The sequence below is a fragment of the Pelecanus crispus genome, chromosome 6 (genome assembly GCF_030463565.1).
Source record: "Pelecanus crispus isolate bPelCri1 chromosome 6, bPelCri1.pri, whole genome shotgun sequence".
Classification (NCBI taxonomy): Eukaryota; Metazoa; Chordata; class Aves; order Pelecaniformes; family Pelecanidae; genus Pelecanus; species Pelecanus crispus.
In genome coordinates, this window is record NC_134648.1 from 60,423,873 (window position 1) to 60,482,966 (window position 59,094).

General features: G+C 42.1%; 2 protein-coding genes across 4 annotated transcripts; one reads left to right on the forward strand and one right to left on the reverse strand.

The window, feature by feature from the left end:
• Positions 1 to 7,074: 7,074 nt before the first annotated feature.
• Positions 7,075 to 38,428, forward strand: YY1 (YY1 transcription factor). Of its 3 annotated transcripts, none has more exons than XM_075713168.1 (6): positions 7,075 to 7,991; positions 17,749 to 17,911; positions 27,551 to 27,611; positions 30,083 to 30,241; positions 31,380 to 34,171; positions 37,357 to 38,428. In XM_075713168.1, exons 1-5 carry the CDS (start codon positions 7,295 to 7,297, stop codon positions 31,560 to 31,562), a joined length of 1,263 nt encoding a protein of 420 aa, XP_075569283.1. In that variant the 5' UTR covers positions 7,075 to 7,294; the 3' UTR covers positions 31,563 to 34,171; positions 37,357 to 38,428. The 3 variants fall into 3 exon arrangements, with proteins under 3 accessions (XP_075569283.1, XP_075569282.1, XP_075569284.1); XM_075713167.1 differs by lacking the exon at positions 37,357 to 38,428 and adding an exon at positions 30,706 to 30,776 and having other exon boundaries at positions 31,380 to 31,555; XM_075713169.1 differs by lacking the exons at positions 31,380 to 34,171; positions 37,357 to 38,428 and adding an exon at positions 30,578 to 30,699.
• Positions 38,429 to 43,053: 4,625 nt separating this feature from the next.
• SLC25A29 (solute carrier family 25 member 29) lies at positions 43,054 to 50,892 on the reverse strand. Its single transcript, XM_075713117.1, has 4 exons — positions 50,859 to 50,892; positions 49,208 to 49,251; positions 44,441 to 44,524; positions 43,054 to 43,797 (listed from the first exon to the last, which is right to left on the reverse strand). Exons 1-4 carry the CDS (start codon positions 50,890 to 50,892, stop codon positions 43,054 to 43,056), a joined length of 906 nt encoding a protein of 301 aa, XP_075569232.1.
• Between the last annotated feature and the right edge of the window lie 8,202 nt (positions 50,893 to 59,094).

The window sequence follows — 59,094 nt, forward strand, 5'->3', positions numbered from 1 at the left end:
ATGCATATGCAGGAGGAGGGCTAAGAAGTCCTGCTATTTGTAAGACAATAGGCATAAATAAGAGCTGCAGATTTGCTTCAAGGTCCCAGGGTGCAGTACGAGCAGTAAGGACATGCATTCACATATATTGCCTGTGCTGCAGGCTGGCTCAACTAAAACATATTATTTCCCAGAAGTTTCTGCTTCTTGTGTTGTCTATAATTTGCAAGATACAGCCTATTCAGATGTCCGCACACATCCTATGTTCATAGGCCTAATATGACTGCTTTTTAAAGGCTGAGGATTTTTGGAAGAGTAGTTTCATATCCTCAGCCACGAAATCAGGAATGGAAGAGAAAAGCCTTCATTTTTGATGATCAGCTTTACAACTCAATAATAATTATTTGTATTGTCCACACATAATTAAAGGATTAAACATTTCTGGAGCAACGATTAGGCCCACTGATTCATATATCCTTTCATACAGTAAGAAAAACAAATTATACGATCTTGTCCTTACAACAACACCTGTTTAGTGAGACTGGAGTGATTAGTGATCATAACTTAGAAATTAGTTTGGAATGGTGGCAGTGCAAACCCTGTCTCCCTCCCTCTGCAAGATAACAGATGAGGGAAAATCCTTTCCCACTGTGCTCAGTCTCAAAGACCCAAGCAGATGACAAATGGAGGCGAGCGCTATAAATCTAAGCAAGTTAATTGGTATAGCTTTGTTAGCTGCTTGGCTTGTTTTTAAGAGAGGAACCTGAAGTAGGATGCGGTACAGCAAAGAAAACAATAATTATTAAAAGTACCAGAAAAAGAAACAGAGAAAAGAAGTGCACGCAGAGTTCATTACTTGTTCCTAGTCATGGTCAGCAAGCAGAACCTTACGATCATAACAAACCTTTGAACGTGTTTTGTAGGAGTCCATACACAAATCAGGATCAGGGATTTCCCTCATGTTTAATTAGCAATCTGAGGAAAGAGAACAACATTTGTAGCAGAAGCTAGTGGGCCATAAAGGCCAGGCATGGTGGTAGCTATATTAGATCAGCTGGAGATGATGAGGCTAAATACTGAAGGACTATAAAGGTAAAGTTAAAACCACATTTCCTGCAGAGCTGCAAAAAGCTAGGACAAGGACTCTAGGAAAAGGATGGCACAGCTAATTAACATTTTTCTTAGTGAATTACTTTAACGGCATTGTAAATCTTAGTTTAGATTTCTTCCTGAGTTGTTTTTTTTTTTTTTTTTTCCCCTTCAAGACCTCTTCTGTTTTAATTGATTAATAAGCCATTCTAGATGAAGATAACAAGGGAAAAATGCTATCTTGAACTGGCAGAATTTATTCATTAGTCTTAGGGAAGTCTTTAATAGGTGTTAACAAGAGAACCCTGTATTATCAACTAGTGATTTTCTTTTCCTCCAGTAAGTGACTCTCTATCTGGTCTTCCTTACACAAGAGCAAAAATATCTTAAAAGCTATTCATGTCACATATTTAACTAGATATGTAAGTATTACCAGTTTAGCAATAGGTGTTGATTTACAATGGGAGGGCTAATCTTTCTTCTCAAACATTAGACAAATAATCTGTGTGAAAATGAGGAAGAAAAAATAGGATATCAGAAGTTTCCAAATCAGTGAATTTGAAAGGCTGAGTGAAACACATTGGGAAAAGGGTGTGTTGTCACTAGAGGAATGAAGGCTGTAGATGATGGCTGTGAAGAGGTTACTTATTTCACAAGTTTCACACTTCAGGTTTCTTCCTCTTTCTCACTTTAATGTAAGCTGAAGGAGGCAGGAATAGGACTAAAAGAAAAAACCCAAGATTCAGAAAACAAGCGTTGATCTTTTTGTTCATTCTTTCTTACTTGGTGAAAGATTAACTTATTTTGTGTGACCTTCCTTTTCTTAAAATATAACAGGCTTTTGTATTTACCAAGTAATTCTTGTTTAAAAGAACAGTTACCTAGTTTTGGCTCGATGCAGCTGAGATAAGGGCCAGAACAATTAGTTCTGTAGTATGAAATGAGAAACAGCTCTTTATATAAACATCATGCGATTGGATATTATACACAAAATTGGATTAGTACAGCAATGACAACTATGGTTTCTGGAAGCTGTGAACTACTAGTTCACCACAAGAAAACAAAACAAAACAAAAAAAAACGAGAGGAAAAAGCATGATATTGATTGAGAGGCTAATGTTGAGTGCTGACCATCATCTGCTGATGCTATATTGAGCATATCTGAGAGATGGATTGCAAGAGTTCTCCCAAGCCAGGATTCTGCAATGCCTCAAGCATCCCATATCTTCTTGTACGATGAGCAGCACTGGTGATTTCACTGCAGGTAGTCTGCATTTAACAAATGCTTTAAGCCTAATCAGGACACTGAGCATCCCAGGAATTGCAAAATAAAATTACAAATAAAAAAAAAAAAAAAAAAAAAAAAAAAGAAGATGGAGCCAGACACTTCTAGTGGAGCCCAGTGAAAGGACATCAGGCAACAAGCACAAATTGCAATACAGGAAATTTTACTTAGATATAAAGAAAGAAGTTCTTTACTGTGAGGGTGGTCAAACATGGGAACAGGTTGCCCAGAGAGGCTGTGGAGTCACCATCCTTAGGGATATTCAAATCCTGAGTGAACATGAACCTGAGCAACCTGCTCTGTTTGACCCCACTTTTGAGCAGGGGTTTGGAATAGATAGTCTCTAGAGATCCCTTGCCGCCTCAGCTCTTCTGTGATCCTGTGAAACGGAAAAGATCAGCTACTCTTGTTTAAAGTCCAAGCTTAGTATTCTTTGGTGCAAACTGAAACAAAACATGGTTTTTCAAATTATCCATGTATGTCACCTGTGCATACAAAACAGTGGCGGTAACCTGTCTTCAGAACTCTACACTGATGTAACTCTTTGCCCTAAAACAAGAACACAGCACGCACAATCTTCTGTAACACTTGATGCCACGTGTATGTTAAAACTAAAAGCTGAGGGAGGTTCAAAGGAGTAACGTATCTCTTACAGAGCAGAATGCATCCCTTGCCTTCCTCCCTCCCTCCCTTCCTTCCATCCTTCCCTCCCTGGCAGTGCATGTTACTGGCAGCTCAGGTATAAGTGGAAGGCCTTATTTTTTATGGGACTCTGTACCAAAATTAAAAGAAGTCAGCTCTCATTAATCCACAGCTTTGTATCTTCTCCAAATGACAACTGTAGAGAGCTACTATAGTCTTTTGTGCTGGCTTTGCAGCTGAATCCTGAGGTTTCCCCTGCCCGCCTAGCCACTGAAGAAAGGCAGACGCCTGAGCCAGTTAAATCCAAAAGAAAGAAAGGCCATGGGGACGGTAGAAGCTGGGTTTGTCAAGAGAAAATTCATGCGGTTTCGCCCTTTCAGTTAGATATGCTCAGGACGTGAAACTATTACCAGGAATTTCACAGCGCCAAGAAAGGAGAGTGGAGAAAAAACAATGCTGGTGGGTGTGTGCATGTGAAAAGTTAAAAACTGGTTTCTGCCAACTGATCGTGGACTGCGATTTACTTCAGTAGATTTTAAAGAAGGAACCATAAAAAAAACCAACACAGCTAAATCTGAGGCACCTAGACCTTGTAGAGCTTGTAAAGAATAAATATTCTTTAAAATTTATTTGTTATGGATGCTTAAAAATAACTTTTATTTCCAATGTTTTTTTTTGAATTTCCAATATTTCCAATTTTTTTAAATTACGGGTTTTTTCCCCTCACTTTTTAAATGTGGCTATGAAGCAAGCCGGTGTTTTGAAGATAGGGGAGCAAAATGGGGTGCATAGGGCAGAAAGATAAGAGGTTATCGAGAGAGCAACTTTGCTGCTATTTGGACAGAGGACAAGGTTTTCTTTTAAACACCTTTTCGCTGGGCAGCTTTCACATGTTTATTTTTGATTGTTGCTGTATTTTTCTTTCATCAAGCAGCTGGAAAAATGATGCATGTCTAATCCTTGTAGTTACTGAAATATAATCGTATGCTAGTTAAGCAAATCATCTCGTTTAGGATGAAGAGAACTGTATAATGGCTAGAACACACAGCTGATGAAGAATATTTGTATCATGCAACACTTCTCGCTGAAAAATAATGAAATGTGAATGTTGCAGCCAAACATTAAAGCGTTGGCTTTAAGCCAAAGTATTAGAAAAAGTAGAAAACACTTGCAATATTCAAAATAAGGTGGTTCTGATGCTTACAAACTTAAAAGTGCCTTTTCTGTCCAAAATTATATACTTGTTTGTAGTAAAAACACAAAAATGAAATGGGGTTGTACAAAATTGTTAAACTATTATCATTGACCTGGACCAAAAAATTTATATTGATAAACAAGAGAGACTTGTGACTTTGTTCCTATATTTGACAACGCTCATTTACACTAACACCAAAAAAACCTTGACCCAAAATAATCACTTCAGGGCCCAATCCCACTTGCTCTGAAGTCCACGTCAGGTCTGGTGGGAATTCAAGAGCAGGATTGAGTGTATGTCTAACATGGAGGTGACATTAATATTTTGCCTATGCAAGCTTAGCATAAAAAGTTTAAGTGAATTATGCATTCTTCCTAAAAAAAAAAAAAATTAACTCAATATTGACTCACCATTTTTTATTACATTTAACTTTTACTGGGGGACAAGGGAGACTTCGTCCTAATTTTGAAATATTCTTATTTTTAAAAGTTACAGGCACTATTTTTCCCAGACTGTTACATTTGTCTTTCCAACTATAGACAGAGGGGCAGAGTTCATATGTAATGGTCTGGAAATCTCTCTACAGGATCTAAAAATAGCCTTTCCGTTTGTGAGAATTTTACAATGAAAAACTACATCTTGTCGTTTGTTAAAAGGGGAGTACTGAGTATGACTGGGGAGAAGGAATTCCCAGATCTCCACAGGTTAAGCAAATTTGCTGCTATTTCTAATACTTAATAGGAAAGTATTTCCTAATCTCGTCATTAGCCCAGAGCTCAGTATTGCTGTCTTGAGATTTGGACTAGACTAACTTCAAGAACACCTCATGCTGAGGTAAAAGAAGGAAGTATTTCTTAGCAGGAATCTTTTATCAGTTTTTATATCATGGCAAATTGGGATATGAGCAAGCAAAGCAGTGGTGTCGTGAGAAGTGAAGAGAAAGATGGAATGTATACTTGCAGCAGCCTTGGAAATACTTGAGAGGCAAATGTGTACTTGTAGTTAATAGCAGCTTAACATATAAGGGGAAGGAAAGGTGGCGTTAACAGCAAAAAAGAGGAGTGAGGAACGGGAGATGATCTTGTCATGAGCACAGAAGGCCTATGAGGCTTCAACTTGTTTTAAAATCCTCACGTTCAGTAGCGTTTATTTCGTATAAACCAAACACTTCTTTTTCTCAGATTTAAATACTTGCCGAGCTACCAGTACATTAATCTTTGACTGAAGATACTACACAGTCCTTCTGAAGGACTTTTCATCACAGAATTAGACTTTTTTATTTATTTTATATATATATAATTAATTATAAAATATATATAATAATATATTTTATATATTATTTATAAAAGGGACTTTTGCGAACACTTTACAATGAGATCATAGGAGACCCAGCCGGTGGCTCTGTATCTCCTTCACACAAAGTTTCACTTCTGCTCGTTCATGTCAAGATAGGCAGCTGTTTCTTTGCAAATACCGTCCCTGATTTATACGCACACAGGCCTGACGCCTTACAAAGCAAATACCCAAATGGGTGCAAAAATACCAAGGCGTGGTGTTTTCCCCCTGCACCTCCGGGCGCGGGGAAGCTCCTCGGCGGGGTGAGGAAGGGGGTCCCGTGGCAGTTGGCAGAAGGGGAAGTAAGCGCAGTGTGACCAGGGCACAAAGCTGCTGCATTTGCAAAGCGCACAGCGGTTTGCTGCTGTTTGCGGGGTTTTGGTGAGCGACAGAGTTCACGGATGGAGAGATGTGTTTAATTAAGGCAAATAACTGCACTTGATAATTATACTTTAAATGAGGGGGTCACTTCATGTACCGAAATTTTGTGCAGTGATTGCATTGCAGTGTATCACTTATTTTAAACTCTGCTTCTGGGTAACTGAGTTCACGAACTTGGCTACAGACCTCCGCCACAGGCTGTGCCTCCAGACCCCGTTCCCGCTGCCAGCAACGCAGAGAGCCAGCGCTCCCAGGAGCCAACAACTTGCCTGCGCGCAATTCGGAGCGAAAGCCTGCAGGAACGCGCTGTGCTACGCTCAGTGCTGACACACGCACGCACCACCCCCCCAACAACAAAAAAAAAAAAAAGAGAGAGAAAAATCGCTAAGTGGCAAGAGCGGTTCGATTGTAAAATCCAAACACGCCGTTCCTGCCCACAGCCTCCCCAGGCTTCTCCGGCGACTGCGCAGGCCGAGCCCGCCGCTCCGCCGGGGCCCGCCGCCCGCCCGTCCCGCAGCGGGACCCCCCCGGCAGCCCTCGGCCGCAGGGCAGGGCAGGGCAGGGCAGGGTCGGACGCCGGGCCGCCTGCTCCGCCAGCCGCCGCCGGCCGAGCTCACCCGGCCCCCGCCGGCTGGGAAACGCTCGGGACGCGACCGTTGCTCCCGGTCCGTGTTGCCGCCCGCGCCCGCTGATAGGGCCGCGCGCCGACCGTTAACGGCCAGGCTGCTGGCGCGCCGCCTACCGGTGCCTCGGGGAGCGGGCCCGGCCACCGCCGGCGGCAGAGCGCGCGGGCGCGCGGCGAGGCCAGCGCCTGCCCCCGGCGGCGGGGAGGACGGCGCGGTGGGCCGGCCGGCCGGGCCGCACGGGCGGCGGGGCCGGGGCGGTGCTTCCGCGCGGGGCGGGGCGAGAAGGGAGGGGCGGGGCGGGCGGCCGAGGGCGTGACATCGCCGCGAGCCGATTGGCTGCTCAGCGCCGGGGGGCGCGCTCCGTGCTCGCAGCGCTCTCTGATAGGCCGGCGGCAGTAAACGGAGGCGGGCCGCTGCGGCACGGCGCGCCCCCGTAGGCTACTTCGCTCGCCTGGGCGAGCCGTGGGCGCGGCGGGCGGCGCGATTGGCCGCTTGGCGGCGGGGGGGCGGGTCCCGGCGGCAGCGGCCTCCAGGGGCTGGGGTCCGTCTCGGCGGCAGCAGCGGAAGTCTCGCGAGGGAGCGTAGCCGGGATTTGGCGGCTGGCTGGCTGCCTCCCTCTCGCTGGCTGCGAGGAGCTGGTGTTTGTGTGGAAGGGGGAGGAGGAGGAGAAGCGAGAGGAGCCCGAGCCCCACCATCCGCCGAGGGGAGCGGACCGGAGCCCCCTCGCCGCCCGCGGAGCTCTCCCCCCCGCCTCGCCCCGCCATGGCCTCGGGAGACACCCTGTACATCGCCACGGACGGCTCGGAGATGCCGGCCGAGATCGTGGAGCTGCACGAGATCGAGGTGGAGACCATCCCGGTGGAGACGATCGAGACCACCGTGGTGGGCGGCGAGGAGGACGAGGAAGAGGAGGACGAGGACGAGTGCTGCGAGGAGTGCGGCCCGCACCACCCGCCCCATCACTACCACCACCACCAGCCCATGATCGCGCTGCAGCCGCTGGTCTCGGACGGGGACCCCAGCGGGGCGGGCGGCGGCGCGGCCGGCGGCGGCGGGGGACAGCTCCATCTGCACCACCACCACCAAGAGGTGATCCTGGTGCAGACCCGCGAGGAGGTGGTAGGGGGAGACGACTCGGACGGACTGCGGGCCGACGACGGCTTCGAGGACCAGATCCTCATCCCGGTGCCGGCCCCCGCCGGGGAGGACGAGTACATCGAGCAGACCCTGGTCACCGTGACCGCCGCCGGCAGCAAGAGCGGAGGCGGCGGCTCCTCCTCGGCCGGCGGAGGAGGCCGCGTTAAGAAGGGCGGCAGCGGCAAGAAGAGCAGCAAGAAGAGTTACCTGAGCGGGGGAGGCGGCGGCGGGGCCGAGGGCGGCGGCGGCAGGAAATGGGAGCAGAAGCAGGTGCAGATCAAGACCCTGGAGGGGGAGTTCTCGGTCACCATGTGGGCCTCGGGTAAGTGCGCGCCGGACCCCTCCCTCCCCGGGCCCCGGGCCCCGCCGGCGGCTGCCCGGCTCGGCTCGGACAGTTTTGTTTTGAAGGGAGGCCATGTTTTGATGTGTGTGATGGGCGCCGCCATGTTCATCGCCAGGGCAAGTATGGCGGCTCCCCCGAAAAGATGGCGGGGTCTGCGCTGCTGCCGCCGCTGCTCCTGCCCGGCTCCGGCGGGGGGAAGGAAAGATGGCGGCGGCCGCCAAGATGGCGGCGGCTGAGGGGGGTGCGAGAGGGAGGGAGGCAGCGCGCCGCTGGCTCCAGGACTAGGCCGCAATGGCGTAGTTTCTGCAGCAGGGGGAGGCGGGGTGTGCGGGCGGGCACAGGGTGCGGGGCGAACCCAGCCTCCTCGCTTCTCCCCCCGTCCCCGCCCCGCCGCTACCGCCGCCGCTCCCCGCGGCGCCCCGCCGCTGCCTCCACGCCTGCCCCTCGCCCTTCCCTCCCCCGGCCGCCGCCCCCCGCGCCTCCCGGCGCCCTCTGTCCTCCTTCTTCCCCGTCTCCCGGCCCGCCGCCGGCCCGCCTCGCCTCGCCTCCCCTCCCCGGCCGCCGCCGCCTTGCCGGCTGCCCGCCTGCCGCTCCCCTCCCTCCCGCCCTGCGCTACCGCCGCCGCGCACCCCGCCGCCCCATTGGGCCGCATTTTAATGCCGAACGCGGGCGGCGGCCCCGGATGAGGCGTGTGCTGCGGGCCGTGACCGTTATGTGCGGGGGGAGAGCCGCCCGCCCCAGCGCCGCCCGCCCCGCCGGCTCGCCCCGGCCCGGGGACGGCGATCTCCCCGAAATACCGTTCTTCAGCTCGCCCGGTGGGGATGGGCCCGCGGCCGCCCGGCACCGGCCCGCCGGGCCGCTGCGGTGGCCAGGCGGGGTGTGGGTGGGGCCTCCCCGCCCGAAGGCCGCGGTGCCGGCGAGGGGGGAAGCGGCTCTTCGCCCCCGCGGGGGCTGCCCGCGCCGCTCGCCGGCTACGGAGGGGGCGGCCGCGAACCAGCCGGCCCTGCAGAAATCCCCGTGTCGGGAGCCGGCGTCTGACAGCCGAGGGGCAGGCCTCCGACCGGGGAGCCGCGGGGAGGAACGGAGCAGCTTCTGGTTGAGGCTCGGAGAGCGTTCAGCTTTTCCTCGGCTAGGTCTAAAGCTTTAAATAGGCGCAGGGAGCCCGTGTTGTGTGAGGTCGTGTGTGTTTTTTGAGGAGTCAGAGTCTCTTAAAGAGAATAAAGTCTTGCGACGGTGTTTTGTATCTGCAGGACTTGGAATAAACCTGACTTGCGCCTGCCCTTCCCACTGATTTTATCTGCCACGATTTTCTGATCCTTTCCTTTAAAATGTGTGTGTGTGTGGGAAGAGTCTTTTTAGTCAGCAGAAAAGTGTTACTTGTGGCACGTTGGGGTTTTTGTTTAATTTTTTTTTTTTTTTTTTTTTACAAAAAATGTATTGCTGGAAGCTAGGCTCCGTAGTCAAAGTTCTAATTCTGTGCTAAAGTTACGTAAGTGTGAAACCAAGCAGTCAAATAGTATCAGTTCATGCAATATTTAAATTGGTGTGTGGTCTTTGAATAGTAGGTTGGTAATCTATCTTGCATATAATAATTTTTGTGCTCTTCAATTTTTAAAGCGTCTGGCAAGATAAAGATACTCTTTCAGCTTCTGATGTAGTCTAAAATGTTTGTTCTGTGATGTTTGTGAATGACCAATAGTTGTTAGAAAGGGGAGTGTTGAAGGAAAAGTGTATTGCATGGCTGAATTCTCTTGTCTGCAAAGATGGAAAAAATGGTAATTCTGATTTTTACTCTCTCTTTAAATATAAGTAATTACTTAGCAAGTTTGACAGAGTATATGACACTTCTGGTGTATAGTTGGTAGACAGTCCAGTGAGTCCAATCAAAGTTCCCTACTTCTTGATGAACAAAGAACTTTCATTTAAGAGTTTCCCAAATACTGTTTAGTAGAATATATGCTTCTGTGTATCATTGTATGAAACCTGAATTAAATCCACTTGATGTTTTTTTTTTTTCTTAGAATTGACCATTCAAGAAAGAAAAAAGACAATAGAAACTAATATAGTCTTCTGGTTTGTGGAAGCTACTTAAGATAGCTGAATGCAAGTGGATGTTATGACTCATGAGCTGGCAGGATACAGGACCTTGCTGAGATCAATTGACAATTTCTAGCATGCATTTGCACTCTGAAATTCAGAGTGCCTGATAGGATGTTTTCTTAGAGCTTCTGCATGCTGATTATTACTTGACTGAAGTGAAGCATGTGTATAATCAATGCACTTGATTCTCTTCCTGCGTACACAACTTTTACATCAGGGTAGCCCTATTGATTTCAGTGGTTTTGTTCTTTATGATCATGACCATGCAAGCTCAGTGGGAATGATATCCACTTGTAATTTATTGGAGATTGAATTGCATTGCTACATTCAACTCAATTATATCCATGATGCAGAACACATGCTCTGACTTGACTTCTAATGCCAAAAAAGCCCCCCAAAAGCAAAATCACAAAATATATAGGTGAAGGAAAAGTATTAAAGTTTGAGCTCCCCTTCCTACCTGCATGTGTGCACACATCCACCACACATCCACACTGCCCGCCCCCCCCCCCCCCCCCCCCCCCCCAACTTCAAACAGCCTTTGGTAATAAGCTGCTCAGTTAAGAGTGTTATGAAGTTTTACTGAGCCTATTGGGTAGCCTTTTGTGCCTCTTACACAGCTTACTGAATCTTACAGACATGGTCTGAAGTGGTCAAATGCTGAGGCTTCATTGTCTTTTCTGAAATTTTAGGGGCGGAACAGTTGCCAGAAAAATTCCAAAAGAACCAAAATGGTGGGGGGGGGAGGAGTGTGTGCAACCAACCAAACTACTGGCTTGCTAAAGGATCGTTGTATTAAAGTTTCCCTGCACAATCGGGCATACTTTATTTACTTTATTTTGAACAAAGATAGTAGTTTTGCTTCTGTATTTTGACATAATTAAAGACTTGCTTGCATACTGATGTAATTGACTGGTTTAAATGCTTAGCAAAAAGCTTATCAAAAGATGAATAGTAAATAAGCTCATGCATCACGATAAAACAATGAGCCCTATATTGCTGTTCATGGGTATTTGAATTGGGAACAAGGGCACTTTGCTCACCACAGTGTGGGAAGACAATGTGAATTAATTACTTGTTACTGTTTTCTAGTGCTGCTATATTAGCTTGTACACGGGTGGTACCAAATTTAGTCAATCATAAATCTTTGTCCATGTCTGGTAGAACCTCTTGAAACATGTTGAAACAATGTGTCAAATATATAGCAGTGTGATTAAAGACGACTGACTATTCAATCCTTGTCTTGTTAGGTGGTTACGTAGAAGTTGCAGTACTGTTGTTGGCAGCGGTTTAGACTTACCGTAACTTCTCTTATCGCCTTGGTACCTATGGTGATATCAAACTTGTGACCCATGATTACTTTAATTAAAGTGTTTAGTTTGAAACAGGAATGCTTTGTTCTACTTCAGATTAGCTTTCCAGATCTTCAGAATGGAATTATTTGTCTTTCTTCACGTGTGAAAATACGAGCTGAACAAAGGCGTTCTATTTTCTGGAAGGGTTGAAGACGTATATATGGTGGATACTTTACTCATGTTCCCATAGCGTGTTTTCTCTACGCTGTCTAATAATCTATCCTCATTATTTTCATTGGGGTATCCTGTCACGGATTTAGAAAATTGTATATAATTAGTGGTGCTCTCCACGTGAGACACCCCATCTTGTACTGGGAAAATTTGTTTTTATGAAGTGGAATTTATTTGTGCCTTTGCTAGATTCAGCTTGAATCATCCTCTTTAGTGACTGTCTCCAGGTTGGGTACACAATAGTGATGGGAAAGATCATTAGAAATTGTCAGATTGTGCTTGCAAAACTGATTCTTAGATGCAGGAGCAGTTGGGAAGGTGGGTGCTGAAATGCTGGCTCCACCAAATGCTGGCATTTCAAGCAGCTGGGGCTTAATTTTGAGGGGGGAAAATGTGTTAGTGTAACTACATCTGCTTCTAGGTAATGACTGTTGACTCTGTCAAGCTTTCAAACCTGAAATAGGTGTTGGCTTAAACTATTACTGTTAGCGTAGATAGCCTGCAAGCTTAGGGCTGAAATAGCACAACCAAATTAAACATTGCCTATGATGTTAAACTGCTCAAGTGTCCTATTCCTAGATGGGAAAGACAAAGATGCAGAAGTTACATGTATGGTTTGGAAAAGATTCTTGATAATGCAGGAAGCCTGTGCTCTGGACCCATATTTGGAAACTCAGGGGGTTCATGCTGGGTTTCTAGAAGGTTCTGCAAAACCTCTTAAACTTTTTAACTTTTAATGTCTTTAAAAAAATAGAAGGGTTTTCATTTGACTTTACCAGACTGCAGGGGTGAGAAAAAATAATCATCTGCTGTTTGACTAGTTGTCTTGCATAGTATAAATGATAGTCTAGTCATTTAGCTCAGTTGTGGGCCTGTATCAAGGATGGCCAAAATTCTTTGTGATGACAGGTCATGAGCTTCTTCTATGAGAATTTTTCATAATGGACGCAGAAAGTCATTGTCTGGTTCCTTTAAAATATTATGGTAATAATCTGTTTCTGTCTCTGATTAAAAAAACGGTGTAGGCTTTTGGTATCCCTAAGGATTGAGTCTGCCCTGACACTTTTGCCAGTGAACCTTAGAGGATAAGGTAGATATTTTCCTGCAGCTGTTTTAAATATCTTTTCAGTTTTGAAAGTGAAATACATGAATGTGGTTCATCACTTAAAATGTCTCAATTAAGTTGCCTCTTAGCCCACCTTCAAACTAGAATCCTCTACCTTGCTATTGGATCCTTCCCTGAGAGGTCCATGTCACTTGTATGCTGATGATTTAGAAGGTCATAGTGTTTCGGCACAGTCTCACAAATGTTGAACTCGGATGATGACTATTGGTATATGCAGTGTTTTTGTCAGTTCATGTCTTGGTGGTGTGAAATAAGAGATGCGTGACACAGGGAAAGAAGAACCTGTTCTCCATCTGTGTGCAAGGCACATCAGAGAGAAAGTAACGTAGCAGCCGATTAGGTTAAAAAATTACATACTGTGCAAAATGGAATTTAACATTCAGAAGTGCCTGCTACATAACTGTATTATTTAACAAGCTATTTATGATCCTTTGCTTCCAAACATGACCAATGAACTAATTCGCCTGAGGAGATTGCAATGTGGTAGCAATAACCAAGCTGTTAGTGCAGTGCCTTGGTACTGCACAGTTGCTGAATACATCCTTTATCATGTAATTGCATTTCAGCTGTTCCTAAAAACAAATGTGTTTAACCATCATAAAAAGAAATTTAAGCTTAAATGTTGTTCATCCTTTTAGTTGGTAAGCAGAATGTCTTTTACCTTGGTACCTTGCGGAGGAAGCTATAGGATTAGGTCTCATTGCTTTGCTACCAAGTGTAACTTCTGAGTTCCCTTTTGCACTCCTTATTTTCCACAGGGGAAAACTGATTGAATAACAATGTGTTCTCCCTGCTGTGTAATAGAGGAGGAGGACAGCTCAGAGAATTAAGGATCTAGAAGTGGAGTACAGTAGCTAAAATGAAGAATAACTGAGACAGAAATACTGATGGGGCTTCTTGGGTTGAGAGTTAAGGGGGTCATCTTATAAAGCTGGGGAGTTCCAGAGAAGTCAGCTGGAGCTAGCTACTATTCTAGAAATGCATGAAGTAACAGAGTTCTGAGGTGGATGGATTTTCTGTGCAACAGAAGGGCTGCAAGAGATGTGGAAAGTGTGGTAATAAGAGCAAAAGGTAATCAATAAAGTCTTGGGAAACAGATTCTACCATGTTTTGTCATTGATCTGTTACAAGGAATCTGCAGTTACCAGTTTTATCCCAGTAATCTGGCTTCTTTCTTCTTCAGCTGGTATTTGGGCTTGGTACTCTTAAAACTTCTGGTTATTTCACTGGTAGAAATATGTTTTAAGTGGTAGTCAAAAGATACAGCTGGCTAAAATGCTGAACTTTCATTGATCTTAGTAAAAAAAAAAAAAAAAAGTTTGTTTGACTTACTTGCTTTGCAGTGTAGAAGTGAATCCAGTTCAGGGTGTGTATTGCCTGTATGTAGGGCGTGAGAGAAGTGCAGATGGAAGGACACTGAACACGAAGATTTGTTTGGGTATGTCCTAAACAGGTACATAGAACAAACCAATTTAGACCAACTATCTTAATGTAATTGGGTGTGGGAGGATGTTGTGGGGTATCTGTGGTGTCTCTAACAAATCAGTAGTTTACAGCTTTGTAAGATAGGTCAGTATTGGGCATAACTATTGCAGTGACTGGTAGTGCATGTTTTTGTGAAGATAAAGTGATTAACTAATTGAACATGCATTCACATCTTCAGTGTCTTTCAGAATATGGGACTAAAATCATGCTCCCAGTTCCTTACAGAAAGCTGCATTAGATCTGTAAGAATAGTGCTAAATACACACTTAAACAAAATGTTTTATCCCTTAAAACCACAGAGAGTACAGCAGACTCAAATATAAGGGAAAGTAGATCAGATAGTATATAGCAGTTAATTTCCTTTTCCTGACTGGCTCCATGGCTCTGTCCGTATTTAGCTTGCATGGGTGGCATCCAGATTAGCTTGGCATGGACATAAACTGCATGGAGTTACTATGCCTTATTTGTACTGTATTTCTCCAGAGGTGTCACTGGAATTTCAGGGTTGTGTCTCTGTGTTGTGCTTTGCTTTGGATGCAGTATATTTGATTCTCTGATGCTTCATGAGAGGAAAAGGGGGAAGTAATTTGGATGTAGGGGGCACCAGGACTTGCTTGAAGGCAGAAAACATCAAGCAGTCAACTTGTCCTGTTTGCAGTGAGAATATCGGTTAACTTGTCAGCCTGAGTGAAAGTTTGCTTGGACTTTAGCCTCCAAACTTTGGGCTGCCTGGTCCAGGTTGGTAGGGGATCACAAATAAACGTGATAAATTTGTGCGTAGAGGACACTGGTAAAGTTCTTCCAAACTTCTTCCAAAGATGTGTGTGTGGGTTTTTTGTGTGTTGTTTTTGTTTTGTTTTCCCAATGAGTTGATAATGTCATAGGATGGTCTGGATACTAAAGAGCTGCTGGTGTCTGCTGCTACTTTTGAAAAAGTAGTTGACTTTTGGTGTGAACAAGGTCTTCTACCTTGAAGGATGTTAGCCCGACATAACACTTTAAGGTAAATGTTTTTTGTATGTTGTTGTTTTAGTCTGTTTTGGTTTAAATTAGTTTTTAAAACTTCATGTATGTATTGCTGTAGAGATACAGGTTTTTTGTATAGGAAAACTGGATTTTTTTTTATTTTCACATAACTGTCAATATATTGAAGGATACTTTCTCTTATTTTCTACTGTATCAAAGCAATATGTTCATAGTTTTTCATGTTTTACTCCAATAGCCTGTGGAATTGAATAGCTGTGGCATGGACTTCTGTTGGCGGGCTTTTGGGAAGTAAAGGCATGGAAGGCTGGCTGACTTTCAGTTTGGCCCTCAAATAGCAAGAAAGCACTGTGGAATAGCGAGCCTTTACACTAGGGAAGGAAAGAACATCTTAAGGGATGTATACAAAATTTCCCTGTTGACTCATGCATCTGATCTGAGGCAGGAAATGAAAACTTGTTTCTGTTATGAATGTCATCAAACAGTCAGGCTGCAAGTTCTGGGTAGCTGTTGAAATGGCTATGTTGAAGGCAGCTGATCTCATTCTAGTCTGCAGCATGGAGAAGGCATCACTTTTAGCTTCCCAGAAGTTCTGTGCTCTTCTGAGCTTCATAATGTCTTTTCTGGCTGTGTAGGCATTGCTAAATATCTTTTCTCAAGCTTCTGTTTGGAAGAACAAATTGTTGCCGACTTGGAGGTTTATTGACTGGAATTTGTAGCTCCTGCAGGTACTGTAAAACTTACTATATAATCCTTAAGGTAAAGGCTTAAGGTAGATTCAGTTGCTTTCTTTAAAGCATTGGTAAAGACTGAAAGGTAGTGTGGTGAGTGGAAAACTAGAATAAAAAAAGTTGTCCAAATAGTCAATTTTGTAGTTATTCCCAGTTTAATGGCTGCAGATAGTATTTTCTTATTAACACTCCTGTCTTTGCAGTGTTGGAGTCTGTTTTCCTCTTTCACCATGGAACATATACATGAACTGCTATTTGATCTGGTAGATCAGATTAAACCCCAAACTAGCAGTAACATTTCTAGAAATAGCTCAGTGGCAAACATTAAAAGCAGGCATTACAAATTGCATAGAAATTTGTCCTTAGTATGTTTCTTTTATTTGCCTATGTCTTGTCTTCTCTTCCCTAATCTAAGTTACTGAGTAATGAATAATGTTATTTCCTGTGTTTCTGCTTAAGGGAAAAAAAAACCCAGACCCCAACAACGTTGCCTTATTTGTTTTCTGTCTTATGTGGGTTTGTTTTTTTTTTTTAATTGGGGAAATACTATCTGTCCTACTACCTTGTATTTCCATTCCTTAAACACTACCTCTAAAATAAAACTGTTATTTTTGTAAAGCCTCTTGTGTATAAAGTGATTTGCAGTATCTGCTCCCCATACACAGAGTAGGAGAAGTAGTGTAGTGGCAAGTTTATAACATTTAGATGAGTAGTTACAACTGTGTAAGTAGTTACAACCATATATAAGTCTGTTGTCCTAGGTGTATTTGAGGGTGGAAAACAGGATTGGTGCTGTGTCTTTCTTCCTGCTTGTGTGAGCACAGCAGTGAGGTACATAGGTGGATGTTTCCGTTCTCTGTCTTCTTTGTGTGTGTCTGGTTTCTGATATAAAATAGCAGGAGGAGAGAGAAGACATTGTGTCTTGGCATATTCTAAGGTCTGAATGTGAGTAGATAGCAACAGCAGGTCTTCTGCCTGATTTCACTGCGGTCCTTGAGCACAAATCCATAGGAGGAGCTCTAGAGCAGATAAAGTAGTACTATCTTAACCGGCTTGCAGATCAAAGCTCTGAATGATCCCTATCTGCTGTTTACATAGTAAAGTGGGAAAGAGCTTAGGCTGGCCTCAGCTGTGGAAGGAAGAAGTGTCCTTGGGAGGGAGACATGCTGTTCAGTGTTTTGCTTTCTTTCAGACCTGTCTGCAAGTGTTGAAAAACTTTAATTTTATGGGCAGGTGCTGAAGCTCCATTAGCAATTATTTTTAAATTTCTTGTCCCTCCATGACACTTCTGTTGGAGGTCAAGGAAGTCTGAAGGCTCTGAAGTAAAGATCAGTAATCCTAACGTCTTAGGGTAAGTATCTGCCATTCCTCTGATAGGCTTGCTTGGTTACTGATTGCTGTTGAGATCCTAAGTGGGTATGGTGGAGGTTAGTCTTGCAGAGGTTAAGGGAATTAAATATTTAGGCATTGTTTCAGGAAAAGTGCATTATCTCTCAAATACAGCCAACATACATAGGCTTGTTCTACTTATTTCCTTATTTGTTTGTGTTTAAGTAGATATGTGACTTTTTTTTTTTCCTGACCAGTTGTGTTCTTTCTGTGTTCTTCATGCTGTAACTGTATGGATGTCTTTTTGCTCTTTACAATTAGCGTGGAAATCTGGAAGTGCAATGTATTCTTTTAGGTGTGCAGTAATAGTGAATTTGTATTGAGATGCAGCCTAATAACATATATGCTGTTTTGCTCTTTAGTATGTATTGAATTCAGTGTTTTGTGTATTTCAGATGACAAAAAAGATATTGACCATGAAGCAGTGGTGGAAGAGCAGATCATTGGAGAGAATTCTCCTCCAGATTACTCAGAGTACATGACAGGGAAGAAACTTCCTCCTGGTGGAATACCTGGCATTGACCTCTCAGACCCCAAACAACTGGCTGAATTTGCTAGGTAAGTAGGAAGAATGGATCTTTAAACTAAAATGGTTTTCTTTTCACTGGTTTCGTTATGAAACTTAGGCAAAACAAATGGTAGATTTAGTATGGCTTATTGTTCCATTTAATCATCTTGTGAAACAAGGGACTTCATTCAGAACAGAGTAGCTGATACCATGTTAAAATAACTGGGTTTTATATTCAGCAGTGACTTCTTCAATTGCTTCTGGCCTTTAGTTCTTGTTGGGTAAGGCAGGACCTAAATACATTGATAGACTGCATCTTTGATGTGACAGAATGGATCTTTCATGTGAGTAGTCTTAGATTCTGCAGCACCAAAGCATCTGATAAATTAAATGCTGCATTCAGATTGTTCAGTACGAGAAAGCTAGACTACAGTAGTTTGTAAAGCTGCTTACTGTTCTTTTTCACCTGCTTCTTACTACTTAAGCTCTAGGTCTTAAACTTCTTTTTAATGGAGTCGTGTCTTGCATTTTCGAATGCCACTGATAATTGCAGCTTCACAGTTGGTAGCTCTACTGCTTGGATTTTCCTCTAGTGAATCAGAATTGTCACTCGTTTACATATCAATACATTGACCTGAGCTACAAGGTGACTTTCGCGTTCAAGTAGAGGTGAAGCTCTGTTCTGCCGTGCAGTACTGAGAGTGTCCTGTGTCTCTTCCCCCCGCCCTCCGCAGAGCCCCGGCCCCGGGACCGCGGGCTCAGGGCAGCCGGTGGCCACCAGAGGGCAACCGTGAGGCCACCGGAGAAGCTGCTGCGGCACCAGGGAGCCGTGACACGAGGGTGGCCTTTGCAGCGTTTGCTTGGTCCCCTTCTTCCTGTGCATGTGCTTGTAATTACCAGAGGCATACTCCTCCACTCAGTGCATGGGCAGCGTTGATGCTGGTGTCTCCAAATGTTTGAGCACAACTGTTAGCTTTCTGCAGCTGCTGTAATCAGTTTTTCCCATGTTGAAAGCAAAGTGTGTGTATGAAGCTACGCTCGTTTTAATTTTGTTACCAGCTGGCTGTTCTTCAGAGCCCTGGGGCACCATTCTGACACCTAGAGCAGGTGGCTGGTCAGGTGTTGTTACTCTTACTTCCTGGGTCAGCTAGTAGAGGGAGAAGTGTGCTGCTTTTTTTTTTAAATCACTGGATTTTTCAGGTAGCTGCTAGACAGCAGGGATTGTTGAGACAAGTTCTGGTCTGGCTTCTTGGTTAGGTGGATCTTGGTGTCCAGTGTGTGCATCTACTCTTGTTTCATCTCTTTGAACTTGCTGCTTTTTACAAGCTTGTTCTGTTACTCTTCAGTGTGTTTGTACCAGAGTATTGCCAGCACAGCCTTGTCCCAAAATTGTTTTCAGTAAACTGAGATTTCATTGAACTATGGATTTTGAAGGCTCCTAGTAAGATGGTTTTGCAGGGCTTGCTCCCTGCTTCAGGCTATCTGATCTGGAAATGTATAAAAACACGTGATGAACAACTGAAAACAGCGTTTTATCTGAAGTAGTGGGTGGTTCTAGGTACTGATACTGTTGTTACTTGTTTTACTATTGTTGATCAAAATGATTGTGTGGTCCTCTGAGACCTGCCGAAAGGTTAATACCATTTTTTGTGAAAGCAAACGTTTAAGTGATGCTCTGAGTGTACATAGCATTCTAATTCTAAAATTTTACTTACACGTTTCTGCTCATCATGTGCTTTAAATGGTATTCTCAGTTACTTTAAAGCATGCTGAAACCTTTGGTTCTATTAAACATTTAAGTACTGAATAACTATCTTTTATTAGGAAGTTTAAATAGTTTCTCATAGGGTATTCTCCATGCAAATACTGAATATTTTTCTCCAGATCGGTTTGAATACTTGGAATGGTTGCCAGGATTTGGGCTTCTTGAAGTGACCAGATTGCATCTATTAGATCTGTCTGCATATTTCTTAATATTGTAAAATGTACTGCATCTTTGGGTTTTAGTTAGTTTTCTGTTAAGAAAATAGTGGCAGCAGGCAGTAATTTAAAATTGCCACTTTTTTTTGTTATCCATGGTAGGACGTTCTAGGAAGTTCTAGAGCTAGAATTTGTAGCAGGTGATGGAAAGATTGAGTTCTATGTGTACGATCTCTTTTCTGTTAATATACTTCCGTACAGCAGATAAAATGTAATCTGATTCAATCATAAGACAAGTATATGGTAGTAGAGAAAGCAGCTTGGGGGGACATTGGCAATATGCCCAAGTTGTCCAAAACTTAGGAAGAATTCTTCTGATAGTTTAATTGTAGATACGTGAAAACTTCAAGCATCTTCTGTTTTAAGAAAGGTTTTTTTGTTTTTTGGTCAGAATCAATGACTGTCAAACTTACTCTTGCCTTAAAAAAGAAAGATGAAAAAGAAAACTGTGTTATTTGCATGTTAGATCTTAAATGATTGTGTATAGCTGAGGCTGAAGAATATGGGTGTATTAGAATTTGAATATTGCTTGTTAAAATCTTGGTCTTCTTGCAGTGAAGCATGTTGAAGGGACTCCTTTTAGCTAATAACTTGAATTCAAACACTGATACCTACAAACCTATTTTTATACTGATCGATTGTCTTACTCATCTAGATTGCTTTGTTCATCTAGATCACTGTGCACGGTATCACTAGAAACCTTGCATGGCAAACTGGAAGAAAAAAATGGGTTTACGTGTACTGGAATTGGGTTTGGAGGTCCTAGGAATACAGTTGTTCATGCTAAAAGAATGTGTTTAGTGTAAAATTCTCTGAAAGTTTCAAGCATTGCTTGTTGCTTTACAATTCAGAATTTTTAAATTATCAGTAGCTGTATTCTGAAAACTGAGCAGCAGGTGAAATCGAAACTGTTACTTTTAAACTTACTAAGTAGCTTCACATGCTCTGAGTAAGGTTTTGAGTAACAAATTTGTATTTTGATGACTTGAAAAAAGAATTGTGCACAGTCCACATATAAGGAAACATAAACTGGCTAGTAAAATTGTATGCTAAGTGTATTTTGTGCAGTTGAGAGCAAGTTATTTTGGGTCGCTTTCCTGTTTTCATGAAGGTAGTGGGAAGAATCTCACTATACATTTGTAGAAATTAGCTAGTCAAAACCAGGCTAGATTCACTGTTTATAACCATGCAGTTTATTTTGATTATGGATAAATTGGCTGAGACATTTGCATCAATTCTTAGGAACAAAGTTCTGAGGTTAAGTTTAAACAGGCAAAGCTTGAATGCTAATGGTAACAGATTTCAGGCAAAGTTCTGGAGTTCTGATCATGGTCTGGTTAGTGAGAGGTAAGACGGGGTGGACTTGATGCTTGAAGACCTCTGTAGCTCTGCAGCCCTGAAAAAAAAAAAAAAAAAAATTAAAACTGTAGTAATTCAGCATCTGCAATGGACACCACTGCTGCTCAGCAGCTAGGTGGCACTAGCGGAGTGAGCAGTTATGCTGTCTCTTGTGATACAGTTGTCTTTCACCGCTTTTTTTAGTGCATTTGTCATTGGGTCATGTGGCAGGAATCCGGATCCTTTAACTGGAACTCCTAGTTTTTCCTGGAAAGGCTTTTATACATTCTAACACTGTTGACAACACTATGAATAAACAAGCTGTGTCAGAACATTAAGACATGTTCTGTAATGCATAGAGGAATGATCATAAATTATATCTGGCTGGGCAATTTATTGCCGTTTCCAAATTATTTCATTCTGTTGTAGGAATCATGCATTTTCTCTAGCACACTTTAAAAATGCAATAAAAGAAGAAAAAAAATGTGGATTTCTCTTAGGCAGTCATGTTGGAATGTGAAACATTAGTTGTGAATGATCTGCTCAGAAAGAAATACAGCTTAATAAATTACCACGTTCCCATTTGATACCTTTGACTGGGACACTGGAAATCCTTTAAGTGAAATAAAATGTTTAATCCCAGTCTAAATTATTACAAGTAATTCTGTAGTTAGCTGTGAAGAAGTCATAACTGCTTGGTAATAAAAGCTTGGGGAGGTAGCAGACATATTTCTAGTTGGTGCATATAGCAAATTACCTCAAAGCAAGCCACTAAAAAGAATATCCCTGATTCCCTTCTCCCTCCCTCTTACCCTCCAGACAGGTACATGAATGAACTGGCTAAAGACAGCAGAATACAGACATCAGTAAAACTAAGAAATAAGAGGGGAAGATTGTGTAGCTGGGAAGTTGGCACACTAATGGGCCCTAGTGGTAAAAACTTTACTCTCCGTGGCTTTATCTTCTGCTCTCTTAGTACCTTTTTCTGAAGGAGAGCCATTGTAAGGACTGCCCTTCCTTTCTATCCACTTTCCAAAATGGATAGAAAACAAAGGAGAGGAAACTGAAATCGGACACCCTTCTTAAGTGACAAAGCATTCTGGTCACCTAGATTTACAACATAGACCTCTTTATAAGGTATATGCTTTTGTACTGGTTTTGTTCTTGTTACAGAGAAGCTTAAAGGGCAGTAAACTGACAGTTGCTTTACCCAAAGTGTTCTTCTGGGGAAGGGGAAATCTCTTTCTCTGTACCACACTGCAAAGGTCACTCTCTCTGTTCACACACATGATATTTTTCATAACTGGAAGAAAACTAGTAATTATTTTTGCCACAACCTTGGAGCGATAGAGAACTTTTTTTTAATGACACTTTCCTACCTAACTGTGACCAAAGCACGTTAGGACACTGGTGGTCTGCTCTTTGGTTGTAGATTCCTAGGACACCTTGTGCCACTCCCCTTTTGCCTATTTATCCAAAAGCCAGTCTAGCCAGTTTCAGTTGTTCTTAATCACAGATGAATTCTTGCAGCAGCATAGGGCCATGACACTGATGTTATTTCTGCCTCAGCAGGGCAGTACAAGGGGAATGGCAGAGTGAGGGAACAGATCAGAAGTGGCAGTGACACTACTGATAGAGAATGATTTCCTCCACTTCTAACTATTCTTAGGGACGTGGTCATCAGCACAGGTGAATATCACTGGTGGTCATCAGAGATCTCTAGGATGTGTCAAAGGAGTTGCCTGAGAGAGAATAATACTGTTTAGGTTAGATTTATGTATAGAGGAAGAAGAAAGGATGTGAGAACACAGAAGTTTAACAGCAGCAAAAAGGGAGCTATGGGAACAAGGGGAAATTCTATACTGTTAATTGTTTTTTACTTACGGATTTCCTTTATTCCTAGCCTTAACTTTCTGTGCCTAACTTTTAAAATTGGTTCTATCTCCAAGACAGTAGGTTGTGGAGATTGATAGAGGTTTGGGGTGGGGGTTGGTTCTGTCAAGATACGGTTCTTTCAGTTCAGCTGGGCAGTTGAGGGAGGTAGCTGTTACTTTCTGATCTTGCACAGTGACAGAGTTGCTCTTTTTATTTTGAGGAACTGAGTGGTGTAATACCTGTGATTTCACTCAATCTTCTTTATGCATGGATAAGAGAGTGTGCTTTTATGGACCTCATTCTGTGAAGCTATTTGGTTGCACACCTTCATGCTGCTTCTGCTGTCCCCCATGCCCTCCGTCCACGCACTCAATACAAGTTAACAGATTTAGCCTTTAGTTGCAGTGTCCCAGTGCCTTGATCCAAAGGTACACTTGCTAGTTTTTCACAGTTAGCTAGTCTGCAGTTGCTACTACTAGGCATGGCTGATATAAACTCACTGCAGAAATGAAAATTCTGGTCTTGCCATGTAAATTGACTTTCTGCAAAGGCAACCATTTCAAAAGTTCCACCCAGGTATTAATGTGTGTGTATAGTTGTTTTAAATAGTGGTATGTGTTAGAGTTCTGTTTTTGATTAATGTTTCAGGCTAAGACAACTTGGACGGAGCTGGTAGAGATGCTCTACTGGGTGGCAGCCAAAAGTCTAACCACCAGCAAGAGCTACCTGCAACAGTGTAATTAAGATCAACAGCCCAGTTTCTAGTCTGGTCTCCTTTTGCAGAAAGTTAATTTTAAAGTAAGACCAAAACCTTTTTTCTAATACATTTGAATATGTAAGTCTTTAAATTCTTCTTTGAGTGATTGTCCATATGGATTCCACAGCCTTGTGAGCAAGATGACATTTTTGACAAAATGACCTGTTGTAGCTGTGCCCGTGCTGTACATGCCCTCATGCCTTTAATCCAAGTGTACGAAGGGTCCAGCAGCTTCTTGCTGCCTGTGGCGCTGAGCTATAACCTGGATGCTGTTCGCTGCTTCTTCCTGTTGAAGTGTCTGCTGCTGTTTTGTTGAATAGCTTGGTTGCCTGTGGAACCCTGTGCTTATGCACATGGTTATGTCTTGTTCCGCATTTTAAGCTTAAGTTGCCTGCTTCCGATACTTCCAGGAGAAATGAAAAGATTGAAAATCTACCCCTTTATTAGCTAAACTTTGTTACTGTTTTGTAGTCAATAGGGACTAAATGGTTTTATGTTCAAGTATACTGTTGGGCTGATGTTCCTCACTTAGAAACAAAGCTTGAAAATTAAAAAGTCAGCTTATTCCAGAATGGACACTCAGAATGTTATGTGCCCGCTCAGACACTGAACTGAAAAATGTAAGGTATATGTTGAAGCTCCAGTCTGTCCCATGTCTGACTATCCAGTTCTGCTGTGATTTGTTCCTCAAGCTTCCTGACTACACTCATCTAGATGCTTCCTGACTACACTGGCCAGGGTATTTTCACTCTTGCTCAATTTCAACAGCCTGTTACAGATGACATTGTTGCAGCATTTCTTGCTCGAAGATTGGCTTAATACCAGATGCAAGACACAAGACTTTTGAATAGGATTTAACACAGTGATCGGTGGGATCTTATACTAAGCATAAAGAATGCAAGCACTGCCCACTAAAGCTGTTTACCACATCTCCTGTTAGTGTTTCCTTTTCTGTCCAGTCTCTCCCTTTACAGGCGGTCAGTTATGACTTCAGAACAATGGTGTTTTTACTCGTTCTGATGATAGACACAGATTTTGAGCCTAGGAGTTTTTTTGCTTTGTTTTTTCGGGGCTGTCAACATTTAACAAGTTGATAGAGTTAGAAGTAAAGGAGGTGTTTTTGACACCAGCTTTGTCCCCTAGGTGTGTTTGTTCTCTAATGGCATTAGACCATGGCACTATGTTCTCCCATGTCCTGTGTTGTCAAAGCATTCTTCCATGTGTCTGTTTTGGCTTTCTGTAGAGTTACTGTAAGAAAGCTTTAGTGTGTGTGTTTTCCTATAGCCTCAGTACCTGTAGTACCATCAGGTAGAACCTCACTGGAGACTGTAGTCAGTCAGTTAATCCCAATCACTTGTTTGGATTTAGGTATTTAATACTTTACACAGAGGCTGCGTAAACTAAACACAGCATAATCATTCTGTATTCCAATTGGGTTATATAAATTAAATTTAATCCATAAGGTCATCTAAGTTGGTCTGTAATCTTGGAAGAAGAAAACTTTGCAGGAAGATTAAGATTATAAAGAGGCTGGTCTACAGGGACAGGTAGTTTGCTGTGTTCAGGATGTCTCTGCCCTTAAACTGATGAAATTTTTAGGTATGCTGCTGGTGATGGTGCAAGAGGAACTTTTGTCCACACGAAATACCTCACACCCATCTTCTAGGAACTGCTAGTATTTGCAAATGATGGTATGGTTGCATATGATACTCTTCAGCTTCCATATTTTTGTCATATCTGTATTCTTAACCCTGCAGGAGACTGCAGTGTTCTTCATATTCAGTGTAGTCTGGAGATGCTGAGCTAGCAGGAGTTTCCTAAATGTCCACGTAGAGAAAAGAACAAATGCAGCCTCTAAATCGTTGGGTTTCAGTGTTGTGTCTCTAAGTGGCTAACTGTCAAGTGCTTTACTCTGTACGTGACCACTTGAACTGTGCTACATCTGCAATGCTGAGAGGAGTCAGATTGTTTCTGAGGGACAAATGATAGCCCACAGAGCCATAGGAGACTTCTCCATCACATATGACTCCACTGGCAGTTGTAAGATTTTCCTGGATCCTGTCTTCAGGAATTCTCAGGGAGGTTTTTCACTGCTCTTGCCTTAATTCAGCCTCACAAGGCCTTCCATTCCTGTCTTCTCTCATCTGTTCATGTGAAGGAGGCAGGTGAAACAGCAGATTGAAGCCCTGTGCATAGAAATGTTACAGTATCGAAGAAGACTGGACCTTACCTGCAAAGAAACAAATGCCTATGTGGTCGAATTGGAGAGGTTTTAGCTTACTTTCCCTACAGCTCTTGGGAATTGTTTTGTATGTTTAGCTGTTTAGTTGCTAAGTTGCTGTTTAGCCAATTTCAGATCAATTATTAAAAATGCAGGTAAAAAAAAATACATGTATGCACTACTTGGAAATCTCTTCCTCCAATCCTGTTCTTCCGTATCTGTTTCCAGGAACTGAATTCACGGGGATTAAAGTGGTCTTGGATAGCAACAGACGACTCCTCTTCTTAGTGTTAACAGTATTGATTCTGATAATTCTAATTCTTTTGTAAAATTCAAGCCACTCATCTCTGTTTAATTGAGACTGGAGAGAACACCAGAAAACCTTTTGCTTAACTTGCAGATATGATATGTAGCTACCTTATCATACAGAACTATCTTGTACTGTATTACCAGGAAAAATCATCAGGAACTCACATAAACAGACTAGCTCCCCTTCTACAGCAAGGTTTTGGAATGTGCAAAATTTCATTACTTATCTAGGTGAATCCCCAGCTGCATGAGGTGCATTTATTTATACCTACCTACCTCCACCATAAGGTGGAGATAAGCTATTTCTCTTGGATTTCTTGAAGGCAGCACTACAGGTTTGAGAAATAAAGATAGGTAAAAGGGCAGTGCACTTCCCTGGAATAGTGTCCACACAGCTGACACTTCTCTGACATTCAGGCAGGTGGTTGTTACAGCAGGACTGTTCTAGCATTGTTGTCTACAAGGGAGTCTTAACTGTGTTTGAAACACCTAACACACACAAGCAATAGTTTGCTGGGCTCCTTATGTAGTCAGTGGAGACTAATGGTGCCCATAAAGTAGTGGTGAAGATCCCTACCAGCGACCAAGAGTAAATAGATGATTGCTTGTCAGTTGCCAAGAGTGGAATCCATGTGTACAGTAGCTTAAAGTAAGAATAATTGCAGTTTCTGTGGTTATAATGGATGGCTACATTGTCTGTGTAGATTCCACAACTTGCCTGCCTTCCCTGCTTCTGTAGTGTTTTCTTCTGAAGTCTTGTGTGGTGAAAACACTGAAGAATGATTGAGGCTACTTTGTCCTTCGTGTCCGGGTGCAGGGATGCAGAAGAAGTGAAGCTAAATAGGCCACATCGGTACTGGCACAACAAAAACGTATTTTTCGAACAAAACTTCCTAATTACAACTGGTATAAGTCAGGAAAAAACTCCTCTATTTCCACATATTCAGTGGACTAGTAAGGTAGTATTAAATGTCTTTTTCTGTATTTGAGGGGTCCTTCTGGAAAAGCTGGACTTCCCAAATGCCAAACTGTACTGTTAATACTATTATGAAGGTTTTGAAAATACTAAACCAAGTACTACTGATGCACGTAATACTATCGAATAAATGTGTGCATTATGTGGGCAGTTATGGGAGAAGAGCTGTCTAATGTTTTTCTACTAATGTGGTGTGGTTTGTTTTTTTTTTTTTTTTTAATCTTATCTTTAAGAATGAAACCAAGAAAAATTAAAGAAGATGATGCTCCACGGACGATAGCTTGTCCTCACAAAGTAAGTGAAGTGCTCAGCTTCTGAGTAGGTAGTAATTTGTAGACCAGAATTTTGTATTGATGTTTTCTCCTGAGAATGAGTAACTAAAAGATCTTACTGTTAATAGACTACACTCAGTTAACTGTATTTTAGTAATCATTCTTTAAAGCTTCCTTAAAAACCTTTCACTGAATAATATATTATTCCCATTCCTTGTCTTAAGGTTAGTGCATCCCTAATCTTCTGGTAACCATGATGCACAGTCCCTAACATGCTGGTTTTACTGTTGTGATTTCCTGCCACCCAAGATTACATACTTGAAAGAATGTTCTGAAAGCTGTTCAAAGTACGTTCCTAAGATCTGTATATCCTCTGCTTGGAAACTATGACAGATTTGGAGTCTAGATCAGGAATCAGCAATGTATGGTACAGATGCCAAAGTCAGCATTATTGAAAGACTTTGAATTAAATGCCACAGAGCTGGAAGGTGCATCATCTTGAAACAGAGAGAGAGGCATCTTGGATATACGATTCTGATCCACTGGTAGCGGGGAAGCCTCTGTCTTGAATAAATCTTGCCAGTCACCTAGATTGGTAGCATCTAGCTTTACTGCATTATCCAGCTTTTGTAGAGCTTCTGTTAGCCGACTGAGTCTGTAATGAAAAAAGACAAATACAATCTTGCTGACTTCTGGTCTAGATAAGTGTGAGCCTAAGCAAATAATCAGGGCAGATAGCTAATGGTACACATTAGAGAGTGTGAATAGAAGGCTTCTTTCTGACAGCCTTAGTCTAAGGAATTTGCGGGATTCCTCTTTGTGCCTATATTGATTTCCAGTTCTTCACGTTGTACAAATGTCATGTTTTTATTATAGTACAGTATGTGGAGATACAGAAACATTTACACCTTACAATACTGAGGAATGCTGCCTTCATTTCTTTGATTTACTTTTTCATAGCCTCAACTTCATCTAAACAGGGGGGAAAAAAAAAAAGGAATATTCTGTCCTTCCATTTTCTGTCTTCTAGTGTTTCTAGGCTTTGTGCATTTATGACTTCAGTTTAAAAAAAGAAAAATACTGTAGAAGATGTAACTGCTCCTCTCAGAGGCAAGCAGGAGCTTTGAAATAAATGCAAAAAAAGTTGATGGTATGTTTATTTTGGTGCTGCTTTGCCCCACCCAGTTCTGTTACATGCATTGAATGGTGGCACAACACTTCTTAAATCAGGCGAAGAAATTCTAGTGCCTGAACAGAGAACTCTTCTTGAAAGTGGCATTTCCCCTTTTTTTTTAAGAAATAAGACATATTTAAATGTGGTTATTAGTTTTTAAACAAATAATTTCCAAAGAGGAGGCCTGTGGAATTTAAGATTAGCAATTGATTGTTCCTTTAGGTTCTGTTGTTGAATTTTATGCCTCATAATGCAGTGATGTTGGTAGACTAGTTTTATGTAAGTTTAAACAGCATCACTTGGAGTACAGATAGAATTTACAGTTAATAGGATTTAGTGAGGGATTTTGAACCTTGACAAAGACATTTATAAAACATTAGGTAGATGTCTATTGATTGTCGCTAAAAGGTAAAAAAAGTTCTAGAAAGACTGGGTAGACAGCCCCAAGTCACTGCTGGCTTAAGTGTACTCTGGAATCAAAAGTAGTATTCCTATGTCTATGCAGCATGGACTCCAGATTAAGACTTCTGATGCTGTCCCTGAGTTAATATGAGTATCTTTTGCTTTTAGGTTGAGTTGACACTGTCTCAGAGATTCTCCTACCTTACTCAGTTGCCCAGTATCACTTTGTAGGTTTAAACTGTAGAAGCAGTGGCAGTCTCTTTGTATCTCAAGGTGGTAGTGATCAATCTGCTGCTGCCAGTTTGGACAAGGCGGTTTCTGTAAGCTGTTACGTGCTGGAAACCCTCTTGCTCCATTCCTTCTCAGGAATGAGAAGGAAGAGGACAGAATGCTGGGAGATGGAGTGGTGCACATACAAATTGGTACTAGGGAGTAATCTGAGATATATTAGTGACTATATTGTACATTATAGTACTGTAGCGCTCAGAATATTGCACATTGAGGAATATACCGTAGGTGTCCACCAACTGTCATTCTTTCTTTTGAGTTTTTTTGCCCTGAAACTGTTAAGTGCTTTTGTTTGGTTTTTTTCATTTGCTTCTATCAGAGCTGCATCTTCTCCATGAGACTGTTCTGTTACTCATTTGACTGCACATGGTTCATAATACTAAGTCAGGAGAGGGTTTGGGGGTTTTTTGTTTGGGGTGGGTTTTTTGTTTTCCCCCCAGCTTTTCAAATGATCAGTTTTCTTGGTATTGCTTTTTTTTAAATAAATGTAAGGGATCTCCTTTCCAGGGCCAATTTTTAAGAAAGTGTTCAGGACATAAAAGCATTTTAAATGCTTGTACTGTAGCAGATAAAGCCTTCTTTGTCAGAACTAGCTTATCTACTAATTGAGTTTCACTGTTCTTTTTAAGGGCTGCACAAAGATGTTCAGGGACAACTCTGCCATGAGGAAGCATCTGCACACTCATGGCCCTCGAGTACACGTATGTGCAGAATGTGGCAAGGCCTTTGTGGAGAGCTCAAAACTAAAGCGACATCAGCTAGTTCATACCGGAGAGAAACCTTTTCAGGTATTGTTAACCTCCAGGCATAAGTACCACTGTTTATTTGGTAAACGTGTAGACTGTAACTGTAACCTAGCTTCTATATGACTTAGAGGATACTATGCTTTTTTTCTAAAAGCAGATGAGGCACTGAATGACCACCTTAAAAATTGGAAGTCCCCTTAAGCTAATTAGGCTATCGTTTAATTCCGTGGATTTTTACAATTTACAGTTAGCAAATTGTATGTACATGGGAGATGCTTTCCAAAATATAATGTAAAGTTACCCACTTTAGAAATGAATTCTACAGTTACTACTGAATGAAGAAAATGTCTCTTTGTCCTCCTCATCTTTTCAACTTAGCACTTGTGGACAACTGAGATTTGGGGCTGTTTGCTCAGTTGACTCATGATACTAATTTTCAGTAGAAGTATTAATCAGTTTCCAGCAAAATGATGGTAGTCACTGAATCTTTTTCCATTCATATCAAGTCACGTGAGCTTCTGCCACCAGAGGTCCCCTGTCTGCTTCATATGATTCTGCTTATAAATCTTCTTTACAGGTATTCATAGTCTTGAGCATATCTGTTCTCCAGTACACGTTTAAGATCTGTATTTTTGTCAAATTTTTTCTTTTTTGTTTTAAATATTTCAGAAACCTGATTTACAATCCTCAGGCATTCACTTAGATGTGTATGCTGGAGCTGCTGTGTTTTAATTATAAGTATTTGCCGCTAAACGTGCTGCCTTTTGTATTCTGAGCCCATCTTAAAAGTAAAGCTGGCACAATGAGAAAATCTTTGCAAATTATCACCAAAAAGAGGGCAATTCTGATGTGAAACACTGTTTCTGTTTTCTAGTACAGCATAGCAAAACAGTGTTTCATATGCAGAGAAGGTGTTTTTACTGAAAGCATTTGGTTGCAAGCTGGAAGTTATTTCCCTCTTTGAAGATAGATACACTACTATGGTAAAACAACCTGAAGTATTCATTTGAATTTTTAAATACAGTTTAAAAGTGATGCCCACAGCTTCACCTAGAATAATCTTCAGCATCTAGCTTCATGTTTGTGCAGTGTAGTGATTTAAAGAATACTGTTCTAATCAATGGTTGAAATGAGTACTACTTTTGTTAGCTAATGGAGTATGTCTTTTTCCTTTCAACAGTGTACATTTGAAGGATGTGGAAAGCGTTTTTCACTGGACTTCAATTTACGCACACATGTGCGAATTCATACTGGTGACCGGCCCTATGTTTGCCCATTTGACGGCTGCAATAAGAAGTTTGCGCAATCAACTAACCTGAAATCTCACATCTTAACACACGCTAAGGCCAAAAACAACCAGTGAAAGTTGGAGGAGAAAGTTCTTGAACTCAAAGCATCTTACAGGAGTATGAATTGGAAATAAATATGCCTCCCCTTTGTATATTGTTTCTAGGAAAGAATTTTAAAAAAAGAACCCTACAAACCTAAAGGACGTGTTTTGATAAGTAGTAAATAAAAAGAAAAAAAAACCCAGAAAAAAACTGTAAGGTGACGTTGGCTAAGATGCTCTACCTTGCTCTGTAATCCCGTTTCAAGAATACGGTGTTTTGTAAAGTGTGGCCCCAACTGAAGGGGTTAGTTCATGAACTTGCATCAGAAAAGACAATTCTTTATACAACAGTGCTAAAATTGGACTTCTTTTCACATTCTTATAAATATGAAGCTCACCTGTTGCTTACGATTTTTTTAATTTTGTATTTTCCAAGTGTGCATATTGTACACTTTTTGGGGATATGCGTAGTAATGCTATGTGTGATTTTTCTGGAGGTTGATAACTTGCTTGCGGTAGATTTTCTTTAAAAGAATGGGCAGTTACATGCATACTTCAAAAGTATTTTCCTGTAAAGAAAAAAAAGTTATATAGGTTTTGTTTGCTATCTTAATTTTGGTTGTATTCTTTGATGTTAACACATTTTGTATAATTGTATCGTATAGCTGTAATGAAATCACGTAGTATCAAATATTAGATGTGATTTAATAGTGTTAATCAATTTAAACCCATTTTAGTCACTTTTTTTGGAGAAATACTGCCAGATGCTGATGTTCAGTGTAATTTCTTTGCCTGTTCAGTTACGGAAAGTGGTGCTCAGTTGTAGAATGTATTGTACAGGCACTGACTTTTTATTAACACCTGATAATATGTACATCCCATGTAATAGAAAGGGCAACAATAAAACAGTGGTCCTAAAGAAAGAATATGGCAGAAAATGATCTGTAAGCACAGTCTATTTTCTTTTGTTGTCCAGAGCAGTCCTAGTTCCTCTTGACCGCCCAGAAATTGGAAGCTAAATAAACTCAAATTTCCTTTACTTTGCATTCAATTACAGTGATTTGTGATGAAATTACATACTGCCACATCAGGTGGTATAACCAAACAGAATTGGTGACTGTAATTCTGTTTTTGAGTGACCTAGACTTCCATTAACTGGAACGGTGGATTTGGAGACTTGGCAGTGTAGTGGGGAGGTTTCAGTGTGCCTGGACAGCAACTAGGTAAAACAGTACAGTAAATAACTAAATGGGCACCTTTGTTTAGTTGAGGTAAGGAATCTTGGAGGTTTAAATGCAATAACAATAGAGAGTGGGGAACGGCAGGGTTTGGGTGGTCATACCAGAAAAAAAGAACATTGGCTTTTTCTTTTGGCTAACTTGGTTGACTGAGTATAATGATGAAAATTCTTGGAACCTCGCTGGACACCTTTCACTTCAAAACAGGAACTCGGAGTTCTCAGAGAACTTGATGGAGTTTTGATGGTCTAACTAAAAGTGGTTACTACTCATTTGCTCAAGCATTCAGAGTAAGAAATTTGCAGATACTATAGTAAAATGTGACAGATTAATAAAAAGAAATGCATAAGTATTATTTTTTAGAGGGATGTGACATAATTTAATATAGTAAAAGCTGTTGTTAATCTTTTTTCTGAATTCTGTTCTTACAAGGTTCATCAATTTTTTTATTGCTAATACCGTAAAACTTACTTTTCAGTCCAGTTTTGGTAGTAGTGGAAAAAACATGGGTAATAATGAAACTACTCTTAAGAGCAAGGGAATTTTTATCCATATATAAGTTAATCTGAACACTGCAGCTCTAGTCTGAGGTTATTAGGGGTAGAAAGAAAGATGGGGCATTTAATTGTAAAATACACATTAGAATTTTGGCAGTATGTTTTTTTTTATATATAAGTTCTTGAATAGGACAATATACTGAAACTTGTATAGTTATAGTTAAATTAAATTCTGTATACAGTTAAATTAGTGTCTATTCTTTTTGGAAGGAAATAAAATCAGTTCAGTCTAGTTCTAATTGACCTTACATTTTTTCTTAAACACTATACGTGATGGTGCTAGGTTTGTGCAGAAGTTTGCTTTCCTGTGTCATAAAGTGGTACTCATTTTATTGAATTGCAAGGTAAAGCGATTCCTTGATGGTGTCAGGACTTCATCCTTGAACATACATTTGAGACTAAATTATTTATGTTAAATACTGATTTGAGGATTATCTGGGATATAAAACTTGTATTGCCCCTAGTTATATTGCATCTGATTACAGAGAGAGAGCCAAAAAATTTTCATCTAGGCCTCAAATGAGTAGCATTCAATACACTCCTGAGTGTAAGTAGCAACACTTAGTAGCATGAAAGATCTTGCTTTGTAACTAGTTAATTACATATTGGGTATGAATAAATACTTGCATTGAGCAGCTTCTGTAAGTTATTTAAGCTTTTAAAGTATAATTGGCACATCTTGTTCTTAAAACGTCGTGCTTAGTTGATTCCAGAGTTTTCCTTACGGATTTTCAGTGAAGAAATTACAGACTTTGAGAATAGCAACAGAGTTGACTTTGAAACCACCATTGCCAGCCTACTATGGACAAGTACCTGCATTATACCACCAATTTGTGAGCAAGTTCAGGTAAGGGGAGGAGAGTCTGAGGGGTGGGGGAAATGTAGCCAGTAGTTTTAAAGCTGGCAAAAGATTTAAATGCTTACTCATCATGCCTGTTCTACTGCTCATTTGATCACGTTTCATATTGCCTTATCTGGTTCTCCTGCTGTTGAAATGGAAGGAGACAAGTTCTGTAGCTGTGTGTCTTTTGGACTTGGACCATTTTTTAAGAGGCAGAACTGATTATAGACTTTTCCAGCTGTGTCTGTGGTCTGCCAGTAGCAGTAGGTCCTGCTTTAAATATAGGGCGAACTGAACTTAAATACCTATTACTTCTGGAGATTGCTTGTCTTGAAAAGGGTGTCGGAGGAGCCCAGGTACAAATTGAAATGCTAAGTGAATAAACTTGTAGTGAAACAGAACTGAGAACTCCTTCCTCTCTACCAGGACCTCAGCTGAACTTGCATTTGATTTCAGTTATCTTCTTTTTGAAGAGGTTCACTGTTGAGGTGGTGCGATTTGACACCCACAGTGGTCACAAATTGTCAATTAACAAAGCCAAATACTAAACACATTCTAACATAGCTTTTCAGCAGTCATATAGTTTTAAAGGCACAGGGAGATCCTTTCCCTCTGCTAATTCCACAGTAAGTAAAAAGCAAAACAAGCAGTAGTTAACAGAAGTGGCAAAATTATTGAAGCTTTAAAATGTTTGAAGAAAGCTGATCCCTTCAAAGTGCTAGATGAAAAGGAATGGCAGTGGCAATAAAAGGTGTTTCCACTTAATAATGTGGTTCCTTACTGCTTTGAAGAAACGGAGAAAAAGTTGGTATATTTGTCAGGGCTGCTAGACAAATCAGCCAAGGAAGTCTAATGAGTCAGGTAGTAGCTGTTACTGGTGTTGGTCAATCCAGCTCTATAATGATGACAGTGGAATAAGAAGTTTTTCATCTGTATAGCACCTTTAAGTCTGTGTTACAGTGGCTTGAGAAGATGAGGAAAGTAAATAATGTTTGTGTCAGCATTAAGCTTTGCCGTCTTAGTAACTACACTAAGTTCCTGTATTGCTTAAATCTATGGAGAGATCAGAAGTTCTTCAGAAACTTCAGAATTTGTGGTGGATTTCAAAACTGAGTGTTGGGTGTGAATTTTGCATAATAAATAAAAAGTTGGACTTGGATCTAGTCCAATTATTCATAGATATGTAAATGGAATAGTTAAAAAGTAGCACTTTCTTTGGAAAGAGTGAGAAGGTTTCTTACATCAGCCTGATTTGGCAGTCCCAGGGCAAAAGAATGGGAGAGACTCAGTATTTGTTTTGTTCATATGAATTGACCTAGTTCCAAGTTGCAAAAAGCTAATAGTGTGAAGATGGCTTTACGGCAGTGCTTAAATACCACCTGGACGGCTACCGGCTTCATTTTATAAGGTAATTTAATCGGTGGTCCCTTATGTGGTTTCATTCTCTCTGCCTAAATTAGGCAAGCTTATGTGTACTCACAATCATCCTATTTTATTGAGGCAGTTTTGCTTAGAATTATTTTCAGTCCCTTCATTTCTCTGGAAGTAGTCTGGAGAATATTGAATTTCCTTTTGGAGAAAGCACATCACATTCTGTAGAAGTGTTTGTGTGAATTTTTCAGGTCCTGGCTTCCCCTAAAGTAGCAGAAAAACACCACTTTGCTGTAGGCAAATGAGTAAAATCACTTATAGCAACTGTTGTTTAAACTACTCCAGTTTCAGGTTTTTAAGTCTTCCGTTATTTTTTTCTAATGGAAAAGCTTTAAGATGGGGTGCTGGTTGGATACCACTTCTTCTGTTGCATATTCAGGTGTGGACGTAATATCCCTGTTGTGAGCTGCCATTCTCACCGAGTTCCTGTGTAAATTGGAAACGCTCTTCAGGAGTGAGCCTGAAGCTCTGTAGAAATGTTGGTCAATTTTGGGAGGGAGGGAAAGCAGCAAAGAGTCTGTGGGGTCCTTGCAGAACTTTTGGGTGCTTCTCTTGCCACCACTTTTGTATCAAGTGTTCTTGTAGGTTTAAGTGTAATTTCTCTCTAATAGGGCTGATACTAGGTAGCATCTATGTCAATGCTTTGTTTCAGTCTGTACAGATACTCCTGAATAGTAGTTTGCCAGGAGATGGCAGTGAATTACCAGTTTGTACAGCATGACCAGCAGACAGAATAGCAAAGTGTCAAGGTGCCCCTGTGAGGTCAAGTGCGAATGAGGTGTCCTGTGGTGGTCAGTAGGCTGTGACAGACTTGGAACGTGCCAGTGTCAAAGAGCAAGTTTCCCACACACCAGTGCAGACGAATAAGAAGTACAACTCTGTGCTGATTTCTGAGGGTCTCAAGTGTACTTGTGCATTTGTAAAAAGCACCAGCAAGGCAATGAAAATGAAGACTGTAAACAACTTTTGAGTGTGACCTGGATCGTACATTTTTAGGGGATCCATACATCCATATTAATATCAAATATCTTTAAAGCGAAATGTGGAAATCTAATCGCATGTATTGTTAATGAACATGCTTTCAACTGAAAGTGGCTATTTTGGTTAGCTGATAGACATATAAAAAAAACACTAATGTTTCACTCCAACAGTGTCCTCCTAAAAAGTCTAAGCTCACCTGAGGCAGTTAGGGCCTCGCCATTTGACTTGACTTCAGTGTGTTGCTGCTCGTAATGTTTGCACGGCCATTGCAGAGAGTGCAGGACAGATGTTGCATCAGAGTCCTGCATTGCTGCTCTTCAGGGAATCAAAGATTTCAAGTAAACTGGTTCTGTCTCTGGAGCAGGCCCACAGTAAAGGTCTGTTTCAGAGGGGTGGTGTTTGTAAATAACAGGTATATTTTTGAGGTAAATCATAGAGCAGATAAAGACTGAGGCGTACGATAGACTCCTTGTTAAACAGTGGAAAACTGATACACAAAAAAGCTTGGTGACTGGATATGTCCTAATGTACTTTAGCTAAAGCTCATCTCAGCAATCGGCTGCAAGACAAATCTGTAGAAAACCCTGTCTTGTTAGTGTTTGTGGAATGATTTAAGGGCTCGAAGTCGGGTGTCCTTCAGAGCTGCATGATGCTTACCAAGGACCTCACTAGCGTCGCCAGTTGCAATTTTGGCTTGCAAAGTTTGTGACTGCCTCACGCATGGGGCATCATGCAGCTCATGTTTTGACTTATTTTTCAACATGTTTCTCTTTTCTCAGCAAAACAGAAGATTTGGCCTTTGGACATGGAATCCTTCAGTCTTCAATCTTAACCAGTGCTTTGACTGAACCTACAATGGATTTATATGAAACCAATGACTCACATAGCTTGAAAGGGCATATGAATGTTTATGGTTCAGAAATTGATTGTAAGGAATAACAACATGGCAGGTCTTCAGGCTTTCCTCTTGCTTTTTGGTTTTGTGGGTTTGTTTTTTTTTTTTAATGTTCTTTGCTCTTGCATAGATTAGGGATAGGGCATTTCATCTCCTCTTTTTTCCAGTGTGTGAAATGAAAGTGTACAGTCTCCCAGTTATGAACTGGCAGGGAAGCAGGTATCTGCCTGGAGGAAATCAAGGATAAGAGAGTTATTTTTACTTTTACCTCCGATAATTGTAGTTACAAAGCTTGAACATCATTACTAGCCTGTTTGAAAATTACCTGTTGTAGATTCTTTCTTAAGTGCAAATACACCAGTGCACAAGGAAGAGGGTATGTGGCCTGGTTGATTGCAACACTTGAGTGTACCTGATCTAGGATAAATCTCTGCTTAAGACAACTAGATCATATCCTAGAAAAAGAATACTAATTTTCTTTCATACCACCTTTAGTCTAGCCAAGTCAAATTACTCCAGCAACAATTCTTCCTATTTTGATGTATTTAGCAAACAGTGCAGACCATGAGGTCAAGCTTCATTATAATTTTAGTATTTTATCAATTGACACATCGATATGGTTGAAATGGTACAACTCTATTTTACTGTTAGTAAAAATCGCGGAAGGCTTCTTTCAGTAAGAAAAAGCAGTCCTAATAAAGTGTAAGTAATAATAATGAATGATACCAAGAAGCAATTTAACTGTGTTAGATGTAAAGTTTTATAGACCTGAAGAATGTTTTGTGGACATTAGAACTTGCCTTTCTTCCAATTATATCAATGTATAAGGGTGTTATTTTTCACTGCAGACATTGCCTTGCATGCTTTCAATTTATTTATTGATGAAACTGTATAGCTTAACATCACATTCTAGGTCAAATCAGTTAAAACTGATAATAAACTATAAGTAGACAAGCTTTTACTGTATATCATATGTATTATTGCGCATATTATGTCACTGATATTTTTTCTGTTGGCGATAAACATTTTTGTAATTAGCGAAGACAACACTAGTAAAAAAATTGCAAAACAGTTGCACTGGGAGGATGAAAATCATAGAATGGAATCATAGAATCGTTTAGGTTGGAAAAGACCTTTAAGATCGTCCAGTCCAACCATTAACCTAACACTACCAAGTCTACCCTAAGCCAATCAAGGGTAGACTAGACTAAACCATGTCCCCAAGTGCCACATCTACCTGTTTTTTGAACACTTCCAGGGATGGTGACTCCACCACCTCTCTGGGCAGCCTGTTACAATTCTTGACCACCCTTTCCGTAAAGAAATTTTTCCTAATTTCCAACCTAAACCTCCCCTGGCGCAGCTTAAGCCCGTTTCCTCTTGTCCTATCGCTAACTACTTGGGAGCAGAGACCAACACCCACCTCACTACAACCTCCTTTCAGGTAGTTGTAGAGAGCGATAAGGTCTCCCCTCAGCCTCCTCTTCTCCAGACTAAACAACCCCAGCTCCCTCAGCCGCTCCTCATAAGGCCTGTGCTCCAGACCCTTCACCAGCTTCGTTGCCCTTCTCTGAACATGCTCCAGCACCTCAATGTCTTTCTTGTATTGAGGGGCCCAAAACTGGACACAGTATTCCAGGTGCGGCCTCACCAGAGCCGAGTACAGGGGAACAATCACCTCCCTGCTCCTGCTGGCCACGCTATTCCTGATACAAGCCAGGATACTGTTGGCCATCTTGGCCACCTGGGCACACTGCTGGCTCATGTTCAGCCGGCTGTCTGCCAACACCCCCAGGTCCTTAATGGTTTATTCTCCTCTGCGTTCCTCCCCTACTGCCCACAAACATACATAAATTCCTGAACATTGAAAGAAGCAGTTTGCTTCCACGTGATTTCAAAGCCTATCCCCACTAGGGTTGGCCCAGCAAGTTCTCTGGTTCCCTACTCTTGCTGTGCCTCCCAGAGCCATATGGTCCCTTAGATCCTTCATCTGTCTCTGTGGCTGGGGTATTTCATATGGCATGTTGCCTTGGGTAAGCTGCTATTTTTCTTTGGCTGTTTTTCTGGCAGAAGAGGGGTTTAATTGCACCTTCTGCTAACTAATGGTGTCTGGCACACTTCTGGGCTTTAAGTTGTTCTTTAACTATCCACAGATCAAAAGTCTGTCTAACAACAGCTGTTAACACCTGTTTTCCAGCATAATAGTAAATACATTTACTTTCAAGGAACAAACACCTCTTTTCTGCAAGGTCAACTTTTTATACTTATCTCTTAGTAACTTTCCCAGTATGCTACCTGTCCTGCACCTGCAATGTACAGGTTTTCATCTCTTGAATGTCTTGCTGTTTTTCATGTGAACTGTAAAAAAAGCTATATGCGGAGGAAGGCAAGGAAGAGAGGACCAAAAAAAAAAAAAAAAAACAACCCCGAATACTATCATGTTATGGTTGCAGACATGATAAATGAACTGAATTTCACCCCAGTAATTTCACTATAACAACTTCTTCAAAACTTGGAAGGGTTGTACCTGGGTGCTTTTTTTTCATCTTGTCCTAACTGAGCGTTTTTGTGCAACCTGGAACACTGGTATGACCCATCCAGTAGCAGGTGGGTCATAAGAAAGAGTAGAGCATGGGGACTTGATAGTAGGTGAGTTTTACTTCCAGTGGGTTTTAGCTTCTTATTCCCTTCAGTTGTGGGGTATTAATAGAGCATCTCCTGCCCAGTATCATGATGCTTTATGATGCTTGTGGGAAGGAAGATCTGGGGAGGCACAATACGGTTCTATCTGACTTGGCTAAATCAGCTGACATATCAAAAATCTAGCAGGAACAAACTGAGTCGCATTTAAAAAGGCTGAGGCTATTGTCTAGCTTGATTTAATAGTTAGGAGTTGCACAGATTTCAAACAAGTGGTGTCAGACTAGGTTGAAAGCTGTTTTTTTCCCCTCTTCCTAGGCTTGTTGAGTAACCTCCAGTGTCTGATACTGATTATTTAAGTTCCAGATGGATGAATTTCTGGAGACAGCATTTTAGTAAATACTGCAAGTAAAACACTGTGTAGCTCTTTCTCTTTTGATGGTGTTACTGTCTTTTAGGGAGACACTGCTTATTCCAAGCACTTGTTTCTGTGCCATAGTTCAACATTGTTGCTCCTGCTGAGAGAACACAAGGTACTTGACTGGAACTGCCCCCGGTCACGGTTAGTTGAAGTGGTGGCCTTTCCCTCTTCTGATCTAGCAAACTGATGCTGACAGGGTTTCTTTCAGTCACATGTGTCTACCCTTTAAGAAGATGAATTAGTGGAGCTAGTACCTGAAATAACCTCTCATCAGCAATGAGAGGTCTTTTTCATAGGTCATAACACACATCATCCTGCTTTTCATGTGTGGCTTTTTGTCTGGAATATTGATGCTCTTTGGACTAGTTGCGCTGTCTAAAACCAAAAAGCTACAACCTACAAAGCTTTCTGCTGAACTTGTGCATCTTAGAGCCAAGCATTATTCTGATTCAGGTGTGAACTGTGCTGTTGGCAGACCTGTACTTGATTCTGATGGGACTCTGCCCTGGACTTGTCTTCTGCAGTTGTACAGCCTTGGTGCTGACCAACACTGCTTAAACCAAATAAACGCAGAATATGAAGACTCCAAGCATGCTGCTGTCTCTCTGGCTCCAAAAGCAGGGTTGTTCTCTTAGTACCTATATCTTTAAGTGAGGTACTCGTTGAAAAGATCGGTTTGAAGAAGCAAGCTCAGGCAACTTCCCTTCTTCGCCTCAATGAACTGATTGATACACTCTAAGCCAGAGCAAGACACTCTACTTCCTGGTGGTGCATGGAAGGCAGATGGGAACAAGTTTCTTCAGGCAAAAGCCAGAAACCCCACCCTCTTGCAAGCTAGATTTAACACAAGAAAGAATCCAAGTAAAACATAAGAAACTTTAAAGAAGCAAAGTCAAAATTTTTAAAAAATTTATTCCCTCAATTTTATATACAGTAATTACAGACTACTGTGCAAAGGTGTAAATGGTCTTTGCTGTGAGTTGTTGTGCATATGCAGCTTAGTAGACAGATTTAACATTCAATTTGAATCTCAGTGCAAGTAGGCACTAACACATCCAACATACCTCCAAGGTATAAAAAGACATACCAGTTTTACAGGTTTCTCCAGCATATTTTGTTACAGTGCAAAATGCTGTGAAATAAGATTTCTTTAGAAAATTCATATAAATTAACCACATATTGCACTTGTCCCAACCAAAAGTGTAACAAGTTGTACTCTGTGAACTCATTTGATACATTCTGGAACCTTCCTCACACACATGCACTCCTTCCTCCTGGCTGTTCGTGCTAAATATGTGTAGTTCTTATTCCAAATCTGAAATAACTATTTATAGCTCTTTGACTAATGCAATCGCTCTTGAACAGACTGCTAAAAAAAGAAAAAGTCACAGATGATTAACATAACAAGAAAATTCTCCAAAACCCTTTTCAGTCTTTTTTTCCAGGAGCACTGTAACTAAATACATAAAAATAAGCATTGTTTAAATTCATAATGCAAGTGTATTGAACACCAACCATTTCAGACACATCCCTATTTTTCTGGAATGGTTCCAGTTCTAACCATGTTTGTATTTCTACAGTACCTCAAGCTGCTAAGCTGACATTGCACCCACGAACATTTTGTGCAATTCCACAGGTAGGACTTTGACTTCTGTACATCACTGGCTGCTATGATGACGCATGTTGGGAGAACTGATGCAAAGTTGCATTAACTTCAGAGAATGAAGTCTATTTGGGCTGAATCTAGTCAATACAATCTGTGCACCCACCAAATGAGAAATAGAGGTGAAGGCAAGTAACATCAATCTTACTAGATTTGAGTTCCCCTAAATCCTTACAAGCCTTGAGATTTAAAGGAACAAGTACAGATGAGTGCAGATGCTATCTTTGTGCTTAAGATATTTATTCAAAGCTGAAAGGTAAGGGAGTAGCTTAGGAACAATTTTTTTTTTTAATTTTTAAAATTTTTTTTAGCAGACCAGTATGAACAACGTTGCTACTAAAACCACTGACATATAAAAGCAGAGGAAAAGAAAAACACATGGCTAGCTGAATGCTAGTCCATGTCTTAAACAGCTCAGGGTTACCTGCAAAACATTTCATTTCCTTCCCCTACTTCACCTTAGAGGGCTTTACTTACTCCTGTTACATACAAAAAAGAGCATTTCTTTTCTGTAAACATTTCTGCATTCAACTCAACTCAGTCATTCAGAACATGAGTGGAAGAAAACCTGATTTCTGGTACTATGACGTTCTCCAGATCTTCTTCTGGAGCCGCAACAGTAACTGTACAGTACTTTCTAAACGCAGGTCCCATCTTACTTGGATACAACTAGATATGAAGTCCTTAATAAGGCAATATGCTGTTTATACAAGTAATGAGATGAAATCCTAATTTGACACATTTAGGAGTTCTTTATACAGATAGCATACATTTACACCACTTGTGCGGGTCAAGTTCTTACGTTTAAAAAAGCCCAACCAGCCGGGCTTTGGATCAGGAGGACAAACAGCTAAGGTTCACAAACTGGAAGGCTGCTGGATTACTGGACCTGGTTCACATTCACGAAGGTTGTCTTCTGACCGCATATACATTAGGAACACAGTGACAGTAGCAAAGGTAGCTGCGTTGACAGGAAAAGCGCGGAGAAGTGTGGAAGTAAGACCTCTTGTGAACACCCTCCAGCCTTCTTCATGGTAACTCTTTCGGATGCAGTCCAAAATGCCTTTGTATTGTGTAACGCCTCCGACTCCATCAGCCTGAAGCCGGGATTTGATCACATCCATGGGGTAAGTTGAGAGCCAGGACACAATTCCTGACATCCCCCCAGAAAACAGTAGTTTGGGAATAACATAACTGTCTTCAGCTTCGCAGCCTAAATACCTGGTCATGCAGTCATAGGTCAGGAAGTAAAAGCCAAAGCTTGGAGTCTCTCTTATGAACGTAGAGACCATGCCCCTATTGATACCCCTCAGCCCTTCCTTTTGATAGATTTTGATCAAACAATCCAGAGAATTCTTGTAGTTCTTTGTTTTTAGTTTGTATTCACCTGTTCCTTGAAGCTGCATTCTTGTCTTTGCTAACTCCATGGGACAGCAGATGATGCACTGGATAGCCCCTGCCGCTGACCCTGCAAGGAACTGGTTTAGAGGAGTGTCTTTTCCAAGAGCACGAAGTGTGTTTCCTTGTACACCGAACACAAGCGCATTAATGAAGGTAAGTCCCATCATTGGTGACCCAATGCCTTTATAGAGTCCAAAAGCCTAAGGGAAGAAGGAAGGAAAAATGCTTTTTAACAGCGGTGTTGATAACCTCCTGAAACTGCAGAAGATGGCCTTTCTGGCACTCCCTTGTGCCCTAACTTTCTAACGGTGGCCAGAAGGTCAGTACCATCTTGCTTTATAATACTAATTTCATCACTGTCTAGGGCCCAAACATCTAAACGCTTTGAGCAGTACGAACATTAGTTGAACACATACAGAAAATAATCTTAGTCCATCCAGAGAAAAGTTTTCTGGTGAATTTTACACTTTATTTTTTAAGTAGCTAAAAGCCTAAAGCTACCCTTCTAGTTATAGTCTTAAAGCTTAAGTGATGAAAAAAACCCTCACTGATTTCTTCATTCATTGCTCAGATTGCTTGGATTCTTGGAAGATTAGCTATTCAAATAACTTACCTTATTTAAAAAGTTAACTTCAAAATATCAACTTCCAACTTAGTGATCTTCTTCACAAAGTTTCTGGCAAACTTCGCACTACAATATCTGCCCTATGGTCAGGTGAGGTTCAGAGTATGCTTATCTCTTGATCTTCAATATTTGTAGGGGTTTTTTTAAGAGCTTTGCCACCCTTCTAATACAAAATATATGAAGACACAAAATATGCAAAGCAGTAATTTTGTACTTACAGATTCTTGCTTTATGATGGACTGAAAGCAATGGAAGGTCCCACGGTAGAGAGGTTTCTCTACATTTTGAACTTGTAGACGAACCTATAAAAAGTTGTATAGATACTGATTTTTATGTCAAGAGCAGCCTAATTGGTAAACTAGTGTCTTGTACATATATGGAGATTTGCTATAGCAATGTATATGCAAGAGCACAGGCTGGACACTAGAATGCCGTATGTGACAAAATAATTTTAAAATATTCTGTAAGTGTTTTGAATTAATTTTGGGGGTAAAAACATGAAGGGAGGAGGCTTATTAACTTCTTGTGAATATTAGAAAAACAGTATGTGGAAGTACAACAGGGTAGACTGTTATCTAGAATTTCAGATCAAAGTTTTCCAGTACTGGCTGCAATAAGTACACTCTTTAGCTGCCAAGAATACTTCTGTTCACACTAAGGAATATCTGTACAAACCTGATAGAATTTTATAAAAATGTATTTACAAGTCAAGCACAAAATAAGGATAACTTTAAAAGGATGGAAACTTTCAACAACACCCACCCACAGTGTTTCTGGGTACCAGACTTGGGACCATTCACTGAGATCTGATTTTTTTTCAGAGGGTAGCTGGGAAGTGACTCTTAAGATGTCTTATTTGGCATAAAGAAAGGAATAAGAAGCCACTCACCCTTTTAAATTTTAGTCTGTTTCTTTATCCTGTTGAATGCAAACAATTTGTGAGGGTGTGGCTGTTTCAAACCTTTAATGTTAGCATTAAATTAACTTTTCCAAAACTGAATGGGTATGTTCTACTGGACAGATAGATGCTACTGCAGCTGGTGACATTAGGAGACAGGCCCTTTTTCTAGATGTTTTTTTAACCTTTAATGGGAAAGTCCAATTCTGGTTTTTCCTGCTAATTTGTCCTCAGCACACTTAAAGCCTCAAGGCTACCTAGTTCACGCAAAGCCCTACACTGCAATAAACTCAATAAATTGGTTTAACTGGATTGGGGAAGTTAGAAATCTGGTTTTGATCTCCAGCGCGGAGGGCTGCAATGTTTCTCAGAGAAAATGCTTATCAACCATTTAATGCTGCTGCTGCAACGCCAGAGCAAAAAACTTCAAGACTTACTCTAAACAAAAGAAAAGATTATCAGGTCTGGGGGAAAGATTCCTGACTTTAAAATCTTTTTATCGTTGTTTGCCTAAAGTAATAATAAACACCACCACAACAATGAAAGATCTGTAAGATTATGTGGGTCTAGAAAAGGATTTGGGGACATGGTTTGTCAGAATTCTATACTCAGGTTAGCTTTCTTTGAGGCAAAAACCAAATTATTTACATTTTTCAGTATTTTTTTATATTACTACAACATGTCATTTTATGTTTCGTAAATCAAAGCTTTAGTTTTCACTGTCTTTTTAGTATACATGTTAGTGTATGCCAGTGGTACTGGGAGGCTGAGATCACTTCAGCTCTTCTAAGATGGAACAGGGTTGTAAAACTTCCTAGAGTTAAAAGTAGGCTTATGGTAGGATTCAAAGAAAATAAATCCTTTGTTACTCAAAGTGACAGTTGGGGGGCAGGCAGATTGTTAAAACTGCTCAAGAAGCAGACCCACAAGCAAAGTCATAAATCTTAATGAGCTGTCAAACTTGCACAAAAGGAAGGTTTTACTCCATTTATAGTTTATTGCTATTGTTTCAAACCCCGTGCTTGAAGTCAGGGGACTTCCACATGTATGGGCTTTGGAAGAATTGCAGCTTAGGAGCCTTCTCACTCTGACTTTTCTATACACTTGTCTTTAGTAGTTTAAAATTAGTCATATTCTGTATATAGGTTGAATTTCCTGGTGGCATACAGCTCCCACTATTTTTGGTCTCAGTAATTAGTGAAATATTGACCAATTAAGCCTTGTTGTAGGATAAAATACTTAGAAAGTTAAGTACTGACGCTTCAGGTCTAGGAATGAAAGCCAACTTTTTTATTTGAGCACAGTGATGGCCACATAGTGGCACCCACACTAGCAAACTGTCAGGTCAGGCAATGAATGTATATGAAACTATTTATTTATGGATATTAATGCTATAGTCAACAAGCTCTTTAGTGTGTACAACTATAGGAAGGATGAATCACACCCAACATTCATCCGTCTGTTCTATTCATTGCACAATATTCTTGCTTCCTTCTTATTTGAAACCACTGTTACTAAGGCTTTGGGTCCAATAGTAACACACTGTAATTTCACATCACTGAAGACTTGCATAAAGATACTCAAAACTAAACAAAAAAACCAAACCACCACACCCCCAAAACAGTCCAAATATTTAATAATGTGCAAAGTAAGTGATTTAGAAGCATTTGAGCAATGAAAATGTCCTCCAAGAATATGTAGTGGATAAGACCTCAACAACAGCGTGCCTGAGATTCAGTGTTAGAGCCACTGTGTGTGGAAGTGTATATAGCCAGAAATGCATACCAGAAAGAAGGTTCAGAATAAGACTTTACATAAAAAAAGAGGGATATTTAAACCCCGCTCCCTCCATGCCATAGCTGTAGAAGAGGGACACATCAGTTTAAAACTAAAAAGGAAAAAAGCTTCATAAGTCTTTTAGATCTTTATTTGAACTAATACATTTGGGAATAAATTAAGACTGAGAGAAACAGAAGTGTTCACCTGGGCTATACTTACTAGGTAACTCTCCCGTGATGAGGCTTATCTCTCATCTACAACAAAGTAACACTTTTGCTGTTAATGAAGACAGCCCCTAGCTCAGAAAGTAAAGGCAGTTAAAAGCAAAAAAGCAATTTTATACATTACATCAACAAACCAGGGATAAGGAGTTTGCCAGTTCTGAGATCAGCTCAGTTGTAGGTTTTGCAGGGTGACTTCACCAGCTTAATCTCTCCCTGTGTGTCCCACCAACCCCCTCCCCGCTTTGTGAAACATGATCACTGGCCAAAAAAAGAGCTTAAAAGACAAGATAAAAGTAAAAATTTGGCTTATCTATGCAGCCTTCCCATTGTCCAGTTACATTAAAAACTTACAGTCTAAGGTGACTACCAGCTAGCCCTTTAAACACTGCAGAATTATAAAAAAAAGGGTTAATTCTTAACACACATACGTATACAAGTTATGCAATGTCTGTCTTTTTTTTTTCCAAAGACTGATTATAGTATTAGTTTTCCCACATACAGTGGTGACTATGCCAGCTAATAACACAAATGTTAGTATTTTCTCTAACAAAAAATAGATAAATGCTTATACCACCTTCTAATGGGTATGAAAATATAGTGTGCCACACTGGATTTCATAAAACATTTAAAATAATCCAGAAACAAACTACTTGCTCTATTGTAAAGCAAGTGCTTTTTCTAAAGCCAACACATCTATTTTGCATTAATAGATCTGCTGGAACTAGCACGGGAGCCCTAGTTTTGCAAATACTTAAATGTTTTAGTTTCATGCACTAGAAGCTGTTCCACTTTAAAAACAAAAAACCCACCCACCCCACACATGCTTAACTTTAGTCTGAGCATAGAATTTTAGCAGTTTTGCTGGCTTCAGTGAAATGACCCATCACCTTAGGTTAAGTGTGCAAAACTTGGCAGGATGGGGGTGAGAGAAAAAGACAGCTGGCCCCATACCACCATAAAAAAACCCCATGCAAGTCTGGATAATACCATTCCTGAATATATATACTAGAATTCAACCCAATTACTTAACAGTCAAATTTACTATACTCTGAGAAACATACATACAGTTTTTACTATTTGAGCAGCTTGCACTTGACTGGTAAGGACTAATATCAACTAGCTAGAAAAATCTGTATTGAATTAACCATGTGCTAGAATACAGAAAATGGTGATGACCTCGGTAACCCTATCAGCCCTTTGCATATCTAAATTCAGCAAGATAGAGGTATTCCAAATATAGCTCTAGGGGGTGGCGTGCTGTCTGGTGCAGTGAAATGATCTGGTGTATTAATTTAGCAGAGAATATATTGGCAATTCCTTCTTCTATTCTTCCACTGCAAGACTTTGGATTAAGGCTGCCAAGTGATTTAAGTTGTCATCCCATTCTGAAAAATGGGCTTGCCGCCCCTGGGAGTCCTGGCTGAAGGGCCCTCCAGGAGACTTCAAATCTTGTCTTTGAACAGGTCTCAGCTACCCTTAACATACAGCTAAGCAACTATCAGAAAATCCATTTTAACTTGGAAAGTTATAAAAATATATAATAATACTTAAAGGGAGGAAAAAACCCCAGACAAGCTTCATGCTGTGGATTTTTAACCACTTATACCCTTTGGCTAGTGCAACAAATTAATGCTCAAGGAGCAAGTAGCAGAGCTTGAGGGGGAAAACAAACCACAAATTTTCAACCTAGTAACAAAGTAGGTTTGAGTTACAAATGCAGGGAGAGGCAGTTCTAGCAGTTAGTGATGAACAGCTGCAGAGAAGCAAGCTTAGAACAAAATTAAGTTAAATGTAAGATCGCATTTTCAAATATAACGATGTTACTGCACTGCTGAACTTGTAGTTTAGGCCAATGTTTGTCATATTACTGGGTTGAATCATACATACAAAGAATTTTTTTCCACTTCTGAAGAGCTGGAGACTGCAAATCTATAAACAGTGGTTGAGGAGGCTCACTCCAAGCTTTCCAGCACAGATTTATGCTCCTACAGTGTCTGGGGATTTTTTTTTTTCCCTTCCCCCACTCCTTGGAAAAACTTCCAAGTTTTCTGCCTAGAGACAAAGGTATTTCATAATCAACCCACCTTAACAGTGTCAAATGGGTGTCCTACCAGCACTCCGGCAGCACCTGAAACAAAACACATGCCATGGTTATGACTCACAGTTTTCTTCCTGGGTCTGGGGCTATAGCAGCCCAAGCACAACCACCAGCCTGAGGTGTAAGTGCACAGCGTTACTGGCAGGCCAGCAAAGAGCATCCTGTCACGCCAGAAGGTGGGAGATCTACACTTCAGTCCTTCAGGCCAGTACGAGGTGCCTCGGTGCTGCCCTCAGGCTTCTGAGCCCCACGGCGGGGGTCGAGGTGCGTGACTGCAGAGCGTGCCACGTCATATGGGATGTTCAGCAGTGATCTCTGGCCTCGGCCCAAAGCAAATCCAGTGGGCAGAGATTGCAGATTTCCTGAGGCAAAATACTTCATGGATGTGCCACTCGGTGGAGGCATAGAAAACCTAGGAGCTTCTCTAAAGGCAGAAGAAAATTCCTGCTTTCTGCCCCCCAGCCTTTCCAGATGTGATGGTAGCACCTGCAGAAGGACCATGCATTACCAAAAACCTTTGCTTTCTTCTAGCATCAAAAGACTTCTTAAAAGTTACCTGCAAGGCTATTCGTTATACTAATCTGAACACATGCATTTTGCACTAAACCCACAAGTACTGGCTGAAGCAAGGGATCCTCTAGCTCCCTACTTCTGTCACCAAAACTGGAAGTTCAATTTGTGACCGTCTCGGCAAGAACTACGAGCGCTTCATTGCACCTTCTCACATTTGCAGAAAGACACTATCTCTCCCTCTCCCCAGGAAGCTGTGGCAGAAATACAAAGCCCACTCTAGGGTGGGGTAGTCCAGGTTGTTCAAGGCCAGCACAGTGGCAAGAGAGTCTAAGTCACAAAAACGGTGATGTGCACTGTGTTCAGCATGAGATCAGTGGCCCAACTGGCCATGCGGGATCCCTGGCAAGCAGGGGTCGCTAGGATGAAGTCAGAGAGAAGCTGGGGGAAAAAAAAAAAAAAAAAAGCCAAAAAAACCACCTCTTTGCCAGGTTGGCAAGGTGAACAGCAAACGCAAACAACTGAAAAGACGCAAGAATAAGCCTCCTGAACACCCTTTAGCAAGTGCTAAAAATAGAAGAAGGAAGGCTGTAAGCAGATGCACAGGGAAGAGCAGGACGAGCGTCCGTCGCCCCCTCTTCACGTTAAAGCTCCCCGCTATGAACGTTTCCAGGCCGGAGGGGTCCCTGAGCCTGCTGCGGCCCCTTGGCTAACCCCGAGGGAGCCCCCTCCCCGCCAGCCCCTCCTTCCAGCCCCCCGGGCCAAGCCCGGCGCTGCGGCGGGGCCCGCCCGCGCCCCCCGCTACGGGAAAGCCCCGGGAGCGCGCGCCGCGCCGGCGCTCAGCCCGCCCCGCCCCCACCCCACCCCCCGGCCTCGGCCCCACCTGCAGCGGGGCGGCTGCGCCCGCCGCCCCCGGGCCCAAAGCCATCCCCCCTCCCCACATAAAAGCGCCGGGCCCAGCTCTCCCCTCCACCCTCCCCTTTTACCCTCTCCCCCGCTTTGCCCGCTTTTTAAATTTTCTATTTTTCCCCCTTTTCTGTTCTCCTTTCGCCCCTTTTTCCGCATTTCCCCCCCCCCCCCGCCCTTTTTTTTTTTTTTTTTTTTGGGCAGCCCCCCCTACTCCTCACCGCCGACGCATCCCGCGAGGAAATCCAGAGCCATGCTGGCGCCCTCCCTGCGCGGCGGGGCCCGGCCCTTGCGCGACGCCGCTCCGCGCTCTGCCGCCGCCCGCCCCGCCGCCCGCCCTTTCTAGCGCCCGGGCCGCCGGGCCGCGCCTCCGAGGGGCGGGCAGCGGGACGACGCCCCCCCGCCGCCCGCCGCCACTGGCGGCCGCGTCGGGGCGGCTCCCGGCGCCGGGCGGGGCGGGGCGGGGCCTACCGGGCACGGGCGGGGCCGGGGCCCTTCCTGTCTGCGGCCGCATCTGGAGAATTGAGCAGAAGTAAATTGGGGGCGGGGTGGGGGGAGCAGAGCATTCCTCCTGCGGAGCAGCAGTAGCCCCAGAGCTGCTTTGGGTGGTTCAGGCAGGCTGTCCGCGGGCACCTTGCCTTCTGGGTGAGGCACCCCTGGACGCTGGTGGTTGGAAGGCCTGCGGAGCTGATGTCCTGAGGACGCTGAAGGGGGTGCCTCCTTTTAACAGGGGTGAAATGCCTGTAGCACCTCTCCTGTGAAGAAAGGCTGAGGGAGTTGGGGTTGTTCTTAAGCCAGAAGAGAGTAGATTTAGATTACCTATAAGGAAGAAATTTTTTATGATGAGGGTGGTGAGGCACTGGAACAGGCTGCCCAGAGAAGCTGTGGATGCCCCATCCCTGGCAGTGTTCAAGGCCAGGCTGGATGGGGCTTTGAGCAGCCTGGTCTAGTGGAAGGTGTCCCTGCCCATGGCAGGGGGGTTAGAACTAGATGATCTTTAAGGTCCCTTCCAACCCAAACCATTCTGTGATTCTATAACCAGCCTTCCCCACCCGCTGTTGTCCCAGAGAAGAGGGAATGGGCTGTGCAAACAGATGTGGGCTCCCTGCTAACTGCTGCCCCCATGGCTCAGCTGCAAGTGTGGGGAGGAGACTACCTCTGACAGCCAAGGCCACAAATCAGGACCCTGCTGCCCATGGGGCTTGGCAGAGCACTGGATCTCGGTCTTAAACATTGCTGCTGTGCTTCACCCTGCAGAAGAGGCTTCTCCCCTCCCAGCAGGCTTTTCTCATTTCGTATTAATTTTACTTTCCTACTAACATTACCTTGTTTCAAGGTGCCCTGATGCCAGAGCCTTTAAACGGGAAACTCAAGCTGTTGACAGTTTCAGAAGGGAGCCTTGTTTAAGCTGCTTGTTATTTCTCTGGGCAATGTCTGAGAGAGGGGAATACCAGTGGTCTAGAGCAGTAAGTAGCCTATTCAAGCTTTGTTTAGAGTAACATGATCTCTTCAGGGCCTACAAAGTCAGCTTTTAGAGAGTTAGTTCCAGAAGCAGAATGGAAAAGCAGCTGGATTTTTATCCTTTTCTTCTTTTTTTTTTTTTTTTTCCCATTGCTTTCCATGGTATGGCAGTGCTTTTCTAGGTGTAGCGGCTCAATATAAAGCCAATAAAATCTTGCATTGGAATAGCATACTAAAAATGAAGCCAGCTTTTGCCTTCTGCACAAAGAAAACACAAACAAATGAACAAAGACAAGAATGCTTCCAAGGAGGTCTGAAGCTACTACTACAGAACAAGTCCTGAGAACCTGTCCCAGATTTAGTAGCTCTTGGACCATCATTACTATTAATAAGCAGATAAGATGGAAACACAAAGCGTTCAATGAGTCCCTGACCTTCCCTGTGTCTTCTTCCAACCCAACACTCAGTTGGGCTCCTTCTCATCTCCAGACGCTGTCAAACCAAGTCAAGGACCCAGGTGTCTCCAGGATGTTTTGGATTCCCTGATGCACATACCTGCCCCACCTGGGGAGAACCGGTTGGTATCAGAGAGCAGTTAGGCAAGCTGGCCCTGCCCTTTGCCTGCAGCACCAATGGCTTGGGAGCTGCCCACTCCTGCTGTATTACACACCATTCTACATCCTAACGGGGACCTTAGACCTTGCTGAACCCATACAGCTGCAGCCAGTCTGTGAAATCAGACAGGAAGCCCCGATCAGTCCTTTTTCCATAAACATTTTCTCCAAGTAGATGTGGAAGTGACTTTCTGGGAATCTTGTCCACTCTGGCATGCACAAGAGGAACTGTGATCATGCACACAGCTCTGCAGGTGAAAGTCCAGATGTTATATGCATCTGTCTTCTAACACAAGCCTTGGAAGGATCAGCTTGGCCTAAAACATTCCTGGCCAAAGTGGTTTTAATCTGGTATTCAAATCGTCTGATCTCCCAGGCAATCTGCCTCAGAGAAATTACCTTCTCTATCAGAAGTGTTTCATAAATTTAATGTTTGCCCACAATGGACAGGGAAAACAATTTATTTCCTCTCTCTTTGCAGGCACCTTTTAGGTTATCTGAAGACAGCTTCAAATCTTAGTCTTTTCTTCTCTGAATTATATTGATTATTATCTTTTGATCGCTGCTGCTTCTTACGCCCCCTTTCTTCAGTTGATCTGAAGTTTCTTGAACTGACCCCTAAGGCCTTGGCTGAGTGACTAATGGGAGATTGGCTTGCAGACAACAGTCTTGTTCTTATTTCTGAATATGAGATCAGATATAGGCAAGAGTCCTTTCATAACATAACAACATAACATAACAAAACGTAATATAACATGCAATAAATAACATACAATTACATAACATGATATCCTTGACTTATGGGCAGCCTGTGACACATGATGTGCCCCAGACCCTTTTCAGTAGATCAGCTGCATGCCACAATGTTCCCTATCTCGTACTTGCACAGTTTCTTTCTACACAGTCATTCCTAGCTGTCCATGCTAAATTGCTTTTTCTAGATTGTTTTTCCAGTTTGCCAAGATCACTTGAATTCTAATCTCGCTGTCGATGTTTGTGCAGCCCGTTCCAGGTTGCTGCAATCTGCAAAGGCCTGTCTCGCTCCTGCATGCTTGAACTGTTCCTAATAAGCTTTATTCAGTGCTACTGAATGTTTTATTCAATACTACTGAACCCACTGCAGCAGGCATGTACTTCAAAGGGGGCAGAGGGGTGCTTTATAAAATTAGCACAGAGAACACCAAGGGCTCATTGAAATAAAGCCTGAGATCTCAAGGGTTAGTTCACTAAGGAATGAGCATGGCTTTGGTCCCACTGGGGAGTTTCCCTTTTGTTCATTTTTTCTTGCTTGGGGTTTTGTTTTGTTTTCAGTTCAAGTTACACTTGTGAGGCAACGTTGTATGAATGTAGAGGAGTTTATTAAGCTTGTATGTGGAGGGACAGTGAGTTAATATAGGTACTTATATTTGTGTGTGGCTTCCATAGGAGTTTCGTGAAGGAAGTCATATAGCTCTTATAATTTGGTAGTATTACTTAGGCCAGACATTTTGCCTATTGATCCAGGGCCTTATGTGTGCAGTACAGATACAGTTTTGGAGAGGAGGGCTAACTTGATGCTCAAGGAAACCCAACCCACATTAATGGTTTTTCTCTTCACTCAAGCTGTTTTTCTAGATAGTTCAAAAGCTATGTCTGATCTTGTGTCCGCTTTTTTGATGTGTGATGCCTCTGGCTCAGAGTGTGACTCAGAGTTGTGCCCTTCAGGCTCTGTAGATTCAGCTCAGCTGTGACCGCCTTTCCTTTCATTCTGCTGAGGTGGATACAAACAAAACTTACAACTGTCTGGGATGCATCCCCTAGAAAGCTGGAGTGAGGGGCTGTGCTTTTCCTGCTTTCTTTTTCTTTGGGAGCATTTAGCTTCCCTGCAGGATGCTGAAATGTGGGCTCATCAGATAGACAAAGCAGAAAAGAAAGAGCTGACGGCGGCTTGGGAAACATAGAGGATCTACCAGCATGTGCAGCAGCAGCACTGCCACATGTCTGAGAGAAAATGTTAAAGTTATAATTTAATGTCATCCTTCAAAGACCCTCTTCCCTTTGTCCTGTTGTCTTTTAGGTCTGAATGGTGGCAGTTCTGGTGGAAGAGGCTTTGCAAGTGATGCTGGAGGGGTGAGATAGGAGAGAAAGTTCCCCTTCATTCTCATGGCAAGAAGTCACTCTGTCAGCCACCTGCTGCCCTTGATGGCACCCAGAAAAGATCTGGGAGGAGGTGAGCCTGAACAGAAACCTGGGTAAATGGAACTGGGTGGAGAGGGGCCGAGAATGAGGAGGAGAGTAAAGAAGCATCAAGGCAGAATTAACACTGCGGGTAAATGAAACGCAAAGAGAAAGGGCAAAAGCAGAGTGAAGTAGGAAGAGAATTGTAGAGTTGTGATAAACTTGCAGAAATTCTGGTGGCAATGGCATGCAATAAAATACACATTGTTGACTCAGGTGTTTCAAAATCTTTCTGTTTGCTTGTGAATTGGCTGTGTCCCAGTAGGCACATCCCACTAGAACATGGAGAGTGGTGGATGGGGGAGTCTCCCCTTTGCTCCCCAGAGCTTCACTGGGGCTTGGGCAGCTCTTGGGACTACCTGGCAGGAGAATTTCCTTTCATACAGCCTTCTGCCCTCAGCTCTTTCCTTATCTTCTAAGGTAATGCACTGCTGCATCATCACAACTTCAGTACTCATCACCCAGAAAAAATGCATCAGTTTCTCTTTTTATTTTGAGCTGGGACTGGATTTTGAGCTTCTCCTTCCTAGCACCTACTTGGGCTCCCTGAATCACTCTTCAAAGACTCTTCAGGGCAACAGCTTTCTCTCTGTGCCCTGTTTATGACATGAACCTAGGTGGCATTTAGACCATGTGCATGCAGCCATGTGAACGTTACATTTACTCTAGCAAACTTCTTGCAAGGAAAACCTTGCATTTTCCAGAGACTGCAGTCCAGCACAACTAGGCTTGAAGATCAGCTAGTGCTTCACCAAATGGCTGACCATATAAAGCAGCAACAAATAAATCCAAGTGGTAAAATGAGAGAAATATTGGGATACAATGTTAAGTACATAAGAAAAACTTAGAAGCCGAGCTGCTCTGTCAAAACACCCAGTGTCTGAAGAAGATTCTTCTCCAGGTGAATTCACTGAGTACCTTTGTGTGGATTCGAGTCCATTTTCTTTATTTTCCTAAACACTGTTTTATTCATTGACCCAGTTGTCGTACTCATTGCCCCACTCAATGTTTTGTTATTTAGTCAGGTCATTAGGATACTCCAGATCCTCAGGATGCAGCTGCCTTTGAAGACTGAGCAGCTAAGGCATTATTCATAGGGGACTAGATGCCTTTATTATCCATTAACTTTATGACCTTGGGTGGCTTTAGGGTATTCTCTGACGTTATTATCCCACTGGCTTCAAAGGTACTGTATATCAAATGTCGAAACTTCCCAGCCTGATAAAATCCCTTGATAAGACTGGTGTTTCAAAGCATGAGATGTAAATGATGCATTTGTACAAGAGTCAGGTGCTGTTGAAACAGAGCTGCTCTGCTTATAGATCTGCTAATGGGTAGGGGCTTTGCAATCCCCCCAAATGTCCTGGTCAGGATCCCAGGATGTGAGACCCCTTCTGTTCCAAGCGAAATCATGAGCTTGACTGACGAACAACTGTCTAAGCTAATATCTGAGGTGTTGAGCTTGAGAGAGGCAGAGACTGAGAGGTGCTGCAGGAAGGGAGTGGCTTAGCATGCTGTAAATTGTAAAGCACCCTGAAAAATTTGGCATAGCTCCAACTTCCCATGCTTTTTCCTGGTGAAGTGGAAACATTTTTATTACTTGGCACGCATATCTTCTAAATCCTGATCCTCGTCATTTTAAGCAGAAGTGGCCAACATGCACCTTCTGTTCTTTGTCTCAGCCTCTGCTCCATGTGTATTGTGTATGCAGAGGAGTGTTTTAGTTGGGTTATTGGTTTTAAATATACTGGGTTGTTGGAGAAGGCAAGAGGAAGAAGCATAACCTGCACTTAAAACAGTCAACAACTTTTATGATCACTCTGAGGAAGAATCCATCCTTGTTCATAGTCAGTTGTCTTGTGCTCTGTTTCAAATACAAATCCATAGCCAACCCCACTGGGTACTTCCCCAGAAGCAGATGAGAAGTTAACAGACTGAAAAATGGGAAAAAGCTGCCTGCAGCATTAGTCCAAGTCCTTTCCTTGGCATTACCTTTAATTCCAAAGATCATATATACTTGGAGTTCTGTTAAGTAAACAGCTGAGTCTTTTCCTCTTCTGTCATGTTTATTTTAAGCAGTCAGCAAGTAGGCTGGAGAGGGCAGACCTACACAAACACACCCCCATACTGGCTCTTTTCTTCTCTCTCCATAGGTCCCATCTTTATTCTCTGGCCTGTGCTGGTACTATGATGGCTACAACAGGATAATTATTTTTTTATATACATTTGGGGAAGGAGCTGAGTCCAAAGTACCTGAAATATTATGAGGACTACATCCTCTTATGTTTGCTGCAGGTAGAGCATATTTCTTTGCTGCTGGCCTTCCTTGGAGAAGACCAGAAGGCTTTGCATGCACATGCAGTTGGCTCTATGGAGAGCAGTCTGCAGCGGAACCCAATTGCTAAGCTATTTGGCAGCAGAGTTTTAAGATTCCAAAGACCACGAAGAGGCATGCTGAGATAAGAGAGTGGGCACTGAGTCCAATTACCTGAATTAGTAACTATCTATCAGCCAAGCAGCTTTACCCATCTCTCCCTCTGCATATTACTCAGTCACTCAATAAATACACTTGTGACTGGTGACAGTGAGCAAAAACTGTTGGGAAATCATTCAGAAAAGGAAGATAAAAACTCAGTAGTTGACATCTTTATAGCATTTTCCAGTCTGGATTTACAGACAAAATAACCTAAGCATCAGGCTGTTTCTGTGAAGTAAAAATGTGCAGTTATGCCCATTTCATAGGTAAGGAAACTGGTAAAACTGATTTGTCCTAGAGGAACAGGAGGCAGAGCTAGGAGGAGAACCTCCTCTACCTGCCTCCTGTCTTTGTTTTTAAGCCACCCTGTTCTTATAGAAACATTTCTGTGAGGCACATGGTTTTTCACTGCCAACAGCTATACAAATATAATTCCAACACCATGTACTTGAAATCCTCTGGCACAGCTTGTATCCACATGCAAAGTCAACAACTGGGAGACCAGGCGTCCAGCTGAATCTAAACACTAAGTTATCAAACAGTGTAGACACACAGTATGATGCACCAGTCAGTAATGAATGAGAAGAGATAGCCAAAAAAAGTGGGAATATGTTGTGAGGCAATGCCACTAAGGTTTATATACAGACATATTTTTAAGATCTTGACCTGTCTTCCTGCTGGGTCATATGTGGGCTTCCAGCTATCATGTGGAATATGCTTATTGTTGCATTTGTCGTACTGAAAAGGCACTAATTTCTTAGAAATTGAAAGAACAGGCGTGGCAGAATGACTAATCTGCCTTTGCAGAACTTCCCAGGAAGTTTCTCTTCAAGAATGCAAGATGGGCTCTCATACAGTTCCTGAACTAATGCCAGGGAAAAGATGAGAGTGATAAATGAGGCTGTGAGCTTCATATGCTGTTCAGAGACTGGTACTGTTAGTACTGGTGTCTGGGTTCTCTTTGCTAATGCTGGGGATGCTACTGAAAAAGCTATGGAAACTTCTGGCTTAGACCTCAAATTTTTCTCCAGCTCAAGCTCATGGAAAAAATCAGGTTAATGTTGGAGGCACAGAATTGAATGTTTGCCGATGAAATTGGTCTATATTTCTACTAGGACTGTGTACACTGCTTACAAAGGCTCACAGCAGAGATCCCTGAATTAGTATTGATCAAGATAGCATGGGTATCAGTAGCTCTTTGGCCCCAACAATATGGGGATCCTCCCTGGAATTAAACTTGATTTGTAGCAGAATTTTGAAGGGAGATGCTTTGTTTCTGCTTGAATGCATTAATTAATTCAGTGCAATTTCACTTGTTTTCCACTCCTGCAAGATAAAAAATGTTAAATTCTTTTGTATATATCCGGTCTTAACATAAGCTCATAATAATGCTGGTATTTTGAAAAAGTTCTCTTTTCTAAACTCGTCGGTGCCAGGCTTGCCAGTTAAGTATCTTTATAACAATCTTTCCCATGTGATTTTAGCAGCTGATATCAAAGTCCTAAATCATAATGCTTTATAGTTCTAGAGCTGAGTTTTCTTCCAAATTTCCAAGTAGTTCTGAGGCTGCTAAATCCCATCAAATCAGATAGTTCCAAAGGGAAGAAAGACTGTTGGCTAGTCAAAATGATGTAGCATCTCATACATTTTTCACTAGTGTACAGCAAAGATCTGAGGGAGACACAGTTT

Excerpts from the sequence above, each read along its gene's own strand:
- SLC25A29 (XM_075713117.1), bottom strand. The coding sequence starts at position 50,892 with ATGGCTCTGGATTTCCTCGCGGGATGCGTCGGCG. Across the intron at positions 44,525-49,207 it reads ACCCATTTGACACTGTTAAG|GTTCGTCTACAAGTTCAAAA; the intron begins GTGGGTTGATTA and ends AACTTTTTATAG. Across the intron at positions 43,798-44,440 it reads CCATCATAAAGCAAGAATCT|GCTTTTGGACTCTATAAAGG; the intron begins GTAAGTACAAAA and ends TTCTTCCCTTAG.
- YY1 (XM_075713167.1), top strand. The coding sequence starts at position 7,295 with ATGGCCTCGGGAGACACCCTGTACATCGCCACGGACGGCTCGGAGATG. Across the intron at positions 7,992-17,748 it reads GGTCACCATGTGGGCCTCGG|ATGACAAAAAAGATATTGAC; the intron begins GTAAGTGCGCGC and ends TGTGTATTTCAG. Across the intron at positions 17,912-27,550 it reads CAACTGGCTGAATTTGCTAG|AATGAAACCAAGAAAAATTA; the intron begins GTAAGTAGGAAG and ends CTTATCTTTAAG.